The sequence below is a fragment of the Culex pipiens genome, chromosome 3, assembly GCF_016801865.2.
Source record: "Culex pipiens pallens isolate TS chromosome 3, TS_CPP_V2, whole genome shotgun sequence".
In the NCBI taxonomy this organism is placed as follows: domain Eukaryota; kingdom Metazoa; phylum Arthropoda; class Insecta; order Diptera; family Culicidae; genus Culex; species Culex pipiens.
Genome location: NC_068939.1, coordinates 47,039,289 through 47,100,236, shown reverse-complemented (window position 1 = coordinate 47,100,236; position 60,948 = coordinate 47,039,289). Strand labels below are relative to the sequence as shown.

Here is a 60,948-nt window from a genome sequence, read left to right as displayed (position 1 = left end):
CGCGAAACTCAAGGTCATTGAAATCAGATCGTTCATTACCCGGACTTGAGCCAAATCTCGCCAAATTCCTCGATATCTCCCACAATCAGAGGCAGAAAAAAAACGTCCAGAACCTCTCGAGTGGACAAATTTCTCAAAAAATAAGAAAACCCTCCGACTATCTACCCTGGTATGTGTGCACGCCGTAAGTGTGATACGCACACATACACTCTAGAACGCTGGCGCTCGCGCGACACCCTCCATCGGCAAGGGAATCCTCCACGCGGCTGCGATGATGATCGTTCCGTTTGGCGCGCCAATAATCGCGCTGTGTCGCGTTTTGGCCTCTGCCGCGCACGGATCATCTCACCCGGTGTGTTCGGTCGGTTCGGTTCGGTTTCGGTTCAGGATCAGTCGTCGGCCATTTCCGTCAAGTTTGAGAAGAGCAAGAAGAAAAAGGGCTAAATATCTATTCTGCTATCGCGCGATCATCACGGTTTGAACTTGTATCGATTGTTGGCTCAGGACTCCGGCAGTTGACACAGTCCGGATTGTTTGTTTGTGTCCGGGGATTGACGCGAAGTGACGCGCGACGACGACGAATTCCTCAGTTGAAGTCGCCAAGTCGAGACGCGATCGCGTCCGCAAATCGGCTGCGGCTGAATCACATTCGGAGAGTAATTAAAATAGACTCGTTACACACGGACAATTGATCAGCTGAAAAGTAAGAAAAGAAGAAGAAGAACACAATCGAAACCAGGAGCAGCCGCCCCGAAGAGCCGTGTGACGATCCGAATGCGACGACAACGAGCATGTGTGTGTGTGTGTGCGATGGAATCTGGCTAAGCCTGGCGCAGAGAGCAGCTAACTGAACCCCCAGCATCATCACTTTGGCAATCAATTGTAATTCGGCGAATCGCGCGAGGAGGAAGCACGAAGATCGTCCCGAACCGGCTGAAACTTGACAAAAGGCGGCACCGCCAGCGCACGGACGAGCAATTGCAGCGATCAATTGCAGTGAGAAGAGTGAGTGAGTGAAGAGGGGTCAAGAAGAGTGAAGAAGTGATTGATCGTGAGCGTGATATTCGTGGGATTATTAATTGTTATTTTTCGAGAGCCAAGCGCCGTACATCAAGCTACTAATTCATCATGGAAAAGTCGGTTAGTATTGGAGGAAGGATGGAAGCAAGTGTGCGGAAGCAGTTCATCTTGACAATTTGACAGTGCCATTTTGACAAAGTAAAAAAGTGCTTCGAAGCTGATGGGATTGAAGACAGAAATCATTCCGATCGTGAAATAAAATGCATGAAAACTGTTGCAAAAAATACTGATGATCAATTTTCTCCTCTTTTATTTATTTCTCTAGCATCAAAAAGTTCTTGAAACGGTGAGCAGAAACAAGGATGTGATTCGGTTGCAAAAACCGCCAGTGAATTCATCTTTCAAACGTTGTTAAATCATCAATGTTTATAAAAAATCATCCTTGATGTTGTTGGAATGCCTTAATTTACTTCATAAAAAGAACAAGTGTATTCCATAAAAAAGAAGATTGCTTCATTTTGCTCAAAATAAAACTAAATATTCATGCATTGTTGCATAACTGTGCCATAACCTTTTGAAAAATTCATTTATTTTTACAAATGTTTGTTCAAATAAATTTATTGTGTTCACTTAGTTATTTTCTAATTTTTAATCGAACTATTGAAATTTTGATCATTTGTCCACGGAAACTGAAAAAATCACCAAACCGATTGATATCATCTTTGTGAATAAAAACATTGCATTTTGATCTACCGAAACTGAATCAGCGGAGGAATTATCACAAAATTTAGCTCTTCACTAGCGATTTTCTCGTTAACGAATCTGAGACGCGGTGAAACACGATGATTTCGAACTGCACATCACTCAGCAAACGACATTTTAATAAGCCTCTCAGTTGATTCTCATAGCACCTCTAGATTTTGTTTATATGCATTGTTTTAAAAAATTGGAGTTTATTATTGAATCGCATTTTCTTCTGAGCGTTGTTGAAAACTTTTGACAATTTTATTGTAATCATTAGTTATTAGTCATTAGTTAAAATCAACTGCAGAAGTATTGATAAATGACATGTGAATGATGTCATCTTCCAGGTCATCCTGTTAAAAACAATCATTAAAAAAATTATTACACTTTGAAAATTGGCGGAATGGCAAACCATACAATTCTTTTTTAATTTTTTTTATCATTCCCGGTGGCCTTGAACATTTTTCCTTGTTCCATTTCAAAGTAGAATAATTTCCTTTTCAAAATTGAGTGCCAATATAAAGCGACGAAATGTTCCTCTGAGGGTTCCAACCCAGGGTTCCATTTTAATCGAGCGACAAGTCCTTGCAAGAATAGGATTGTGGCTATTATTAACATATTTTTAAGACAAAAAAGTAGATTTTTTGCCCAACCAATTTTGTAAAACTATTGTTTTTCAAAAATAATTACAGTGCAGACTTGATTATCTGAAGTTCTCGGAATTTATGTTGTTGTTATTTTTTTAGGTCGTTGTGCTCACACAACCCTATACATTTTCAGAAGTGATTTTGAAATTTTAACCAAGATGGTGGTGATGACTTTTGATAACAAGAATTTGAGAAACCAGGCAACGCACTTTAAAATTACGATTGACAGCTTTAAAACAAGTAAACAACCTCGGCTAGCTTTGAAAATTTTTAGGGGAACTTCAAAATTCCCAAGCCAGTTTAACAAGTCAAGGGCGATTGAAAGCAAGAATTATAAGCAAAGTCCAATTTCGTTGGAATTGCGCAATATTGAGACTAGAGGTGGGAAAAACTACTCTTTTTTAAGAGCCGCTATTTTCGTTCGCTCATTAAAATGAGCAGCTCTTTTGAACGGCTCTTTCGCTCTTTTTCAAAATATTAATGAAAAGGCAATTTCAAAGCATGGTGTATTTTGTATGCTTTTTTTCTTAAATTTTAATAAATTATTTTAAAAAAATGCTAAATGATCAAATATTTAAAAGTATTTAAATAAGTATTTTTTTTCTAATTTTATTTTGGAAGTTCATTCAGCTTCACTTTTGGAATAATTTCAAAATAAACTTGAAAAACTGAAAATATGGGTTGAAAACTTGTGTGTGGTGTTTTAATATGGGCACAAGTGTTATTAAGAGTCTTCAAATTTAAATTGGTGAGGAAGTTGCAATAGACCACCCCCTAATAAAATATGTCAAATCAGCTCTCAAAAATCAGGAAACAGCTTCTCTTTAACATGCCTTTTTTATCCTAAATTACTTTAACAGCGAGGGACTATTTATACAAATTTGGCATTAATCTATAAGCATTGAAATATTTGAAATTACCTTTTTATTCCTAAAAAACAAAATAAATAGTACTATTTGAGGGAACTTTAAATATATGAACTTAAAAAATACACAAGTTTAAAAATCTTTTCATCTTGAAACAGTACTTTTAAAAGACTTTAGCTTCAAAAAGAACCACGGCTCATTTTTTCGCTTTTTTTAGTGAACTGGCTCTTTGAGCGGCTCGCTCTTGTTTTGCCCACCTCTATTTGAGACAGTACATTTGGTAATAAAACTGGCTCGAATTTGGGTAAAATGGTTTTTTTTGGGTCGCAGTACTTGTTGTTGATATTATGAGAAAAAAACAGTATTTTTTATATCGTGATTTGAATACCACAAATGTTTAGATAATGGAGTTCAAACTGTATTTAAAACAATAGTAGCACAACATTTTGAAGTAGCAGAAAAATCGTTTTTTCTTCAAATTTTTTTTATGGTATTTTCAAACTTATTCTTGCAAGGCATCTCTATTTCATATGCTTTTTGAAGCAACCTAGTCAGTTAATTTTGACCTAAAATTCACTTGTTCCAATTATTGCATCCAATCTTAGTTTTTTTCTGCAGAATTGATTTGTTTCTATGTTGAAGACAACAGAGTTGAATTTATCTATCGGTATAAAATATTCAAACATAACAACAACTAAAAAAAAGTGTCTCAACAGTAGCATCTGATTATTTTTTAAAGTAAATTTTTCAATCCTATTAAAATACTAAATTTTATTAAATTTAAACGGGAACAACCTCGACAGCAGCTTCCGATAGTCTGCCTTGAGAATAAAATTAACCAACCTTTAACCTCACTTATGTCAACGGTCGTATCGCTTGCTTAGGGCAACTCTCAGACCTTTACCTTGCGCAACTACCAACTTCACGCGATGCTTACGCAGCCTTGTTGTTTAAATTCGATCAAATTTGGTCAAACGGTCATTTTCATCGAGTTCCTCAATAGGGTTGGGAAAAAGAGCCTGCGGTTTCGCTACCTTTTTCTAAGTAAGTTTAGCATCAACACTTCCCGTGCTCCTAATCCTTATTCCTGTCCCGGTGTAAGGTGGAGATGGGAGCGGCCGGCAATGGATGTCTTTTCATGGTGTTTTGGTAGAATTGGTTTTAATTCCCTTTAATTTCTCCGAATTTCTATGCAACCTGAGCTGGACAATCATCACACATACATGATGAAATCCAGTCTGCAACCCGCTAAGATCACCATCTCCATGCGAATGCGAATCTTAGTTTTTACTGCACGGAATTATTGTAATGTTACATTTGGGAATGATTGCACTTATTATGCAAAAACAAGTAATCTTTCCTGTGTTCATGTGTTAATTTGCCTTTTTCTATGACATAAACTTTAAAAAAAATTTAAGCGGCCTTACTATAAAAGCTAAACATAAGTATTCTTTTAAATGTAAAGTTGCAATAAACAACAGCACAAATTTATCAATGTGAAATATGTGAAATTACACATAAAAAATGTATTTTTACACATTTTTAGAGGTATTTTTTCTACCACAAAATTAGTTATCAATCCCTCATGTAATTTTACCATACTTTTTTTTAACTGCACAATTAAGGCCGTTGTAATTTATTTCAATTTTTTTGTCGATCCTCCTTCAAAATTGGTCCAAAAAAATGGATGGAGAAAATATAGTTTCAAAAAACTTCAAAATCTAAAATAGAGGTGCAAACAACTGAAATAAATTTAAAATGCATTTTCTACACTTATTATCCGTTTAAAAGCGTTGCAGCTCATTTGAAAATAAACTTTGATGAATTTCTGATTTGCAGCACCGAAAAAAGTTTTCCCAAAAAAATCTTGTTCAATCTTGTAATTTTTGATAACAAATTATTGCAAAACTGTGCTGATTTGGAATGCATTTTACAAGCATTTTTGCATTAACATGTTGAGAAAGTGGCTTTTAGTAAAAAAAATAACTTTAACAATCAATTGTACAGTGGTTTGAATATTCTTTTTTTCCAATCTACTGAAGAAAAAACATGGACCAGACCTGTGAAAAAGAAATAAAAAAAAACGAAAGGTGAATTCATTGAATGCTTTATTTCAAATTAAAACAAACACTTTTCAATTCTTAAAATAGTTGAATCAGTTGTAAACTATTGCAATATATTTCAGAGGATTTTTTTCTTCCAATACTAATCAAACTGAAAACACTGAAAACTTTCAACTGTTTGTGATCATTGGACCATCTTAAAAAGTCGTAAATCACAATTTTTTGTATGTATACAATACAACTCTCCGAATACTTTAAATTTGACGAGAAATAAAAACTTAAGTCGCATCTAAATTTAAAATTAATGGATTCCTGAAATCCCTCAGTAAATATCAAACAACTTTCTGTCAACACATTGTCATACAGCATTCAATTAACTTAAATTTATGTCATTTTTCAAAATCCACCCAAATTTCCCACGCCTTTCAAACGTCCATTTTTCTCAGCTCGCTCGTTGTCTCCCATTGTAAATGAGCACGAAAATCACATTTTAATTGTTGTTTTCACCAACAAAACCCAAATAAAACCCAATCACTTGAAACCGTTTATCATTTTGTCTGTTTCTTGTTCTTCTCTCTCTCTCTCTTCCCCAGGATCTGAGCAAAGACCAGCTGAAAGGTAAAGGCATATTTGTCAAACAAAATCGGACACTGAAAAAAACGACACAACCAGACACACGCTAAGAAGGACGACTTTTCGCGACGTAGAAAAATGTGACCCCCCTGTCTCCTGCCCTCTCTCTCGGTGGCCAGATTACCATCCCATCAAGTGAACCGCTCACAAATTAATTGGAAGAAGCGCAAAAAAAATTAAAACGCGCGCGCGACCAAAAATCAACCACAGGAAAAAATCGGTTGGAAAATTCCTTGGTGGTGGAAAATCTATAAAAATAAAACATACACGCAACAAGGGGGGAAAATCAGCGAGGAGGGAAAAAAAACAAGAAGAAATCGAATAAAATTTCCAACCAACAAGCGCCAAAGTGATGATAAAGTGTGTGATGTCCCGGGATTTTCACAAGTGAAATTGTGTGAGGGAGCGAGGGAGGGGTGTGAAAAACGAATAGCAATTTAAATGGAGCGCCCACTGTCAAAAGATTTTTGTGTGCCGAGAATTTTCCCCCCAGTGAGTGAATCGCGTAGTTCTACGTCAAGCAAGAAAAAAAAAACAACTTGGAACAGTGCGTGGTGCGTGACCTTAAGAAAACTGGATTTCGCTGAAGGGTTCTGGCCACCAGAGGAGATGAAGAGGGGGCGGGACAGTCCAAAATCGTGTGATTCATCTCGACCATCAATCTTTCAAACAAATACACCCAGCATCAGGAGAAAAATGCTGGTTTTGCCCCTGAATGTATGCAGCCTTGCTGGGACTGGAATGCGTGCTCAAAACGGTTGTTGTTGTTTTTGGAAAAGAAAAAGCGAGGGAGTCATGTAACTCTAAACGGCGCTTGTCCAAAGAGGCCTTGAGGGGTGGAACATGGCCTGCTTAGACTAGCGGAGAAGACGTCTGGCTGGTTTGCCGGCCCACTTCCTGGACTTGCGCCGCGAATGGTTTTGGATTACGGAGGAAGAGATAAATGGTGCTACATGAAACGGTTTTTTGAAATGTGTGTATTTTGTTTTAAACAGTGAAGGTTCAAGGTTATGTTAGCTGGAGGAATTTTTCGGGCAGATTTTTTATGTCATAATCTTGGTTGGCTCTTTTTACCGTTCCGAGAAGCAAACTTTTCACATATTTTAAAGAATTTGGCACTGATAGAATGTTGTCAGAAGCACAGCCAAACAGACGTAAATCTTTTTCATAGTCCATCAATCACCAATTTAGCGGTCGACACGCGTTTTTCAGTTGTATGAGACTACACAGTAAAAAAAATCATGGTAATATTTCATCTAAAAAGGAGTACATCTTTTATGTCAGAAAAAAGCTTTAATTTTATCTCTAATAATGTGTAAATTTACATCTGGCTGACGCTAGGAAAAAATATCTGTAATCCCAAAAAAATATCAAACCGGTGATAGTTATATCTAGCTTACAAAGTCCGCACCCCAACCCGCACGGCCATCTCGCCGCTGTGAAAACTGGACGATCAAAGCCAATCTAGCTCTACGTATCTCGTATATCGTATATGTACCCTATATGCAGTAAATTTGATTTTTTCTTAGCGTCTGCCAGATGTAAATTTACACATTATTAGAGGTAAAATTAAAGCTTTTTTCTGACATAAAAGATGTACTCCTTTTTAGATGAAATTTTACCATGATTTTTTTTACTGTGTATATGAATACTCATTAACATAGAATTCGTGAATTGCAATCTTGCACACCTAGCAATTTTTGACGTAACAATAATTTTCTTATTAATGTTAAATTTTCCAACTTTTTGAAAGCATCTATTATCTTAGTTTTGCTTTTGTTATTTAAAATTTTTCTAAACATAGCAAAACAAACGCTCCAAAATTGCATTTTTATTAGGGACCATAATTTCTCGAAAATTTCACGGATCTTGAAAATGTTTAAAAAAAATCCAGAAAATCTTATGTTTAACATAGTGCAAATATTTAAGACTACGGACAACGATTTTTTGCATTTTTTTCATGCTAAATTCTTTAACAAATTTCAAAAAAAATGGTACCTTTAGAACGGATTTCATGATCGATTTGGTGTCTTGGGCAAAGTTGTAGGTATTGCTTAGAACTTTTCAGAAAAAATAGTTACATTCTAAAAATTGCTCTTTTTCAAAAATCAATTGCTCAAAATAATATTTTTTGAATATTTGCATTTATAATCATGTTTAGGTAAAAAAAATACAAGTTTTGAGCTAAAGCACAAGTTGATCAAAATTCATTAGGCTCTGATGCAAGTTTATCAAAAAAAAAACATGTTTTTGAAAAACGTTGGAAAAAGTAGATATTAGGACTTCGCAATCAAAAAAAAATTGGTCATTGGAAGAAAAAACTAAATTTCTTGGATTTTTTCTTGCTTGAAAAATGATTTCATTATTGATTTAACAAAAATAACTGAACCCTGTAGGTACTTGACTATAGCAGTTTATTTTTATGTTGAACAGTGATTTTTGGGCAAAATAAAATGTCCCACAGTTTTTTGAATGCAATCTTGTTGTGCCAACTCAATGCCAAATTTCCCGATTGTGTGAAACTAATTATTTTTTTCAGGTTTATAACCTTTTTGAAAAATATCCTAATTCTGAAAAAAACATAATTGTTGAAAGATATTAAAAATGTGCATCATTTCAAAAATCAGTTTTAAAAGTCAATTCAATTTACAATCGAAAATTCCTGCACATAATTCGTGATAAAATGTACCGTTTTTAAGTTTTATCACTGTTAGAGGTAAATTTATGAGAAAAAGTTCTTATTTTTAATTGTGTTCATGTATGCCCATTTTTTAAGAAGATTATTGCAAATAGCTGAAAAAAATCTCTAGCTACTATTTTCATTTTTGCACTATGGAAATCGGACAAATAGTTACTGAGATAGACCATTACGAACAATCAAAATTTAGAAAAAAAATATTTTTTACGCATAACTTTTTAAAGTTGCTTAAATATTTTTGTGTGAAATATTTGGCTTTATTTTGAATTTTTAAACATATGGTTATTTTAATGATTTAAAAAAATCAAACATTTCTTAAGCACACGATTGAGTTTTAGGGGTGAAAACATCAAAATATTAACTTTGCCAAGAGTGTCACGATAACATATCCCAGTTTTTTAACGATAGAACGATAATTTAATCAGCAATTTCAGACTTCAACTTATATAAAGTAAGCTCTTAAAATAAACTCAAACAATATCTTATAATCTTATTATTTACTAAAATTTTCTTAACTTGCAATATGGTTTTCAAACGAAGCGAATTCTGAAAAGGTTTTGCTTCAATTAAACTTTAATAGTTTATTTCTTTAATTTCCTCAAAATAAAATACAATTTGGGTTTCAAACAACGTGAAATGTTAAATAGTTTTTCAAAACCTAAGAGTTTACTGCATTTTGTTTAAAAATAGTATTTAACACGTAAAAACACAAACACGGTGAATCAAACAAAATGTTATGTCATTTGGTATCCTTAATGCCAGGGCTGTGGAGTCGGAGTCGGAGCCGGAGCCGGAGTCGGTGGAGTCGGGTCTTTTTGGGGACCTGGAGTCGGAGTCGGAGTCGGAGTCGTCAAAACTCGAACAGCTGGAGTCGGAGTCGGAGCCGGAGTCGGCTAAATTTTAAGAGCTGGAGTCGGAGTCGGAGTCGGAGCCGAAGATTTCTGATAACCCGGAGTCGGAGTCGGAGTCGGAGTTATCTTAAATTCAACAAAAAATATGTTTTTTTTTTATTGTTCAGTATTTACTATATAACAGCATAATTAACAAAACTTCTTATGTTTTTAATTGTTTTTTACGTCGTATATTTTTTTTCTGATAAATCGATGCCATTATGTTTTTGAAACTTTTTATTGTGATTGGAAAGCTCTAATTGTGTTATTTCACTATAATCACTAAATGATAACCTCTTACCCAAATATGTAGTATCATAATTTAAAAAAATATAAAAAATATTGGTTATGTAGTCAGACATATCTAATTGATTCAAATATGACCAAATTTCATCCAGTTCTTTCTGAAAAAAGAACACACACAGTCATCTTTTACCCCGATAGAGAATGTCTTGGAGGTTTTAAATTAAATCATTTTTTAGGAAAAAAATTACGAGGTACATAAAAAGATTGAAAATAGTAGGGGAGAGTGGGGAGACTTGATCCCCTTTTTTTGTATCGCACATAACTCTGTCAATGTCTCACAAAACTATAAACTTTTTGCATGAATTGAAAGCTTAAACATTCATCTATGTTTGGCTAATAAGGGTATTTCCTCAGATGAACTCTTCGAATCATGCCAAGCGCTTTAAAAAATATTTTAAACCGGCATTTTAAAAATGTTAGGGGTAACTTGATCCCCCTTTCAACATTTTGAAGAAATCTTAAGCAAAATGTTTCTTATTCATCCAAACTTTTAATTTTCTATAAGTTACAGCAATTTCACATAAAACCTGTACGTTTGTGTTCAAAATATAACAAGTTTAGTATGTAAAATATTTAAAAACTTAAAATATTATTTTTTAGACCAAAATTAAACATGTTTACAAAAGCTGGAAATTTTGGTTTACAAAACTTTTGAAAAAAAGTTCAAACTGCAGTAAGTTATGTACAACTATACTAAAGGAAACTATGTATGAAAACCCAGCCCAATTAATTAATCTTGAGGCTGATTCCAGTGACTGTAAAAATGCAGGGATCATGTCTCCTTAAACGCACTTTTTTAAACAATTGATTGTAAAAATAGTATGACGATAAATTCAACATCAAATGGTAAGGGTTTTGGAGTTGATAAGTTTATCAAACAATTCATGTATAAAATTTTTTTTGGGAATAATTTTTGAGTGTTTTCTATACATATCAAAACAAAGAAAAAAAGATCTCTTGGAAGTTTTTTGCAGCTCGTTTTACAAAAATGTGTGTAACTCAATCTAAACATTGTTTAATTTTTTTCTTCGTTTTCTACAGAGAGTTTTAGTTAATTTCGCGCAACTTTCTAGAACAAAGCTAATTGTTTTACCCACATGCTGACGAGATACAGGCTTGGGATCAAGTGTCCCCGGGGATCAAGTCTCCCCACTCCCCCCTAATTACTGTTTTTGGAAATCGAAAAAGAGTCACTGACAGTTTAACTTTTGTAACAAATAAAATAATTAAAACTAACAAAAAATATCAAAAGAAGTTGCAACTAATTTGAAATAATCATTGAATGTTGATGTTGATTTTAGGTAAACTATTTTGATATCGTTGCAAATCATCGTTGAACAAATCTCAAGACTTCAGTACAAAAATGAACTAATAAAAAAATGTATAGAAGAAAATGTAGGATTTTAATTTATTTTTCAAATATTATTAAAAAAAACGAAATCAAAATATTATCAACCCGTAAGAATTTTCTCATACTGTATGTCCCACGCCAATATGACGGAAGGTGATTATCAATGCAAATCAATGTACCTTAAAAAAATGAAATACTTGTGACCTAGAAAATATTTTACTTGTGGATATTTGTTTTTTATTATATTTTAAGTTTTTTCATATATTTTGATGGAGGCGCAAGATCATTCATAAAGCTTCGTTTTAGGTGAAGATTCACGAAGTATCGTGCGACTCCTTTTTAATGTATATTAATTTTTAAAATTAAAATAAATTAAAAAATTCCAGGGTAAAATATTTTCCTTGTCACAGATATTTGAAAAGGAAACGTCCTTTCCACGAGGAAATTGTTCAGATACATTGATTTGCAATAATAATCTCCTTCTGCCATGGCGTGATGTCCATGTACGTCTTAAAAAACAAAAACAAAAAAAATGTTTCGTTAAAAATTGTCATTTAAAAAACAAGGTGCCTGTCACTGTGCTTCTTATAAATGTCAGCTTGAAAAAGAGCAAATTGAATTTTAATATTCAATAGATCATTAAGGCCAGGTTTCTTTTAATAATTCATTCAAAAATAACAATTTAATATTTAAATTTATTAGCTTTGAATACATTATTTGCAAATTTTAGGTTAAGCAAATAAATCCAAATTTACTTACAAAACTGTTCTTCTCAAAATGCCTCTAAAACTGAAGATATTTTTTGATATCTGTTTCCATAACGTATAAAACTTTTAACCTAGAAACTTTTTTTTCGTTTTGTGATTCGAACTTATTTTTCTTGAGAAAACATGACGCTTAGAGAGTATTTAATCTTATTTATCAATGTTTTAAAAATAATTAACTGATAATAGTTGACTAACTTTTGAAACATTTAAAAATATGTGGAGTCGGAGTCGGAGTCGGAGCCAACCATTTGTTGAAAGCTGGAGTCGGAGTCGGAGTCGGAGTCGGCTAGAGTTGGTAGGCCGGAGTCGGAGTCGGAGTCGGAGCCAACCATTTGTTGAAAGCCGGAGCCGGAGTCGGAGTCGGAGTCGGCTATTCTGAGAAAGCCGGAGTCGGAGTCGGAGTCGGAGTCGTTTGAAATATGACCCGACTCCGCAGCCCTGCTTAATGCAAATTATGAAAATTTGCTTACTTATTTATTTTAAATTCATCAAATATTACGTGTATTAAAATTGAGATTGAAAATTTTAAAAATTTCCATATTTTAAAAGTTGTGAATTTTTAATCGAAAATTATTTAACTAAAATCTACAAGAAAAAAATCGCGACGTTTGATACCGATATGGCAAATTATTTTATTGTGAGTATTTTCAAAAGATGTTGTTATTTGTAATTTTATTTAAGTATTTTGAATTTTAAATATAATCCGCTGTTATTTTTTATTTTTTATTTTTGTCATCCACCCTTCAATGTTGGTTTGAAATATCTGGGGGCATGGTTTTTTCCTTAATCTTAACATTTCAATGTTGTTATATTTTTTCATATTTTTAAATTGAAAAGTGATCTCTCTGAGTTATTGCAAATTCGATAAGTACATTAATTTAATCAAAAAATGACATGACTATTAATTTTTTAACAGTTCAGTAAGGTAAAATCTAGGGCAGCATTTGAGAAGGGCGCATTATATTGCAAATTTCAGAAAACGGGTAATTATTTAAACAAATCCTCAGTTCTTAGAAGTAGCTTTCAAGATTTTTTTTATTACAGGTTTTGTCAGAAAATTTAAATTAGACTGGAAATCAAGGCTCTTGATTTTCAGTTCAAAGATTAGAAATTACTCACACTCACTCACACACCGAACGAATCTTTACCGACCGTAGCGCGCCACCATTCGGGAGCGAACGCAACAGGCAGGTGGCCAGCGGCTTGCTCAATCGCTTCACTCAGCGAAATAAATACTTCGTGAATTTATTTTCCTACTCCGTCCGTCAACCTGAGTCATGATCGAATATGCTCAGAGAGGAGAGAGCCAAAAAAAAAAAAAATACGAGCGCGGTGCTCATTTGGCCTGTACTACCACAGTTAGCCGCCAATTAGAATTTGACATGATGGAAATTGCTGTCAAATGTGTCTTTGATGTTGTGTAAACAACAAAACTGCAAAATATTATTTATATCATTGTTATCAAGCAATTTCTTAAATGATCGAAGCAAAGCCGATCGCAAACTATTCTCAGTCAACTTTGAGCGACTTAACGAAATCGATCTCTCTGAACCATTCGCTGTACTACCCGATTGGAATGAGAGGGAGAGCAAAGAGAGAGTGTTCGGTAGCGATTGGTTTGGAAAAGACAAACGGTAGTAATACATCAGAGCAGTTTTACGTCGCTCTGGATTTGTGCTCGCGAGTGACTGAGTCTTTTTGGAGCAATCAGGACCCTTGCTGGAAATCAGCAAAAAAGCTCAAACAGTAAAAACCCGTGTGTTTTTTTTCAGAAATGCAATTAAAACAAAAACGACTTTTTAATTGTTTCTGTTAATTTTTACTGAAAAATAAAGTACCGCATTTGGTTTAGATATCGATTTTATATTGTTTTTAAACATCTTCAAAATTATCTTATATCCATTTTAATATGATATAATGATTTATTCAGTTTACTGAAAACTATTGTTTCATTAAAAACGTTACTTAATCCACCTTAAGGTGGTTGGTGCCTTCCTCGCATTCATGTTGTATTTTAGGTTGTATTTACAAATTAATTTAAGAGTTTTTTTTTTAATTTTTTTTTCATTTATTTTTTATAATTATTGATTTTACTTGAACAGCAATTTTCAATTATTTTTTTACCAACTCTCCAAAATAAAGGAGAAAAGTCTCATGAGTTATAAAAAAAAAAATTAAAAAGTTCGTGTAAATCTTTGTCGAGACAAAATGATGCAGCAACATAATTAATACAGATTTTTTCCAGAAGAGACGCAGACACTGCTTAAGCAATGTGGCAACCGGGCGATACGCTTGCAAGGGGGTGTGGCTGCCAATCCCCCGCGTGGTCCAAAATCCCTACGCATGCTGGCGACTCTCGCGCGTAAGCAAAAGATCCGGCCTTTGAGGTTATGCAAAAATCACCCTTTTTTGCAGCTACAAAAAAACTTTTTCTTGGCATAACTTTAAAAGTACTTCATTAAACAGAATAAAATTTAATAGGGTCTTAGGGGACCCCAAAACGAACAGAATAAGGCGGATCCGGCCAAAATCGGTTCAGCCAGTTCTGAGATAATCGTGTGGAAAAAAAAAATCATGTCTACACACATCCCCACAGACATTTGTTCAGAATGTGATTCTGAGTCGATAGGTATACGTGAAGGTATATCTAGGAGTCGTATTCAAGAAGTTCATTTTTCGAGTGATTTTATAGCCTTGCCTCAGTGAGGTGAGGAAGGCAAAACGTTCACTTCTTTGTAGAAAATTGTATTTCTAGCCAAGGATTTCCATTTTTTTTTATTATTTAGCATTTAAGAATCTCAATAAAACTTCAATCCATTTCCAAAAACAACAACAATCAAACTGAGCAATTTTCCTCCTAGTATCGTGGCATATACACCATCAACCTTTTTATTGCGGTGAAATCTAAAATTTCCACGTTCCTTCTTCCCTCGAAAATATCATCGCAAAAAAACAAAAAAAAAAACACCCCCGCAGTGCTGAAAGAGGCGTTCAATGCGTTCGACAAGGACAAGACCGGCCACATTCCGACGGACGTCGTCGGCACCATCCTGGAGCTGCTCGGCCACAAGCTGTCGGAGGAGGAGCTGGAGGAGGTGATCGACGAGTACGACGAGGACGAGTCCGGCCAGATCGAGTTCAACGAGTTCGTGGAGCTGGCCTCGAACTACGTCGAGCCGGAGGAAGACTACGACGCGTTACGGAAGGAGCTGCGCGAGGTCTTCATGATGTACGACAAGGACGGTGAGTGGGCACATTTTAGGTTTTGTTTTTAAATTAGTATTGAACTTTTGGAAATGAAATCTGAAATCGTTAAATTTGAAATAGAACCAATTAAATTACATTTTCATTGAAGCTGAAAAAAGTTTAAGATAAAAATTGGTAATGGTTTTTTTTGTGTGTTTGCTTTTTGAAACTTCCTCCCCGAGGCATCGCGAAAAAAAACCGCAATTTCCATTCTTGATGCATTCGCGGAAAATCGTCGGTGTCGCTTGGTCGGCAAGGAAAATGCCAACAGAAATGAAAAATGTCTCGCATTGCTACGCGTGCATACAAACACAGACACGCTCAGGGAGTGATAAAGTATTCAATGAATCATCACAGGTGCAGTTGATGATACAATATAGAGGAGGGTGGTAGAGGAAAGGGTGGAGGGAGGGATTCAGTGCCGATTTGCAATTCATGCAAATTTCGCACTCTTTCGATGCCAACGTACTATGACGGAGCAGCCAACGGGATTGGACGGCTGCAAGGTCCTGTGGACTAGGGTAATGGCATAATTTTTGGGATATTTGGTATTTTGCTTCTTATTAAGAGTGCAGCAGAAAATATTTTTTTTCTTTTTTTTTTATTCAATATTGCTAATTAATGTAAGATTAAATTCACAGTCCAATATGATTGCGTACCAAAATTTGGGTATTATTTCATGGAAAATGTCCATGAAATTATTTATTTTATTGATAAATTCATCACTTCATGAAAATTTGTATAAATTCTATGATTTCAGCAATTCCTTTTTCGATCAAGAATACTTGTTACAAACGTGAAAAAAATTCACAATCCCAATAAACCATGAAAACGTTCAAAACAACAAAAGTTTTTCTTTTTTATGGATTACTGTAAAATCACGATTTCTTTTACGTGATTCATCTTATAAAAAAATATTTAATAAATTTGAATCCACGAAAACATCAAATAAAATTTATTATATCTGGAAACATTTCCTAGATGATGTGTTTTCCCAGACATTTGAATGCAAGTGAAAACAATTTTTTTTCAAACTTTGAAGTTCAACAAATGTTTAATGAAAACAACAGCAACATTTGGTTAAAATTTCATCTAGTTTTTATTGATAACATTTGTCACTTGTCACAAATATAATGTTTGAAAGAGTCCCTCTCGTATTAGAGCAGTTCTCTAGGATTTCGGTCATTCGATTTTTTTGTATTTTTTAATCCGACTGAAACTTTTTTGGTGCCTTCGGTATGCCCAAAGAAGCCATTTTGCATCATTAGTTTGTCCATATAATTTTCCATACAAATTTGGCAGCTGTCCATACAAAAATAATGTATAAAAATTCAAAAATCTGTATCTTTTGAAGGAATTTTCTGATCGATTTGGTGTCTTCGGCAAAGTTGTAGGTATGGATACGTACTACACTGGAAAAAAATGATACACGGTAAAGAAAAATTTTGGTGATTTTTTATTTAACTTTTTATCACTAAAACTTGAATTGCAAAAAAAACACTATTTTTAATTTTTTTATTTTTTGATATGTTTTAGAGGACATAAAATGCCAACTTTTCAGAAATTTCCAGGTTGTGCAAAAAATCATTGAGCGAGTTATGAATTTTTGAATCAGTACTGATTTTTTTCAAAATATTGAAATATTGGTCGCAAAAAATTTTCGACTTTATTTTTCGATGTAAAATCAAATTTGCAATCAAAATGTACTAAAGTGAAATTTTGATAAAGTGCACCGTTTTCAAGTTAAATCCATATTTAGGTGACTTTTTTGAAAATAGTCGCAGTTTTTCATCTTTTAAAAATAGTGCACATGTTTGCACAATTTTAGAAATTTTTTTTTTGAAAAGCTGAGAAAATTCTCTATATTTTGCTTCTTCGGACTTTGTTGATACGACCTTTAGTTGCTGAGATATTGCAATGCAAAGGTTTAAACCTTTTTTTTTTTATTGCAAATTTGATTTTACATCGAAAAATAAAGTTGAAAAAATTTTGCGACCAATATTTAGATTTTTTGAAAAAATCAGTATTGATTCAAAAATTCATAACTCGCTCAATGATTTTTTGCACAACCTGGAAATTTCTGAAAAGTTGGCATTTTATGTTCTCTAAAACATATTAAAAAATAAAAAAAATAAAAAAATAGTGATTTTTGCAAATAAAGTTTTAGTGATAAAAAGTTAAATAAAAAATCACCAATTTTTTTTTACCGTTTTACCAAATCGATCAAAAAATTCCTTCAAAAGATACAGATTTTTGAATTTTCACATATCATTTTTGTATGGACAGCTGCCAAATTTGTATGGAAAATTACATGGACAAACTAATGATGCAAAATGGCTTCTTTGGGCATACCGAAGGCACCAAAAAAGTTTCAGTCGGATTAAAAAATACAAAAATTAAAATTGAGGAAAAAAGACCGATTTCGTAGAGAATTACTCATTAAGAAAAAATGTTTAGAATCGGTGGAATAAAGTTTTAAATAATGTTATTAAAATCAAATTAGGAATCGTGCGAAAAAAAAACGAATTTTCAAATTTGAAGCACGGCTGTTAAAATGTTGACGCAAAATTTATCACAAAATGATTTATTTATTATTCCAGTTATGCTTATACTAAAAATTTACTAGATATCAATGAACTTACGAAAATATTTTATTTCCTAACCATTCATTTCTTTTTCCCATCCTTATTTTAGGACCAATTGATTTTTCAATTAAAATTTAAATTTTCAACAATAGTTATTGTGTTGCCTCCTTATTTTAAAAGGATTTTTTTAAGGGGGGGGGGGGGGGGGACATTTATGTATGGGTAATTCTCTACCAACTCACACGAAATCAGGAAAAGTTGCCCCGACCCCTCATCGATTTGCGTGAAACTTTGTCCTAAGGGGTAACTTTTGTCCCTGATCACGAATCCGAGGTCCGTTTTTTGATATCTCGTGACGGAGGGGCGGTACGACCCCTTCCATTTTTGAACATGCGAAAAAAGAGGTGTTTTTCAATAATTTGCAGCCTGAAACGGTGATGAGATAGACATTTGGTGTCAAAGGGACTTTTATGTAAAATTAGACGCCCGATTTGATGGCGTACTCAGAATTCCGAAAAAACGTATTTTTCATCGAAAAAAAAACTAAAAAAGTTTTAAAAATTCTCCCATTTTCCGTTACTCGACTGTAAAAAATTTTGGAACATGTCATTTTATGGGAAATTTAATGTACTTTTTGAATCTACATTGACCCAGAAGGGTCATTTTTTCATTTAGAACAAATTTTTTCATTTTAAAATTTCGTGTTTTTTCTAACTTTGCAGGGTTATTTTTTAGAGTGTAACAATGTTGTACAAAGTTGTAGAGCAGACAATTACAAAAATTTTGATATATAGACATAAGGGGTTTGCTTATAAACATCACGAGTTATCGCGATTTTACGAAGTTTTGAAAAAGTTACTTTTTGCGTTTCTTTTTGTTTCGTCGTCCGTGTCTGTCGTGGGTGACGATGAACGGCCATGATCGATGACGACCAACTTTTTCAAAACTTTTTTTCGTAAAATCGCGATAACTCGTGATGTTTATAAGCAAACCCCTGATGTCTATATATCAATTTTTTTGTAATTGTCTGCTCTACAACTTTGTAGAACATTGTTACACTCTAAAAAATAACCCTGCAAAGTTAGGAAAAACACTAAATTTTAAAATGAAAATTTTGTTCTAAATGAATAAATGACCCTTCTGGGTCAATGTTGATTCGAAAAGTACATTAAATTTCCAATAAAATGACATGTTCCAAAATTTTATACAGTTAAGTAACGGAAAATGGGAGAATTTTTAAAACTTTTTTAGTGTTTTTTTTCGATGAAAAATACGTTTTTTTCGGAATTCTGAGTACGCCATCAAATCGGGCGTCTAATTTTACATAAAAGTCCCTTTTACACCAAATTTATATCTCATCACCGTTTCAAACTGCAAATTATTGAAAAACACCTCTTTTTTCGCATGCTCAAAAATGGAAGGGGTCGTACCTCCCCTCCGTCACGAGATATCAAAAAACGGACCTCGGATTCGTGATCAGGGACAAAAGTTACCCCTTAGGACAAAGTTTCACGCAAATCGAAGAGGGGTCGGGGCAACTGCTGTGTGAGTTGTTGGAGAATTACCCATACAACATCAAATTTGAAGTCGAAATTTACTAAATAAATTTTATGATAAAGTCACAGTTCGTGTACAGGCGAAAATTTTGGATTTTTTTTTGCAATTTAAAATATGTCATAAAGATTTCCTGCAAAAAATATTTTTGCTATGCTGAAATTCTCTTCAATAAGATATAGCATCATTGAGCATAAATTTTGAAAAAAAACTATTTTTTCTCAGTGTCATCAAATAATCCCATTTTTTAGCTCAAGATGTCTCAGAAGCTGTTGGTTTGGTTTTGAATATTAGAAAATCAATCCATTTTTCTATTTTCTGCTATTTTAATGTAATTTCAAATTTCGAAATTCAAAAATCCAAGCCAAACATTTTTGTCAAATTACATTTTTAATATTAAAAATCTTTTTTTTTGTATTCCGAATTCCGACACTATAAACTTATCATAAAAAAGGCAAGTCCAACATTTGAAAATGTCAAAAATAAGTGTTTTAAGTTCGTTCAAAAAGCTGCTCTTGATTCATATTCATTAAAAATTAGCAGAAAATTTCAAATCAAATTAAATTTTTTTTTAATTTCATAGCTCCTGTACCAGATTTTATACTCATTGCCGAAAAAATCATTCTTTAGTCTTCTTAATATTACCAAAAAATTTGATAATCAGAAAAAAATATATTTTCGGAATTCAACTTTAAGTCTGCAATAAAAAAAATTAACTCAAAAATCTTTTTTTTTTAATCCGTGTAGACATTGTTTTCTGAAAAGCCAAATCAATTAGCAAATTCTTTTGAAATAATCTATACAAAAGGTTATTAAATTATTTAAAAAATGTGTCTTCAGAACGGATTCTCTAGCGAATGTCTTGTATTAGGCATTGCTTAGAACATCCCTGAAAAACATTGTTATACTCTTAAAAAATACATGTTTTTTACTTCGACTTTCTATGCAAAATATTCTATTTATCTGAATAACCATTTTAGAAAAATTTTATTTTTGGATATGTTTTAGATGATTATTTCATTAGCATCTTTTGAGTTACGGCACAAGTTGATCAAAATTAAATTGGCAGTGTTGCCAAATCGAAATGTTTGCAAAAGTTTGTAAAATAGTAAAAAAAACATGTTTGACTTTTTTTAGATGCAAACTTGAACTTAAATTTACATACAACTTATTATTTTTTTTGATAAGGCCGATGCAAATATTTAAAAAAGTTTTTGTCCCTCGGCCCTGGCCGAGGTCAAGGGGGGGGGGGGGGGCAAAAAAATAAAAAAATATAAAAATTTAAATAACAAGCCATAGTCTTCACATTTAAATGAAAAAAGTGTTTTAAAATGCATTTTACACTAGTTCACTGCCCATGTTCGCATGAATGTTCCATATGCAAAAACAGCAAGCTGAGAAAAACGCATTTGAAGTTTGTCCCACACATAAGGCTACGTGTTAAGTTTTCGCGAGAAAACTGGATTTCCTCCTGATTTCTAGAACAAAGTACTGGATGTTATAGGCTCTTTTGAAAGAGCACACAATTTTGAATCAAACTGCATCAATAACTCGAAATCGATGAAAATGCATATGGGACGTTTATGCGATCAGGGGCAGTTCAGTTGTTTTGTAATCATTATTTTTCAAAAAATCTAAGATCTGACAAAAACAAAAATTGTATCGAAAAAAAAAAGATTTTGCATCGAAAATTTTCAAAAAATCTTAAGATTTTTTAACAAACCCAAACATGCTAAAAATGTTTTCAAACGCAGGAGAATGTATTTTAATTTGATTTCAGCTGGTTGCACTTGAATTTTCATTGAAATTTTGAAGTTTATTGCAAAAATATTTTGAAGGGGGGGGGGGGGGGGGGGGTGTCAAAAACTTTTAAAAATATTTGTACCAGCCTAAAAAGAATTTGTTCAAAACGTCACTTTTTTTTACCTGCCGAAGTCAACTCTCTGAAATTGTTTTTAAGGATCAGAAAGTTTCCTACAAATCCAAAAATTCCAAAATGAGATTTTTCAAAAATGATTGTTTTGTGACATTAAGATGTTGTGTGAAATTTTGAATTAAAAAAATGGATAATTTTGTTTTAGAGTGCAAGTTGTTTGGAATGTTCTAAGCAATATCTACTACTTTGCCGAACACATCAAATTGATGAGAAAATCCGTTCCAAAGGTACAGATTTTTGAATATTTTAGTAGTCTTTTGAATGATCAACTTCCAAAATTTTATAAAGACTTGTATTGACAAATAAAAAAACACAAAAATTGATTTTGTCAAATATTGGCTCATTTTTGGTAGATTTCTCTGAAATGTTCGAACCATGGCTCTTGATATTTTTTTTTCTCAGATTTATATGTTAATGTCAATCAAGACGTTGCTGAAACAAAATATTATTGAATGTAAATCTTCATGCTGATAATCTGAAAAAAATTATTCTGTTTAAGTTCAACGTAGGTCCCTTCACCCTACGCTGTCAAAAAATAATCTAGTTAAGCCTTGGCAAACCTAACGAGAATCCGCCTCGCTAAACCTGTTCCGTCATATTTACTCTGCTCTACGACTAGAACTGTATCAGCCAACACTCATGCCAACTGCCAGATGAAGTTCAGCTCAAGATTTGTTTTCCTTCTCTACAGGACTGTCGGGTTCTGTGTGCGCTCTGATTTGCATAGTTTGCTTGCTTGCAGTGAACCAAAGTGTCATCTCTTCAATGCTGATTTTGCCCTGCCAGAGGCGCACAAACCAGTGCGGATTTTGATTTAATGCCTCACTGCGTGTAGTGCGGCTTCAGCTGCACAGTGGGAATTTGTATGGACAAAATGTTGACAAAAATCAAGGTTTTCTTGATTTATGCTCAAGTCATTCAATGTTTTTTATTTATCATAACATGCTTTTGATATTTAGACAAAATTGTAAAAGTTCACTGTATTTTTCCTCGCCTTCCACCAAGTATCTATTTGCAAATTTACAATTTGGTCGTCCGCAACCAACTAGTTCCGATTGGCCGAAAGGAATGTGTGTGAGTGTTGGAAAAGATTACTCAGCCGTGCTCCGATGTCTCCGCCGTTTGGCAAGCAGCTGTAACTAGAAGGCGCTAGATTAGCCAACTTAGCAGCTGTGGCGTCTCAGCGCACACAATTTGGCCGATTAAATTTGTTTCACCTCGGCGCTGCTGTTGCTGTTGAAGGGCGTTTGAAGTTTGAGTTTTCAATTTCTTTCGACAGTTGAGGGGTGGGGTGGAGCCGGCTAATTATATTTTGGGTGACTGCAGTTGCATGCAGTTGACTGCACCGCGGTCGGGGTCATCGGAATTGCATAACTGGGTTTGATTTAGATTTATTTTAAAATGGTTTTTGAGTAAAATTTTGATGATTGATAATATAATGAACTCTGCACAATACTTTTTTTTTAAATGACAGTATTAAAAAAAAGTGATACATAAAAACAAAACTTTTGTGTTTGACATCATAATATTCTGCAATTGCAATTTTCGTAAACAATATATTTCTCAACATTTGAGATCGCTACATTTCTTTTGACAGGTGTGAAATTAAGAAGTTAAAATATTCAAAAAGTCTTTGCCGAGCTACCGTGGCCGTGAGGTAACGAATTTTTATTTTTGGGACCACTCTAGCACGGTATTGGTTACCCTAAAGGCCACACAAAAAAAAACATGGGTCGAATTATTTTGGCCAAGGAAACTTCCAGAAAATTTTGAGCGGATATTTTCATACTGTTTTCAAATGGAGTTTAGGCTAAAAAATATTATTTCCCAATAGGGTTATAAAGCTCTTAGAAAATTTTCAAGTAGAACAGTTTCAGATACACCCAAAAACTGTTTTATCTGTTTTAAAAGGATAACTGTTAATTTGTTTTAAAAGGATAATTTAGATAGTTTTCCGGGTTTTCCAAAGTTCACAGTTGATTGTCAATTATTGTTCTTTTCAAATTTCTTACAAAACATATTTATCCGATAAAAGATCCAAAGGTTTTCTATAGCTTGTACCTGTAAACATTTTAATTAAAAATCTAGAGTTTTTTTTTTCAAAAGGTCCTATAAGATTTTGTGTTTCACATGTCTATTAGCGTGGTTCACGTTTCTATGAAAAAGACAAAAGTTGTTATTTTGTCTTGCATCAACCGGAATTTCGTTCTTTTATGTCCCCAGAAGCACTCCTGAAAATTTGAGCCCATTTGGTAAGGTCTAGGAGCTCCAGTTTTAATTTGAAATTTATATGGGATTTTGATTTATTTTCCATGGGAAACTATCTTTTTTTACATTGTATTAGGATTTTTTTTATAAATCGATGAAATGACTTGATTCTTATAGTAGGAGATAGGTTTTGAACTGGGGAACAACTTTGTACAACATACCAACATGCTAGGAAGTGACCCTTTAAAGATACAGATACTTTTAGATGGTGGCTTTTGAAGGGGCTTAGCCACCATCTAAAAGTATCTGTATCTTTAAAGGGTCACTTCCTAGCATGTTGGTATGTTCTTCAAAGTTGTTCCCCAGTTCAAAACCTATCTCCTACTATAAGAATCAAGTCATTTCATCGATTTATAAAAAAAAAAATCCTAATACAATGTAAAAAAAGATAGTTTCCCATGGAAAATAAATCAAAATCCCATATGAATTTCAAATTAAAACTGGAGCTCCTAGACCTTACCAAATGGGCTCAAATTTTCAGGAATGCTTCTGGGGACATAAAAGAACGAAATTCCGGTTGATGCAAGACAAAATAACAACTTTTGTCTTTTTCATAGAAACGTGAACCACGCTAATGTCTATAGGACCTTTACAAAAAAAATCGAAATGTTCGCGTTTTATTTTGTGCAATTTTTTTCAACGTGCAAGTCATAAGCAAAGTAAAATTTATAAAATGTAAAAAATGAGACAGTTTGATAGTTATAATTTCAAATTTATATAAATTATTCCTTGACAATTTTTGTTATACCATGGTGTCATATCGGCAAAGTGTACGGAATTTTGCTCAGCAAGAGTTGATAGCCTTAGTTATGAGCAATGCAATCAAAATGTGGTCAACAGCAAACTTATGAAAAATTGGGTAAGCTTATCGGTAAAAAATATTTTTGAGACTAAAAAATCAAGTCGTACTTATAAAAATGGCCAAAACCATGAAACATATCCAAAACCCCTGATTTTTTTTCAAGATTTTTATTTTTAAAATCGCTGTATCTTCACAAGGATTGGACTGAAGACAATCAGTGCTCAATATTAAGATTTACAGGTAAAATTTTCTAAAAAATCATTTTCTTCTTATTTAGACCACTTTTCAAAATAACAGTTTTAAAAAATGAATTTTGTGGCTCTCTTGCCATACCATTCAGCATTTTTGCAACATCTTACGCTATATTCACAAAAAAATGAGCAAAAAAAAACATGCCCTCGCTTTTAAATTTGTCTTTTAAACCTTAAAAAATACCATATAAACAAAGTGTTTTAATTTCAGTGTATTTTTATCAGAATAACATGTCTACAAAGTTTCATTAATATCGAATAAAAAGTATCTGGAAATTAACTGTTTCAGGCATGAATTGCTCTGAAGTGAATCACTACTTAAAGTTTGATTGTTTATAAAAAATTGCAGGTATCAAAATATAATTCATGATATTTTTTCGAATTCCTCTGACTTAATGTGGTTCTAAAAACACCCAAAAAGCAAAAATTGAAAATTTTGTTCATATGTCATTTAAAAAAAAACTCCAGAATTGAAGTTTTAAAAGTCTCACCCAAAAAGCCTCAAATTTTCTTTTGCCAATATCTCAGCAGCTTGTTGTCCAATTTTCAATGCTAACAAATGAAACATTTGTGTAATTTATTGATCTTTTCGAAAAAAAATACCTTGGAATTTTTTTAATAAAAACATGCATTTCAAAAGGGCATAATATTGAATGTTTGGCCCTACAACTTTGTGGATCATTTATGCACTCTGACATTAACAGTGTCAAGTTATAAAAACACGAAATTTTAAAATATTTTTGTTGTTCATAATGAAATAATCAACTTTCTTGATTATTGCAGATTCGAAATAAAATAACATTTAAAAAGGCAAAGGTTTTGAAAATATAAAATTGTGCGTCTACTTTTACATAGGATGTCCTTTGACAACAGAGCAGTTCTCTCAGATTTCGGTCATTCGATTTTTTTGTATTTTTTAATCCGACTGAAACTTTTTTGGTGCCTTCGGTATGCCCAAAGAAGCCATTTTGCATCATTAGTTTGTCCATATAATTTTCCCTACAAATTTGGCAGCTGTTCATACAAAAATGATGTATGCAAATTCAAAAATCTGTATCTTTTGAAGGAATTTTTTGATCGATTTGGTGTCTTGGGCAAAGTTGTAGGTATGGATATGGACTACACTGAAAAAAAATGATGATCGGTAAAATTTTTTTTATTTAACTTTTTGTCATAAAAACTTGATTTGCAAAAAAACACTATTTTTATTTTTTTTCATTTTTTGATATGTTTTAGAGGACATCAAATGCCAACTTTTCAGAAATTTCCAGGTTGTGCAAAAAATCTTTAACCGAGTTATGAATTTTTTAATCAATACTGATTTTTTCAAAAAATTGAATTATTGGCCGCAAAAATTTTTCAACTCCATTTTTCAATTTAAAATCAAATTTGCAATCAAAAAGTACTTTAGTGAAAATTTGATAAAGTGCACCGTTTTCAAGTTAAAGCAATTTGTAGGTAATTTTTTTGAAAATAGTCGAAGTTTTTCATTTTTTTTAAATTAGTGCACATGTTTGCCCACTTTTGAAAAAAATATTTTTGAAGAGCTGAGAAAATTCTCTATATTTTGCTTTTTTGAACTTTGTTGATACGACCCTCAGTTGCTGAGATATTGCCATGCAAAGGTTTAAAAACATGAAAATTGATGTTTTCTAAGTCTCACCCAAACAACCCACCGTTTTCTAATGTTGATATCTCAGCAACTAATGGTCCGATTTACAATGTTAAAATGTGAAACATTCGTGAAATTTTCCGATCTTTTCGAAAAAAATACTTTCAAAATTTTTAAACCTAGACTAACATTTTAAAAGGGCCTAATATTGAATTATTGACCCTTTTGAAATGTTAGTCTTGATTTAAAATAAAATAAAATATTGTTTCCGAAAAGATCGGAAAATGTCACTTATGTTTCATATTTTAACATTGTAAATCGGACCATTAGTTGCTGAGATATCGACGTTAGAAAATGGTGGGTTGTTTGGGTGAGACTTGGAAATCATCAATTTTCATGTTTTTAAACCTTTGCATGGCAATATCTCAGCAACTAAGGGTCGTATGAACAAAGTTCAAAAATGCAAAATATAGAGAATTTTCTCAGCTTTTCAAAAATATTTTTTTCAAAAGTGGGCAAACATGTGCACTAATTTAAATAAATGAAAAACTGCGACTATTTTCAAAAAAGTTACTTAAGAATGGCCTTAACTTGAAAACGGTGCATTTTATCAAAATTTCCCTAAAGTACTTTTTGATTGCAAATTTGATTTCACATCAAAATATAAAGTTGAAAAATTTTTGCGATCAATATTTAATTTTTTGAAAAAATCAGTATTGATTAAAAATTCATAACTCGGTCAAAGATTTTTTGCACAACCTGGAAATTTCTGAAAAGTTGGCATTTTTTGTCCTTTATAACATGTCAAAAAATGAAAAAAATTAAAAATAGTGTTTTTTTGCAAATTAAGTTTTAGTGACAAAAAGTTAATTAAAAAAATCACCAATTTTTTTTACCGTGCATCATTTTTTTTCAGTGTAGTCCTACAACTTTGCCGAAGACACCAAATCGATCAGAAAATTCTTTCAAAAGATATAGATTATTTAATTTTCATATATCGTTTTTGTATGGACAGCTGCCAAATTTGTATGGAAAATTATATGGACAAACTAATGATGCAAAATGGCTTCTTTGGGCATACCGAAGGCACCAAAAAAAATTTCAGTCGGATTGAAAAATACAAAAATTAAAATTCTAAAAAAAAAACCGATTTCGTTGAGAATTGCTCACCAGGTTTTGAAGTCATCACCATTTCAATCTGCAAATATTCGTGTGTCGTACCGTAAACCGGGGTGGTCGTACCGTAAACCGGGGTGACATTGATAGGATTCAATACAAACCGAAAAAAACTCCGTGCATTGTTGTCACTCTTCAATCTTATCGTGCTGTCTTGGCACACCTTGGAAATAGCTGTATGTGCGACAACTGGCCAAAGGTAATTCAGGTCAGAACGCGTTTGACACACGTACATGCCCGATTACCGTAAACATTTGTAATTATAACTCGGGACTCCAACAACTAAATCACCAAACTTCGGGAAAGGTGTAGGATGTTCAACCGTACAAAACGTGTTTTTTTTTATTTTTAAAATTTTGTGCTTTTTTGTACATTCAAGGCCGAACATTAAAACGGGTTTTTCTCGGAAATTCGAAAAGCGACAAAGGTTTACTCACATTGGTACCAATGGTGTACCAAAAATATCACCAAATACCTTGAGTAATTTTTGTATAACTGTTAAAAATTTAGTTGAAAAATGCATAAAATAAAAAAAATACATATTTTCAAAAGTGTAATGTGACCAGCACTAAAATCACTCTTCTATTTTTCTCAGCCAAGGGTTACATCCCACTCGATACATTCAAGCAGATCCTCCGGGAGCTGGACGGCGCGGTGCCCGAGGAAGAGCTGGACGACATCGTGGACGAGATTGACGCTGACGGTTCCGGAACAGTAGACTTTGAAGGTATGTCTTTTACCGTATGTGTGTTTTTTGTTTGATTTTAAATTATCTTTTTCTTGTTCTTCTCCTTCTTCAGAATTCATGGAGGTTATGACAGGTGAATGATAATTTCCCCAACTTCAACAAGCAATATCTACCTCCCTTTCGCTCTATCTCTCGCAAAAAAAAAAAACGCAAGCTTCGCCGCGAGCTTTTTGCAGCAAAATTCTTTATTTTTTCCCACCTTCTGCTAACAACAACAACAACAACTTGAGCAACAGCAACAACTGCAAAAAAAGAAGAGCAAATTTCGAAAGAGAGATTACGGAAATTTCGTTTTTCGCTAGCACATGTGGTAAATAGCAAACAACTACGAGTCAGGAAAGGCACACGTAAAAAAACACGACAAAAAAACTAGAACAGATGAATAAAAAAGACACACTGACGTCACTAATTCGATCGATTTTGTGGATTGACCATGATCTCGGCTGAGCGTTCCTTAATGTACTGTTACTCTGTCTCTTGTTGACGTTTTTGTCCAGTTGCTGTTGTTCCACGTGCCACATGTGGTTGTTGTTTTGTTTGTTTCCATTTGTTTACACTCTGAGATACGTACATATTGCCATCCATTTGCATTTACTTTACATTCAGTTTCACGTTACATTGTCATTGCTATTTTTGGAAATACATTACATTGCACTTTGTCACATGTTTTTTTTGGTTTTTTTTTTCAACGAACCTTTCCACACTTTGCCACAGCTGGTTAGAAAGATTGTTTTGTATGGATTTTTGTTTGCTTTGTAGTAGGTGCGCGCTGTTTTTTGTTTGATTTTTGTATTTTTGCAGAAATGCGTCTTACAATTTGCTTGTTTTATTTTTCATCCAGGCTACGAGTGAAATTTTGTCCTGTCCCCACAAACCTTCCTGCTGCCAAAAAACCTCTCTCATCGTCCCACCTGTCCCGCGTCCTGCAAAAAAACGAAAGCCTCAGGGTTTGTTTCCAATTCCGTTTGTCCGTCCGAACGTTTGTTGTAGTGACTTGTCTTGTCTAGAATTGTGCTGTTCGAAGAAATTCATAGTTTTTTTTTTCTCTTAGTTTTGGTTAAATTTGTTCGTTTTACAACTTTCCTGATTTTAGGAAGATAACCGATTTAAAATTTTAGTATTTTTTATACAAGGATGAAACTTTAATTATCCATTCCTCACATCCAAAAGAAGCTATTTTTTCATCAATGTTCTAAATCTATTAGCTGGAATTTTTGGATCAGTTAACCTGGAACCGATTCCCGGATACCCCAAGAACGGCCAACTTGACTATTTTGATGAATTTACATCGTGTTGCATATCAAACTTTTTGAAATGGAAAAATATGCCAATTTTCGGTCATGCCATTGATCTTTGACCCATCCTGGTCCCTCGGAATCGGTTACCGGTGGCCGCTTGGGGACACTTCCACAACAAGGAAGAAACCCTATCATCCGACATGTCAAACTTCATGAAATTGAAAGATATGACAATTTCTGGTTATGCCACCGTTCTTTGACTCATCGTGGTCACTCCGGAACCGGCTGACAATGGCCGCTTGGGGACACTTTCATAAAATGGAAGAGACCCTATCATCCGACATGTCAAACTTCATGAAATTGAAAGATTTGACAATCTCTGGCCATGCCGCTGTGTTTTGACCCATCCTGGTCCCTTGGAATCGGTTACCGGTGGCCACTTGGGGACACTTCCACAACATGAAAGAATCATTCCACAACATGGAAGTATCATCCGACATGTCAAACTTCATAAAATCGAAAGATATTACAATGTATGGTCATACCGCTGTTCTTAGAATCATCCTGGCCACTTCGGAATCGTTATCCGGTGGCCGCTTGTAGTAACTTCTAGAAACGTCGTTTTGGAAATTTCGAAAATTTACTGCTTGGTTCTAGAGTATCAAGACTTTTTTTTCGAACAGTACTGTATACGTTTATTTTTGTACAAGTCCTCCCCGTTTTTCTGTTTCAAAATTCCCAAAGACGAAAAAAGAAAGTACTTTCTACGTTTTTTTCCTACACCGTGTTTAGTGCGCCGCTTCTGCTTTTCACCTTCTGCTTCGATTTTGACCAGCTTTTCTCTCTCCACCCTTCTTCTTTCTTCTATACATCCCGGTTTGTAGGATACTAGCCCTCCCGAGGCGCCTCCCGTTTACCTCTCGTCTGACGCTTTTCCAATTATTGTTTCTTTACCGGTGTTTTTTCTAGGTTAAGCTGAAAATTTGCTCTTCTAAACCAAAAAAAAAAAAAAAAAAAAACGCACCGCCGTTAACCGCGAAACTAAGTTATGTTTTAAACAATTACATTTAAAAAAAATCAAACAGCCACGTTCTAGGGAGGTATAAAAAGTTTCAACTTGTTCACTTGTTAAGGTAGCGCGCCCAACGGCCCATGTCACACAGAAGGTAACCCCGGCTGCGTTCAAAGTTGCGGCAGCGAAATCATCCTCCATTTTTAAGTTTTCTTTTTCCTTTCATCACTAGTTTTAACTGTTACGAAATAAAGAATTAAATATAAACAATAATAAAAAACAAAAGTCATAACTCGCATCACTTTTACTTACCACCATCTCACAGCTCCTTGATCGCGACCAAATTCACTTTTCGCCCAAACTGTCATGCTCACTATTTTTATTTTTATGATTTTTTTTTGCTCAAAAATTCCTGATTTGGATTTTTTTTCTTAATAAAATACTGCATGATTTTGTTTTTTTTGCTTTTTCTCATGATTTATGAAATAATTATTCAGATTTTTTAAATTGATCATCAATTCAATTTAATTCAGTCTGTACGACTGAACCTTGTTCTAATTTTACTATCACATTGCTATCCCCAAACAACACAGGGGAGCCAAATCCAGCGACTAAAAAAGAATAACAAATTACTCGAATTTTGCCGTTGAAAGGTATACTAACTGAAAAAATGTATTTTTTCTTATTTTGAGCAGTAACTAAGATTAAATAATTTGACCAATTAGTATATTTCATACAGAATCCCGAGCAGTTGTAGCGTGCTAAATCATAGAACAAAATGAAATTGTTAAGAGGTTTCATATTAAACTAAGCAATACAGTCCAGACTCGAACTATCCAAAATTTTGATTATTCGAAGCTTTGTATGGAACTTCGGGTTATCGAATCACGATGGAAAAAATTGTGATTTTAACATTTCTTAATATTGAATTCATGTTCTGCGACCCCTTTTTAGTCAAATTTAAATAGTTGATTGCCCATTCAATAACAAAATGCGTTTTTCAATATTTCATCACCGCCATTTTGGCCGCCATCTTGGATTTGAACATTCTTAATTACTTTCCTAAGCTGAATAATATAAAAAGGCAGCAAAAATTTGTTTTTTTTTTGTGATTCGATTATCCGAAGTGAACGTTTTTCGACAAAATTTTTACCAATAATGGAAACAGTGTTGTCGATTTTAATCACATTTACAGTGGAATCGACAAAAATTCTGACGATTTTGAAAACAATTCAAATTCAACAACAGAATATTACCGGATTTGCTTACAGAATTTCTATCCGTGTTTTTTTTTAAATATTTTTGGAGTTTTAAAGCAATTTTTAAAATTTTCGAACAAAGTTTTAGTTCAATCAAAAATAATTTATTTATTTTTGATTTGACTTAAACTTTGTTGCTTATAGAGAAAGACAAATGCTGGCATGCTGTTTACACAGAGCAAAATAAACATTTTTGAAATTTTTAATTCTTGGATAAGTTTCTGGTAACCAAAAGAACAATCTTTTGAGCTATTACACAAGATAGTCAAAATATATGTGGCAGTGTTGTTATTTTTAATATCATAATTTTTCGGAAACTTTTATAAATGTGAATTAAATTTTTGCATTTATCTTAAAAGAATGCAAACCTTTTTTTTTAAAAAATAGTAATATTGTTACCAACGAGACCAGAAAATTACTGTTTCTTTTTCTTTATTTTTGTTGTGTCATTTTTGAAAATAGAAGATCTGTGTGATAGTTGTCAAGATAATTTTACCTGAATATTAAACAAAAATTTTCCTAATTGTTTTTATTTTGGAGGCTGTCTTAAAATCAAACTGATCTTTTGATGTTTTTTAGTTCTTGGTCATGATTTGTTCAGGTATAAATGTCACGATTTCAACAACAAAAAATGTTTACGCCTTATTTTCGTCGAATTAAAAAACCAAGATTCTTTTTTAAAAAATGTGACACTTCCAGATAAAATTGACCATCGTGTGTTATTCAAAATATGGCATTTTTGGTCGTCTAAACATGACAATTTAAAAAAAATGAGATTTTTTCCCCAGAGACGTGGACTAAATCACGTGACACTTTTTTTTAAAATCTTAAACCCTGGACTGGAAACACAGATTAATTATTTCACGAAAAATAATTTATCATGTATCATTCTTTTGAAAATATTATTATTTCCATTGTTTCAAAGGTATTTGAGGAAATTTAGCAATTATTTAATGGTTCGTAGATTTTGGTACAGAGATGAGAATTATTTATACTTTGTGACAATTTTTTATGGTATAATTGTCAGAGCGTATTTAAACAAATTGTCACTTGAAAAAATAAGTTTGAAACTGATAGATTAAATGTCAAATTTGTTAAACATTCCCCATTTTAGAATCTATAATAATGTAATAAATGTTTTTTTTTGTCAGGGATCCTACACAGGCATAAAACCATTTGATTTGTTTTATTTCTATTTTGGATGTTTGAAATTACGTTCTTGTCATTTTACCAATTCTCAAATGGCATTTTAACATTTTTCAAAGCAGTTTTAAAGCACATCACAGTATGAGAAATAAATTAAGCAATTTTAAATAACATCGATCAAAATTATTACAGGTAATCTAAGCCAAGTGATTTAAGCTCTATAAAGTTTTTTTTTTAAATAATTGTTTAGAATGATTTGCTTCGAAAAATTCGGTTTACATTTGAAAAAAAAAAATGTGAAAAGCAAACAGCATCTACAATACAAAAATGGTAATAGTATTACATCTGGAATTGTCCCGCCCGTGTGGATCAATCGGACCGCGCACTGGACTCACATTCCAGAGGTCGTCGGTTCGAATCCCGCGGCGGGCGCTCTAAAATTCTTCGTGTAAATATGGGTATTCGGTGCCGTCGCTCCGTACCATACTTTCATACACTTAGGAGCCCAGGGCGGCGAAGTCCTTGTAGATAAAAAGGAAGACACTAGTGGTTGGTACTAGCAATGGTGGCCGACAGCTATAAAGTCAACTTCGTTTCATTACATCTGGAAATGTTGACAGATTTTGTGTCAGAAAAATATGTAAATTTACATTTTTATATGCGTAATTTTAATTGCAAACGAAATGTAGGTAAAATAACGTCGAAAATGGCATGGTAGTATTTAACAATAAAATTTCTCAATCTTTCAGTATCAAGCGTATTACACTATGCAATTTGATATTTTCATTACCTATTATAACTCAAGGTTACTGATGATACTCCTCGTAATGTTGAATACATTTATATCTTCGAACCGTATTTTTATTTTAGTTTTTGATTGGAAACAAAATTTGTCTTGAAGACTGTACTTTAACACTTTAACTATAACAACTATAACTATAACAAAAATCTTGTTGATGTGCTCCGTTAAATAAAAGACTAAAAATCTACTTTGAAATAAAAACCAATCAAATAAAAAAATCCTTACCTGGCAAAACATTAAATTTACAGAATTTTAAATTTGTGATTTGTTGAGACTCGTTTAAAAGAAAGTTGATCAGATATTTCAAAATAATTTGTTGTTGATTTAACCTCAAGTATATTATCGCTACTGTTCGGGATCTGATTCAAATCATTCAATTTCTTGCTGAAAGTAAGGTTCAAATTACGCTGCAATCGTTCAAAAATGATAAATTTCACCATCGTCAATTGCATCAATCGTATCAATTTCTCTGTTTGTGATCGTTTTACAGCAATTTAATGAGTGCTTTTACTTTATCCCTCACTAAAACAAACCCGATCCTTAACCCAGGCGAACCGAATCCAGCGACAATCAAATCGTAGGAGGTTACCACTGCAAAACGCTTTTTATTTGGATCAAATAAAACAACACAACCGCTTTTGAATTAAAAAAACACTAACCATTGTTTCTTTTTCTTCCCCCATTGACAATCTCCCTCTAATCTCTTTTTGTGGTTGGTTTTGAATGAGTTTGATGATTTTCGCACCTGGCGACGGCCACCGCACTCAGGAATGTCGCAGTTTGTCTACCTTAAAAATAGTCTATGCTGGGCACGTTCCGTTCCTCTCGACGACCGAGAGTGAAAGACAGATCGAGGCACTGTCGTGTTTTATTTGCAGCATTGACGTATAAGTTTTCACTAAGATTGCGTGAATGGAAGTGGGATGAAGTTGTGGCTATGTGGGCAGGATACAAATTGATTCGATTGAAAGCTTAGCTGGATTCGTATTTCGTAATATTGATTTAGGGGTGAAATTGTGAAAAAAGGGTTAAAATAATTTAAGCAATTATAACAATGGCGATTTGATGGACATGCTGCAGCTTGGAACAACTGATTGCACCGATATCAACCATAACTACAGATAACTAATCAACCAGCAGCGTTTTTTGCTTCAAGCATTCGAATGACTTTGCCAAAAGCCAGTTTTCAACAAGCCAAATTCGCAAAAATCCTCTGCAAGGTAACGTCAAACGTTTTATCTCATTCTAAATTGCAGACAGATCAACTAATGTCACATTTTTATTTCCCTTTTTTCAGAACGAGACGCAAATAAAGAGAGCTAAATTATTGAAAATTAACATCTTTTTCGAAAGAATGTACTATATCACGTTACACTAGTATGAAAAAGGTAAGATTGTTTGACGGTAATAATATCCGCGGAAATTACAAATAAATTTACTTTTAAGGTGACTGACGCGGATTCAAGCGACCAGAAAAACAACTGAAGAGCTGGAAATTCTGACACGTGAAAAAGCAGAATGAGTCGTTGTTCGAATTATAGGTTAATTAGGGTGTTAATTTTTCGAAATTTTACTCTGTAAATTGCACATGAATGTCTCTTTTTGATCACTTTGTACTCCTTTATCTATCTCTTTTTACATCTTTGAATGTCAGTTTGACACATAATACCACACAAATGAGTCATTAGTCAATGATGGCTACAGTAATGCCAGATTTTCAGATTGTTTTTGCTCAGACTAAAAATTTCAAACCGTAACTTTTTGATTTGTTTAAAAAACTGTTTTGTTTGGAAATCTGCAAAATCTGGCATCGGATCTGAATGACAAAAAATCAAAACCAAAGATTCCCTCAGAACCAATCAAGAATACGTTCTCAGAATCAACCAACCATGTCTTACAGAAAAAAAAACAAGTGAAATTCAAAAGAGAAAGTGAAGCAAAAAACCATGAAGATGAAAACAAAAAAAAACACAATTTAAATCGTCACCGAAAAACGCGCTCCGTTGTTATCCAAGTGGTTTAGTAAATGCTTAGTCTTTAATTCCCCCCCCCCCCCCCTTCCAATGTCGATTTTTCCTCATTTATGTGTAAATTAAATTATGTTTCAAGACGATCTCGGCCCGAAAGGATGAATGAGTTATAATTGGTTTAACTGAAAGAAACCAAAATGAAAAAAAAGAGAAAATCAAACTCTTTTAATTGGTCCCATTCATCGAGTGTGGCGATCAGGTTTTGCGAGCAGAATGGGCGGTAAATGGCGTAAAATGGCAAGAGTGAGTTGACTTCTTCTTTTTTTCAGGGGCTGCCAAATTTAAATTTTGTTAACGGTCGTAAATTGATTTCCGTCGATTGAATGGTTAAACAATGTGCTGTCGATGGGGTTGACGTTTGACTATGGTTTTATTCATTTATTTCCACCGATTCAAACAACCCTGATAATCCTGACAGTGACTTTATTATTTTTGAATTGCTGAAGAGCAGTTATGCTATTGATATTCAACATTATTTCAGCAATTTTTATGCAGAATTGTTACAATTCTTCTGTACGACACCGTCTATTTTTTTTGGTTAATTTACTAAAACACGATTTCAATTATTTTGTTGCTCGACCCTGTAATGAAATAAAACCTTTCGAAAGTATGTTTTACAATACAGTCCAGACTCGATTATCCGAAGGCCGCAGAAAAATTTCACTACGGATAATCAAATCTTCGGATAATCGAATCATGAAAAAAAAATCTTTTTCTTTTTTTTACTGTCGAGGTTAAGGTTAACTCCTTAACTACTCTGAAGTGATTAAGAATTTTTAAATCCAAGATGGCGGCCAATATGGCGGTTACGAAATACCTAATAATTGGGTCCTAAAATGAAGCTTAGATTGCTGATATTATTGTTTACAGCGATATAGCAAAGAGTTTAAAATGGACTTTTAAATCAATTTTGAAAAATTAACCTCGCGGTCCTTCTTGACAGAAAAGCTCTTACTTGACAGCTCGTTCCAAAGGAACCATAGTTGATCCATCGAAAAAATGTTGTCTTGTCAACAAATTTGTTTGCATTAAAATGAAAAAAAAAGTGATCAGAAATGGTTTTTAATCGTGTTTTTAACCGTTGTACATAATAATTGACATAGGGCTTTAGTACCCAATTGCATTTGGTCGTTTTAAGGCAACCAACCATTCAAATTTGACTAAAACGGGGTCGCAGAACTCGAATTTGATGTTTTAAAATAGAAAATTAAAGAATACGAAATATTTTTTTTTGTTCGTGAATCGATTATCCGAAGTCCCATACAAACCTTCGGATAATCGAACCTCGGATAATAGAGGCTTCGGATAATCGAGTCTGGACTGTACTGCCCCTGATCGCATAAATGTCCCATGTGCATTTTCATCGATTTCAAGTTATTGATGCAGTTCAACATTGTGTGCTCTTTCAAAAGAGCCTATAACATCCAGTACTTTGTTCTAGAAATCAGGAGGAAATCCAGTTTTTTCGCGAAAACTTAACACGTAGCCTTATGCATGGGACGAACTTCAAAAGTGTTTTTCTCAGCTTGCTGTTTTTGCATATGGGACATTTATGCGAACATGGGCAGTGTAGTTCGTAGTCAACAATTACCTCTTAGGACACTTTTTACTAAAATGTTGACAAATTTGTATTGGTACTTGTATTGAAAAACTAATGAAAAAAAGTTTCATGAAAATAAAAAATTAATTGCTCTGAACAAAAAAAATATATATATAAATTCCAGAAAATTATTCAAACGTGAAATTTCTAAAATAAGTTTATTTTTTAAAATTTCGATACAGGTGTGCTGTTTTGTACTAAGCTTGCTGGAATTTCTATCTAGATAGAAGATGAGAGCACACGGGCATCGATTTGTTATGTTTGAGGAAACCCAAAAATGTAATTTTGAGCTTTTGAAAAGCAGTGTTGCCAGATATGAATTTGTTTAACCCTTTGGACGACCACTTACTAGGGACCTATAGAGGGAAATGAAATGTTCTGGGAGAAATTTCAAACACCCAAAGTCATTCTAGCACTAGAAAAACTGACAACTGGCTCTCTAGCACTTCAGGAAAACTGTCAATTTTATTCGATTGCTGAGAATTTTTTACAATATATTTAATTAAAACCTAAGGGTAAATTGAATATTTCTTGAGATAGTTTTCAAGTTGGAGTGTATTGTATTGCTCAGCAAATATTCTACTTATCCATCCATTTTTTATAATATATTGCGTCAGAGCTTAGAGTTAGAGTTAGAGAAAATTAAAGATTGATTTTTTTAAATTTCGTGACGAAAATAAGTAAATATCCCAAATTGAATTTATGCCCAAAAAAAAAAAACAATTTTGTGATCAATGTGCTTCTTAAAGTGCTTCAATGCATAAAAGATAGAAAGATTTTTTTCAGTGGTAAAAGTTTTTATGATACTGAAACTATCTTTGTTTGTTTTTTGGACTATAAATTCAATTTGAAACATTTACTTATTTTTGTTACGAATTTAAAAAGAAAATTTCTTTAAATTTCAGAGCCTACTGAGCTCTAAAGCAATATTTGAACTTAAAATCAGACAACCTCGTTGCTGAGAAATAGAGTTGCAAGAAACAAAATTGAGAAAAAAAGATTAATTTTGAATTCCCAATAAGCCTTCATATTCAAACTGACGACATCTCAGCGTCTATTCTTCCGATTTCCGATACCCAAAAACTATGCTCGTAAATATCGAAAACAAATTGATAAAATGAAATTAACAGTTAAATGGCTTTAACTTGAAATCGGCTATTATATCAGTAAAAATGAAAATAACTTTTGTTATGCTGATTTGATAAAACTTTCGAAGTGTTTTTTTTTATTTTATGAAATCATTTTCAACATTAAAAAAATATTAAAACATCAAAACTCCAGAGTAGTTCTCTACAAGTTCGCAATTTTTTTCGCGTTTTTATTTTATTTTTTTGATTTGGATGAATCTTTGTTCATGCATTTTTTATGTAAATAGAAGTCATTTCGCATCATTAGTTTATCCATGAAATGCTTAAAATTGCTAAACTTTTGCGAAATTATTCAAAACTGTTAATTCAGTCTAATTTTTTGAAAAAGTCTTAAAAAAGATATTTTTCCTTGTTTTATATTTTAGACCAAATTAAAAAAAAATAGAAATATTTTTAATAGAAAAGATAAAAAAAAATCACAATGGGTTCAATTTTTAATATTTAAATTCGGATCAATAGTTTTTTGAGATTTGATCAGTTGAAAATTACAGGCTAATTAGGTGACACTTAGGGAAATTCATTTTCATCGATTCGAATCATTTGTGGGGGTATATATTGAGACCTCTTAACACAATTACGTATTTTGTGAACTCAACTAATCATAATCTACAACTGTGCCGAAGACACCAAATCGATCAGAAAATTTCCTCTCAAGGTACAGATCTTCATACATTTACATACCTAATCTGTATGACCGAAAAAACTCCTAGCATTTTATGGAGACTTGTATGGGAATACTATAGATTTGAAATGGACGATATAATTTAAAAGATATTTTTCTCATGAATTCATGAATGCATTTTGTTATACTTTTTCTTTCAATTACTTTTGACAAGTTTTAGACAATTTACAGATTTCGAGGAGAATAGTTTTAAAGTGAAAATGCTAATGAAAAATAATAAATAATTTAATAAAACAAGTAGCAGACGAACAAAATAGAAAAAGAATCTTGTGTCAAGTCCAGGTTGCAAATCTTTACGTCATCTCTGCTGGGTGGTCGGTGTCGGAAATGATTAATTTCACGGTCGATTGGTGAAGGACAGAGGGAGAGAGTCTGTACCATCACACATGTGTTATATTGAATTTACCACGAATGCGATTTGTATGGAACCAATACCAGTTTGCGTAATAATAAATTTCCAAAGAGTTTTTTCGTGAGCTTTGAAGGTTAGACCGATTTTCAATTTGACATCTGGAATTGGACCAAAACCAGTAAAATTTCATATATTTTCTAATTTTCAATTGACGGCATGAATTATTTACAGTTTAAACTAATTCTAATGTTAATTTGCAAGCAAACAAGTCCCAATTAGCATCTTCTGTAGCAATTCTTGCCAACCACTCGTACAAACCCATCTCAATTGGTAATCCCCTCACGTTAAGCAAAATGCGTGTGACTTGCCGAAGGAAAAAAAAAAACAACAACGATCTAACGAACTTCTAATAGACTTCTAACCCCCCTCCTCTGCTGTCGATTGTCTTCTGTGCAAACTTCCAACCAAAGTCAGCTCGAACAACCAGTGCACAGAATGTGTGGGCAAAACTTAACCAATATGAACTCCAAACTCGCATAATTATCCCGCAAGAGTGTTTTAAAATGCAAAGCTCATAGCCGAGATAATCATGGCACACACACACACACACACAAATACCTGTGGCTTTGGACTAAGCATACCGGCACGCAAACAGGTGTGGTATGTGGTACTAAACACGCTGATGCTCGTTATCGTCTTTTTTATGGCTAAACGTATACGAAACCCAAAGAAGCTCTGCTCCAGTTCTTAGCGGTCGTTCTCGTAGTCGTCACACTACGGGTTCTAGTCGCACTGTCAAGTGACTGTTTTAATGGGGAAAGTTTTTGCTAGAATTCATTTCGTTGTTCTTTTTCTTAAATTTCGAACAAAATTGAATATCTGGCAACCCTGCCTAATGTTATCAGTACTTATGTAAATCTTGCAGATATCTTCAAGGTTGACTTTCGTATATTTGTTTCAAAATAGCAGAAGTAACTTCCGTTTTTTCATTGTAATAAAAACGATCCAATTAGATCTGGCAATCCTGTTGTAAGATATTGCTTCTTTAGTGATATCTTTAATTTTCAATAGGAAATTTAGGAGTGTTTCAGCGAATGTTACCTTCACAACAGTTTTCCAGTATATATAAAATTACGATACTTTGAAGATCAGGCAATCCTGACATGAAATATCAAGACTAAGGTGAAATTGGCATCTTATAACACCCAGTAAAACTGATGCCACTTGAATTCAAACAAATAAAAGCCAAATTGGCAAACTACCTTTCAATTACACATTCAACTTCCCAAGCTCTTGCAGCTCACTCCAACTGTGGAGCTGTAATTGTACCGCCAAAGAGCAACAGACTGAGCAATCACAAATAACATAATTAACATTACACACTTCTGACAGAAGCATCGGCATCGCATAAACCACACACAAAACGACGGCTCTGACTTTGTTTGAACGTTTCATCACAGCAATAGTCAGACGACGAGAGATGATACGATGAGAATCTGGCACTAGAGTGAGGCAGAAAGGCTGCAGCCTGGCAGATGATACGAAGAACTTTCCGTATACGGGCGGAAAATTTGCTTGCTCTGGAAAAGTGAAGCAACGAGAAAAGGGGTGAACTGTTACGGAATGCCACTGCCGGGTTATTAAATTATAAAGTTTATAATCGTATCTCGTGAGGCGAGCTTATATGAAGTGACTTTGTTGGTATTTGTGTGGAAGTGTTGCAATTTAATTGTTGATTTTTATAGTTTTTTTTTCTGGTTCATTGTTATTTTTATAGTTATTTATAAGTTCTCCCAAAATGTAGAGTCGAGAGAATCGTTCCCTCAAAATACACAAACACAAATTACAAAACGCTTTGGCGATTTTTTTAGATAACTTTGTACTTAGATTGATTGAAATTAACATTTTCAACTGTTAAAAACTCAAACAGTATCCCCAAGTAATTAAAAAACGAAACAGACAAAACTTTCACGTTGTGTCATTAATGGCGCGAAAACATCTGTAGCGTTTGCACACTTTGCCCAACAAATCATCTCTAAATTAGTCACTAAAATTCCCCCACGCATTATCTTATCGGCATTAGCTCGGCATCTTTAAAACCACTTTTTTACGGTTCCAGTGCCGTTCGTTTCGTCACTCGAGAAAAGCCACAAAATTTTACACACTTGAGTAGCTTCCGGCCTCCCGCCGAGAGAGTGAGTGCGAAAAAAAAAACGCTAGATAAACTTCGGGCTATGAAACCTTAACTACTTTTAATAAGACACATAAATGGTGCCGCCGTTAAATCCGCAACTGGAATCTCTGACTCGTCGAGATTTGCGATGAAAAACTTGTACGAAATCTCAGCCGCAGCGCACTTTAATTCCAATAAAATTTTGACCACTTTTGGGGGGACTTGACGATATGTAATCACACGTACACACATGGAGGTCCAAATCGGCTGTCATAAATTTGTCAGAGAAAGTTTGCTGCACCGCCACGCGAGATCGTCGTTGTTTTTGGTCGTAATTCGATTCAGCTAGACGAGTGTAACTATCGGATAATGTCTTTGTGGTATCGTTGGTTTGTTACTTAAGAAAATTTAAAGATCTGGTTTTGGGACGGTAGGTTGACCAAATGTAGTATAAATTACTTTTTTTCGACTCGACTCATTATTTTCTGCACAATAATTAGGCTAATAAAAAGGATATTGATTTATTCAAAAATCTGAATCTCAGGAACGCATTCTCTGATACTCGGAATTCTTAAAGGAAAAAATCTGCTCTTGAAAGAAAATTACCCATTCTTTAATCCGAATTTTCACACAAATATTGAATTGCGCAAAATGGCCATTTGGCAGTATTGCCAATCTATCCAAAAAATCATAATCTTTGAAAATCGTGGAAAAAAGTAAATAATTTACTTTACTTTCGCACCTAGAGAATCAAATTTGCAATCAAAAGTAGAGGAAATATATGCATTTTCATCACCTTAAGCCTTTCGACCTATTCTCGTCACTTTAGCAGTTTTCCGCTATTCAAACAATATTTTCAGATACGTCAACAATAGACAGTTGCTTGCTCACTTTCGATTGAGTTATTTATTACTTTGAAATAGTCAAGAACACTTTTTGAAAACTGCAATTTAATGATCAAAGTTTTGATAAGCCGATAATAGACATGAGCCGAGAATAGGTATATTTCTCCTACTTTACATAAAATTTGCTATCGTGCCCCATATTCATGTTACAGCCACATAAAATTCTTGTTTTGTTAAAAAATGACTTTTTCACCTTTAGAAATCAAGCTTGACACCCTCTTAAATATGTTTTTCTATTTTCATTTTTTTTAGTCGATCCAAACATTCGATATGGTCAAAAATGTGTTTTTCTATTGAGGAATGGAAAATTTTATAATGATTCCATTTTGTTACATTGAAAATCGAACGCACTTTTTAGACCATATCGAATGATTAGTTCGAAAAAGTTTTAGTCATTAGAAAACTTAATTTTTCCTGCTTGTGTTTTTTTTTCAGAGTCTCTTTTATAGCAATCATTCGCCCAATCTTCAATGTATTTTAAGTAAATTTATAGAAAATTTTCTGATCTTTTCGAATAATATAAGCTTAGAGGTGTTCAGCTTGGTCATGACATGCAATAAAAGTCAAGTTTTTAACAGATAAAAAAATGAGGTGCCTATAACATGAAAAGGGCGAATGGTAACATTTTTTTTGTAAAGTACTTTTGATTGCAAATTTGATTTTACATCTGAAGTTAAATTTAAAACGTTTTTTTACTTTTATTCCAAAATTTTCTAAAAAAAAAATTCGAAAAGTTGGCAACTGCCAAATAAATGTTGAACAATTTGTGAACTTATGACGCAACACGTCTTATTTGGTCATAGAAGAGCTACACACAAAGTTTCATTTAAATTAAAAAAAAACAGCGATTCCACTTCAAACCAGCAGGTTTCATATCAACAGTGCTTTAAATAATCAGACCCATGAGCAATTCTCTACCAAAACCGGAAATGGATTTAATTTGTATTTTTTGATTTGGCTCAAACTTTGTGGGGGCCTTCCCTATGACCAAATAAGCTATTTTGCGTCATTGGTTACCCATACAAGTCTCCATACAATTTTGGCTGCTGTCCATACAAAAATGGTACGTAAATATTCAAACAGCTGTAACTTTTGAGTGAATTTTCTGATCAATTTGGTGTCTTCGGCAAAGTTGTAGGTGTTGATGGGGACTTTTGAGAAAAAAAAGGTACACGGAAAAAAAAATTTGCAGATTTTTTAATCAACTTTTTTTTCACTAAAACTCAATTTCCCAAAATACGTATTTTTTGATTTTCGAGATTTTTTGATATGTTTTAGGGGACAAAAATCCGCAACTTTTGAGCCAATGGGCGTAATATTCAATGTTGGGCCCTTTTAAAATGTTAGTCTTGATTTAAAAAAAATTAAAATATTTTTTTCAAAAAGATCGGAAAATTTCACAAATGTTTCATGTATTAACATTGAAAATCGGACCATTAGTTGCTGAGATATCGTCATTAGAAAATGGTGGGTTGTTTTGGTGAGATTTAGAAAACTTCAATTTTCGTGTTCCTTTTTCTTAAAGTGGCTCTATCTCAGCAACTCGACGTCCAATCTTCAATGTCTTTTTATAGCAAATTTTCTGAATTTTTCAAAAAAAAATATTTTTAGAAATGGTCACTCATGGTCACTATTTTTAAAAATCGAAAAACTGCAAATATTTCGCTAAAATCAAGCTTTCGGTGGCTTTATCTTGAAAATGGAGCCCTTTATCAAAAAATCTGTAAAGTACTTTTCAATTGCAAATTCAATTTTGCATAAAAAAATAATATCAAATTTGTTTTTGCATGAAACTTCGATTTTTTCCAAAAATCACTATTTTTTCAAAAATTCATAAGTCGGCGGCAGATTTTTTGACCATGTTTCTCTATGGCTCAAAAGTTGCGGATTTTTGTCCCCTAAAACATATCAAAAAAACTCGAAAATAAAAAAATACGTATTTTGGGAAATTGAGTTTTAGTAAAAAAAAGTTGATTAAAAAATCTGCAATTTTTTTTCCGTGTACCTATTTTTTTCTCAAAAGTCCTCATCAATACCTACAACTTTGCCGAAGACACCAAATTGATCAGAAAATTCACTCAAAAGTTACAGCTGTTGAATATTTACGTACCATTTTTGTATGGACAGCAGCCAAAATAGTATGGAGACTTGTATGGGTGAACCAATGACGCAAAATAGCTTATTTGGTCATAGGGAAGGCCCCCACAAAGTTTAAGTCAAATAAAAAAATACAAAAAATAAAAATGGTCGAAATCGGCCGACTTCGTAGAGAGTTGCTCCCATATTTTTTGTTAAGCGATTAGGGTAGTCCTATCCGGTAAATAGGATGGTCTAAAAAAAGGGGAATTTAACAATTTTTCAAAAATAATGCCAAATTTAAGCCAAATTGGTGCACTTAGGTCTGGATCCTGTTGGTTTGACGTGGAAACGCTGCTAATACAACATTGAAATTGGTGAAAAATGGCTCATCTTTGCAACAATCTAAATTAAAAACGTTACTTAATCCACTTCTAGGTGGTTGATGCCTTCCTTTTACCTCAGAGGTCCTAATAAAAATAAGCTATGAATAAAAAAAAATCAAACTTTCTACAGACTTTTTGTCAAGAATGCACAGACACCTATTGAAAAAAATGGCATCCCTCTACACGGCTTTTTCGTGGCGATCAGATCCAACCATTTGAGGTTATGTTGAAAATCACCCTTTGTTGTAGTCGTCTAAAAAGCTTTTTTATCATAACTTTTGAACGACTAAATGAAACTGTACAATTTTCAATACTAAGCTGTAGGACCTTTCATTTCAGGATTGGGTCCGTAAGTTCAACAATTTTGGAAAAAGAAGACAAGTTTTTTGGTTGCTGTGTACCCTTAAAAAAATAATTATAATTAATGATTAAGTCTAGTTATCTTGTTGTAAAAATTAAAAATAATCTGCATTGTATTTTTTTTATATCAAAACAAGCCTTACCCGACAAACTTCGTTCTGCCTTTTTTCTTTTGTTGACGTTTTTAACTTTTTTGCTAATTCAGCCTCCTGTGATCAAAATTTGGTTTTACAAAACTTTTCCCATCCTATCTGCAGATTTTCCGGAATCGGTTCCAGAGTGGCCAAAGTTGTTATTTTTTGGCGTAAAAACCTTCCTTGGGCTTACACGAACCCAACGCAATAAAGAGCATCTCGATCCGACGTTCCGTGTTGAATTGATTCGCGTTCGAACAAAACCGTCGAAATTTTTTATATATATAGAAGATTTAAAACAGATTTTATATGCATTTCATTATTTGAAGAGAATCTCATTTTTTTTTGGTTAAATGGTGAATTTCACGCTTTTTTAAATACTGTTTTTAATCTAAATATTGCATTATCTCTCGAATGCATGAAAAAAGATGAAAGCAATCAAATCATTGTTTGATGGTTTAAATATTTTACAAGAATTAAAAATTATATTTTGTTTAACAATTCTGATTAGCATAGCATAGCATAGCATTGGTTTTTTTTTAGTCCGATACTTGAGTGATGAAGACCGCTAAATCAGCTGCGTCTTCGACAAAGTAACACGTGAGGTTTGAGGGTGTTAGTAAGATGGGTGTGAAGCCAGGATTCACCGTGGTAAGTGATGCGGCCGGTCAAATCTATTTATAGTCCTTAATTCTTCGTATGTTCTTGGATTCATTTTTGTAAGCTTTCCACAATTCGGTTCACCAAGCTTTTTGTGGTGAATTCTGGTCGTGTTGAAAGTTCAATATTCGCCTAACAATCATGCAACCAGTGTCCTTGAATTCAACTTGCATTCAATATTGCATTTTTCCTGTTCTTAGGTTCACACAGATTGCAATCAAGTTTCTTGGATTCTTATAGCATTCTTACTCCGTCTAGACAACTAAGCCTCGATGGTCTGGTGGTTAGCATTTTTGTCTGCTGACCCAAAGGACGGGGGATCGAACCCCGCCGCGAGCTAATGAATTTTTCGTTCATATTCAAGTGTTCAGAATTATTCCTTCTTTCCATAATTTCTCGATAGGGGCAGATGGGAATCGAACCCAGAACCTTCCGCTTACAAAGCGAACAGCGTAACCATTCAGCCACGCCTACCCCCCTTTAACAATTCTGATTAGTTACCCTAACTCTCAAATGTTCCAAAAGCCGTATCCCGCCTTTCTAATTGAGCACTTTTAGGTTTTGGCATTTTTCTTGCTATCGTAGCCAACTAATTGCATCGCTATTTTTTTGAGCCATCTGTTTCTCCGTAACTGATATGATGCATTCATTTTGGGCGATTTGAACATAGTTTTCTCCGTATGAACTGCAAAAGTGATGTCTTTTGGTGAAAGTTGTACCAAACAGAAGTAAGATGATGACTTTTTTTTCTAAATTGGCTAAATTGCTTTAATTTTTTAGAATGAATCGATTTGAAATTTTCCGTAAAAATTAAAATTTCGCAACCAACATCTCCGAACCCAAACTCCGCCTGTGGCCAAGAACAAAGCGGGTGATTGATCGACACACGACGCGAGAAATTAACCAATCGTGTTCGGATCGGCAGCGAATTAGGTCAGCAGCAACCTCGAATGGGGAGACAAAACATATGTACCCAGCACCAATATTGCCGAAAGAGCGATCATGTTTGATTTGTTATTGTTATGATTCTTTGCAGAGACGAGCGGTTGCCCAAGACCACGCAAAAATACACCAAAGCCAGATGCCAACCCAGATTACGAGTTCGTGTTCCAAACTGTCAAATGTCTAGAGAGAGGTTTCGAACTCCCGGGTCAGCAAACCCCCCGAGCTGGGGGTGACCATGTGCAAATACTACACGCCGCCGACTTTGAGGTTATGTTATAGGGCTTGGAAGAGCTGCAACAATATCGTGTTACCTTACCCCTTCGTGCGCGGGTAGTCCGGGAGTTCAAACGGTGTGTAACGGTACTGCGCTGGGCAGCGCAGATCGGGGCTTGGAGCTGCCAACAACGATTAAGTCGTGGTCAGTTCTCTCGACACCGTGGATAACCGCGCGTACGCAAGATCATGCATGACTACACGCGTCAGCGAACGTCGAGAGTTGGTGTTTCGGGAGAAAATGCGGTCTGGAAATCGTGGGTCAACGTTTGAACTGTACTGAATGCAGTTAGATAATAGTTTTAGCGCTGCTATTAGAAGTTTAATTTCAGTTCATTCTACAAATCCACGACCTGCTCAAGACCGGTCTTGTTCCGCGTTGACGTAGACGTCGTTCAACGTCGTGAGCTTTATGAATTGGCGCACCGCCCAAGGTTCTGCTCTCGAAATTCCACAACTTCAAAGGCCGCGGCGTGGCCGTCGTCGGTACCACTGCTTTGCGAACCACTTCCCTGGTGGAAGTATCTGCGGTTCGTTTCTTTAAGGTGACCGAAACGGAACGTGCTGATTTGCTTTATTTAGTGCCGTTTTTGTTGTCGATTTTTTGCCAACTGAACTGTTGGGAATACGAAGTAGGTAACGCCACAATGATTATGATAATAGTACTCATAAGTTTGACAATTAGGGTGATTTGTTCATTTTTTTAAACAATTTAAAATCATTCCAAGCAGTCCAAAACTTGCCAACTTACCCCATAGGAGGTAGTGAACTTCGACGCCACCATCGACGCCGACGAAAAATTGCCATAATTGAGGGGAATTAATAAATTGGAAAAGTACAACCTTCGCCGGTTCTAGCTCTGGAACTAACTGGGTTGGGCCGGGGCACAAAGTTCACGACATCGCCACGACGAACGTTGGAGAGAATTGATTTTGCCTTTTTAGCTTGTTGAGCTTTCAGCTTCTTGCACAGTCAAGTGGGGGTGTTCTATGCATGTAAGAGATTTGTCCGATAGGGGGTGCTGGAATCAAAACGAGGCTTGTGGAGTCTATAATTTCCCCTGTTGAAGGTGGGATTAATTTGAGATGTCGATCGTAGGTCAACAAGGTGAGCTGGGAATGTGTGTGCAAACATCGTTATTGGTTTGAGTTGTGAGATCTTGATGGGACATAAAAAAATTCTTCTGAGATTGAATCACGCCGATTATTTGAACCTACTTGATTTTATTCAACCTAAATCAATATCACAAAGTGTGAAACTACTATCAAGATCAAGTAATCGATTGAATTTCCAACTTGTTAATGTCTGACTGTTATGTGGTCAAGTCAAAATCAAAAACCAGTGGCGCAACGAATTCTAATGGCTTCTGTCAGACGCGCAACCCGGTCTCTATCTGCCCTCACGTTATGGTGGACCTCCAAAGTTTAAGGTTTTGGGCGTTTGTATGGCGGCGCTTTTAGTCACGTTACAATGATCATGCCTTAAACAGTTTGTGGAATTGGCGGTAAAAATGTTTTTATGTTTCACTTATCGTTTTCCAATTTGTGTTATGATCAAATTATAAAAGTTTGACAAAGTTCTTTGTCCAAACAAATCTTCGGTATCGTCGAGAGTTGCTCAACTGCTCTTATGATCATGATGCAAGGCAGTCATGCCTCGGTTAAGCACCGCGTATGGGGGATGCAAAACCGAGGTGTGCATAACTGAAGCACAGAGCTTACACGGAAAAAATCAGTTCTCGAAATCGTGAATTGTTTTCATGAATTTGAGAACCACGAAGTAATATATTCACGTTTATAGTGCAAATGCACCATACTCATGAATAAATTCCTTCGTGGTTCTTAAATTCATGAACACAATTCACGATTTCGGGAATTTATGTTTTTCGTGCATGGGATTTTGGCTGTATGAGAGATATTGGCTGTTATCGTATAATCCTTTGAAAAATCATCCAAACTTTAAAAAATTATAGCGTTTTAGAATCGGGATGGTGTCAGTTATCCATTGGAAATATAATACATGATTTTTTTTATAAATAGATAAATAAATAGAATAGAAATAAATAAATAAAAATACCTAAAAACTGATAAACAATTATTAAAAAATTGTCCATGCAAAATATAGTAATATTATGAAAATTTACTATTTATCATCTAGGTAATATTTTGCCTTCCTCACTGAGGTAAGGCTATAATCCTGCTCTAAAAATGAACTTTGTATAAAAACGTCGTAGACCCACCTTCATGTATACATATCGACTCAGAATCGAAAACTGAACAAATGTCTGTGTGTATGTGTGTGTGTATGTGTGTGTGTATGTATGTATGTGACCAACAAACTAGCTCATGTTTCTCGGCACTGGCTGAACCGATTTGACCCGAACTTGTTGCATTCGACTTGGTTTAGTGTCCCATGGATCGAGTTTTATACAGATTGAAGTTTTGATAAGTAGTTCAAAAGTTATGTATAAAAATGTGTTTTCACATATATCCGGATCTCACTTAAATGTATGTAAACTATGTCCGGATCCACCATCCGACCCATAGTTGGTTAGGTTATCAAAAGACCTTTCCAACGAGATCAAAACATTGAAGATCTGGCAAGCCTGTCTCGAGATATGGCCACTTGAGTGATATTGATGTACTTTTTGGAAGCCGGATCTCACTTAAATGTATGTAAACTATGTCCGGATCCACTATCTGACCCATCGTTGGTAAGGTAATTGAAAGACCTTTCCATCGAGTCCACAACATTGAAGATCTGACAACCCTGCCATGGTAATGAGTGAGGAAGGCTCCAACCACATAGGTGGATTAAGTTAGTTTTTTTCTTGAAAACGATAAATTTTTTAGTAAAATATTATTATTTAATCTAAAAATTAAAGAAACGTTCCAAAACATTCTAATCTGATGAATTTAAGTGATAACAGTTTAATTGTTAGAAAATTAACATGTTTTTGATGCATTTTTCATCTTGCCCCACCGGATTGTTCATCTTGCCCCACTAGTTGAGTAGAACGTACAGAAAATCAAAAAATAAATCAATTTTTTACATAAAAAAACAGGATTTTTTAAAAACTTGTTCTATCAAAGTCTTAGTCAAGGCCTGGAATAAGATGATTATAATAAAATCCGACAGATTTTTAACTCTTTTAATGGGTTATAACGAGCATTTCTTTAGCTTGTTACACTTGCCCCACTTTCCCTTATTTCTCCTGTATTTTGAAAATGCCGTTTCTTTTTCTAAAAAAAAAAACTCTAAATTATTGTTACTTCAATTAAGTATCTAAACGGAATCAGGATTGGGATTTTTTCAAACATTTCTAAAGTTGTAACACAAATTTTTGAAGATGCTCAAAATTTCCAAAAAACTACAAATTTTCGAAAAAATATAAAAAATAGGTTTATTTACAATATGGGTATCAAATGATCGAGATTTTTTCTAGTTATAACATTTTTTTGAATACTAAAAATTTTCACAAAACTATGTATTTTTGAAAAATACTTAAATTTCAGATTTTTTTACAATATGGGTATCGAATTATCGGATTTTTTTAGACATTCCGATACTAGTAATATTTTTAGTGAAATGTTCAAATTTTTCACAAAACTACGTATATTTGAAAAAAAACTTTTTTTTGTTGTTTTTACAAAATGTGTTTCAAATGATCGGAAATTATGCATAACTTTTAAAAGTTATAATTCTTTTTTAGATCGGGACCGTGGTGTAGGGGTAAGCGTGATTGCCTCTCACCCAGTCGGCCTGGGTTCGATCCCAGACGGTCCCGTTGGCATTTTTCGAGACGAGATTTGTCTGATCACGCCTTTCGTCGGAAGGGAAGTAAATGTTGGCCCCGGACTAACCTAAACAAAAGGTTTGGTCGTTAGCTCAGTCCAGGTGTAGTAGGAGTCGTCTCCCTGGGTCCTGTCTCGGTGGAGTCGCTGGTAGGCAGTTGCAGTAACAATCCAAAGGTCGTCAGTTCGAATCCCGGGTTGGATGGAAGCTAAGGTGTAAAAAGAGGTTTGCAATTTCCTCATCAATCAAGCCTTCGAACACCTAGTTTCGAGTAGGAATCTCGCAATCGAGAACGCCAAGGCAATGCTGTAGAGCGAATAATTTGATTTTTTTTGAATTCTTTTTTAGATAGTCCTCAAAATTTTCACAAATTTTCGTCTTTTCGAAAAAAAAGTACTCAAAATTTGTTTTTTACAAGATGGGTATCAAATGATCGAGATTTTCAAACATTTTGATAGCAATAATGTTTTGTTTTTAAAATACTGAAAATTTTCACAAAACTACGTATTTTTGAAAAAAAATATTTTTAATTTTTGTTTTTACAATGAGAGTAACAAATGATCACAATTTTCACATACATTTTGATAGTAAAAATATATTTTTAAAAAATCTCAATTTTCACAAAACTACTTATTTTCTAGAAAAGATTAGGATTTGTGAACATTTTCAGTATTTAAAAAAATATCATTGCTTTTGGAAGTTATGAAATATTTCCAATCATTTGATACCCATGTGCGTGTGTGTGCAACCAACCAAGCGGGACCACGCGGTCGCTTCTTACAAATTGAGTTATTGCAATCATTTGATACCCACATTGTCAAAATAAAAACTAATATTACTAATATTTTTTTTTCTCGAAGTTTTGGAAAATTCTCAGTTTAAAAAAAGAATTGCTATCACTTTCAAATTTATGGAAAAATCCCCTTTATTTCATAGCCACATTGTAAAAACGGAAATATGGAGTAGTTTTTAGAAAATTCGCTGTTTTGTGAAAATTTTGAGCACTTGAAAAAAATTATAGCTTTCGTAACGTATGATCAAATCCCGATTCCAAAACACTATATTTTTTAAAAGTTTGGATGATTTTTCATCGGATTATAGCCAATGTCTCTCATATAGCCCAAATCCCATAAGCTCTGTACTTCAGTTAAGTACTGGTTCGTGCTTAACCGAGGCAGCTGAACGAATCAACACCGGGGCAGTTTAAAACCGAGGTTTGCAAAACCAAAAGATTGAAATTAACTTAAAATGTTAACATGAACAAAGAGTAAAATTTCGACCCACAACAATGACAAACACTTTATTATCGTTATCAGTTCCATTGACCGATAGTCGATTCCTCACGGATGACTAATCCGTCGCGACTTGACTTAATCTTTCCAAACCTTAAGTGAACAATACAGCGACACGGCAAAGCCAACAACCCCTACAACTCCCAGCGCTATGGCAACGTAGATACCGATGTTAGGTAGTACAAGAAGAAGCTAAAAAGAAATTCAGCCACGTTATCAAAACTGGTATCAGCGCAGCTGAAGCGCACGTGCTAATTACCTTCAAATCACTCGCGAGCTCCTCCGTGAGCTGTGCAGTTTGCCTGAACCAGAGCACCGGGAGCATCACATTTGGGATTCCTTTGAATATGCTGCGATGATGAATTAATATCAAATTTTTGAACGGATTGAGTTGAAGTAACAACTTACGTCAGACCGTACTGCTTTATGTCCAGATTGACCTGTAGCTGAGCTTTGACCGCCAGGGGAATTCCAGTGGTTGGCTCAAGTGCCATCATGAACTCATGATCCGATTTGCTGGGAGTCATTCCTTCGACGGCTTCCCGATATGAAGGGTGTGCCAAGTAATAGTGAGGATAGGACACCGTCGCAGGTGCTCCCAACTTGCAGCTCGATACGTCCATCGTCCCAGGAGCAAGCACCGGGCATTCCTCCTCAGCAGCCGTACACTGACAGCTCGTTTCTGCATAATTGTGTCCATTATCGAAAGGCCTGTCATTCCCTTTCCACTTGAACCCATCGACTCCGTGCAGACTAAACGCCCCATCAAACTCCAACGTCATGGCGCTGCAAATGTCCGAAGAAAAGACCGTCACATTGGGTCGCTCCGGCTCCTGGTACGGTGGCCACAACTCCCCGGATGATCCCACCACACGGCCACACTCGTCCCGATAGTACGGCGTTCGATCCAACCCGTTCCACAGCCGCATCATGCCCAGATTATCCAACGCATCAACGCCGGTCCCGATCGTAAAATTACCATCGTACAGCTCACTCTCGTTGCGACCGTAGAACCAACCGAACCTGTCGAACGGTGGCAAATCAATCTGATCCGCGATGCCCGGATTGTTGGCGACCACGTCCAGCAGGTTCGTGAGCAGCTTATCGTCGTATCCTTCGAACAGGATTTCACTCGCGGTCACTTTGTACAGCGGAGAGATTTCCATTTCTTCCATGTTCGAGTTGATGATCAAATCGATGAAGCCCAGCAGGAAGGGGTTGTCTTTCAGGGTGAAACCGATTGTCTGAATAAAATGAAATCAAATTAATTAAGCCACTTTTTCAATATTGAAAGAAAGCATTCTTCTCACCAGCAAAATCGGATTGATGGTCACAACAATGTCATTCTCCAAATCTCCCTTCGACAACTCTCGCTCATAGTGCCATATCCTCTTCTGATAGTAGGTAACCGAAAACTCGTCATCATTCCAACTCACGTTGCTCCGTTCGTGAATCTCCCTAAAAGTGTACGGACCAAGCTGCTCCAACCTAGGTTTGTACCCCGCCACCGTGTAATCCTCCTCGGCGTTGGTCCAGTTCCACAGGTACAGCTCCAGGTGAGTATCCACAGGTGGTTCGAGCCAACTGTCGTAAATCTCCGTCCCAGGTTGCAGCACAAATTGTTTCTTTATCTCGCTGCTCACTATCAGTGGCCACGCGATGCCCAGTGCAATTGCGACCAAGCAAATCAACGCCGATACGCCGAGGGACCACCAGCGTTTGGCTTTGTTTGAGCACCGGCAGCACATTTTGATCTGCGATTGATTGACCTGAGCTAGAACGTTTCAAACAGTATTCGTTCTTACCTTCACGCTGCAACGGTAGTTGCTCCTAGTTGCTCTCCTAAGGTCCCATGGAAGACTAACATGAATGAAAGATAGTACGGCTACGCTCAGGTGGCTTTAATCACCTTTCACAATAGCAACCCTAAACGCTAATCGCCAAATTATCGCTCGGTGATAAGAGATTCCAGAACCGTTTGAACATTGGTCGTTCGGATTGAAAGCTTATAGACGTTCAATCGGTGGCAAAAGTTAAGCCCAAGTTGACAAGATTGTTGCGGGTTATCGCGATTGAAAACAGTGCTGTTTGTTTATCTTTGTGAATGATTAGGCTTAGTGATTTTTCACACTCGAAAATTGCGGTGACAAATTTTACGGTGACCTCAATTTCAAAACACAAAATTTCACGCAAATTTCGCGGAACATGAAAAATGTTAAAATAACTCTGAAGTTCTCATGTTTAAATCACAGAAACTACACAGATAGAAATCCTGTAAGGAAGTCCGGTAACTCAGTGTCGTTGTTGTTTCCAAAATCGTCAACATTTTTTTCGATTTCGTTGCAAATGTTTTCAAAATCGACAACATTGTCGTTCAAATTGAAAAAAATGTAGACGATTTTGGAAACATTTTAATGTTGTCAAATTCAACGACACAGAGTTACCGGATTTGCTTACAAGATTTCTTTCCGTGTAGTTTATATGACCGATTCTTAGTAATGCTACACCAAAATGTCACTTGTTTCAATTTTCAATGTGATTTTTTGAATGAAAGATTTCATTTTTATTATGATTCAATAACTGAAATATCCTTTAAATGCGTTTTCTTACCTTAAAAGCCAAAAATATTGACCAAATATGGGCTACAAACCAGTGAACGGGAGAGGAGTTTTTTCATAAATCTGCTCCTTTCGTTGTCCCGCCACGCAAAGAAATGGCTGTCAAAAACTCAAATTTCAACCAATTCGTTCAGTTTAAGGAGCAAAAGATTCGTTTTTCAATTTTTGATAATGTGTAGAAGAGCTAAAGTTTTAAAAAATCAAACTGGCAAAACTGTAGCGACTGTTTTTGTGTGCCTTTTGAAAGTCCAGTTTTACGATGTTCTCCCGTCACGCTACATTTTGATTATTGGGGAAGCACAGGTACTATATGGCTTATTATACATAACATTTTAATTAATTAATTATCTTTCCAAATTTGTAATAACATTGGGGGTTTTCTTCTTTTGTTTTGCCACTACAGCCAAAACGATGAAAAAAACTTTTTTTTAAAAGGAGCCGAAGAATCGGTCAAATATTATTCTTCAATAAACTAAAAAAAATCTTCACGGAATTTGAACGCAAAAATATTTCTTAGTTTAAAAAACAAAATTAACTGGTTTATGAATGGGCTCTATATTTTTTTTTGTAACAAAATTTAGGGCATGAGTATTCTTATTTATTTAACTGCTGATTCAATATTCGACTAATAAAGCAGAGAAAAATCTGAAATGTTTTTCAAATTTGATTTCAAAGATAAAAAATACTCTTCGCTTGATTCTTTTGATTTCTTTTGAAATTATACTTTTCAAATAAAATTGCAGTAAATTTTTATTATAGCGTATGAAAATTACTAAATTTAGATAGTTTCTAAAAAAACTGATACATTTGAACAATTCTTCGAATGGTTTATATCAAGGTTTTCAATTGAAAACTAAGAAAATTTACTTAAATAGTCTCTAGGGTTATAATGCTGTTATTTAAAAAAATATTTGAGAAAATTGATAAATTTCACGCCGTCTGCGATATCGTCCAAATTCACTATGCCTAATATTAGTAATTTAACAAGGGTATTCAATCGCTTAATTTAATAGTAGTTGATAAGATTTTTTTTTCCTATTTGAGTTTGATAAATTATGTGGAGAAAAAACGTTACAGTTTCACACAAACATAAAATTTCACGGGATTTCGCGGAAAAAGCCAAATTTCTGTGTTTTCTGTCCGCGAAATCGTGAAATTTCACTATCCCTAGAAATGATCAAACAAAAAAGTTGTAAAAGTAAAAGGCCTGGGTGTAGTGTAAATTTTAATATTTTTTTTAATGAAATTAAATGTAATTTTACACGCAGAAATTTGTAGCACATCAGTATGGGAGACCTACTTGACCGAAATGTCAGGCTAATATTGGCGATAATCCTTCCAACTCTTTTATGTTCTGATAGGTGAGGCGTAACCCTAACTTTTTTCATAAGGTTCTTTTGTTGAAGAGACTAACTTAGGACCAAGATCCCCGGTACTAACCTGCCAAGTGTGTAATTCATTGTTTTAAAAATATTAAACAAAAAAAATGAAAATGAGATTCACAGACCACCAATCTAAGTACCATTTAACGAAAAATTATGTCTGTGCTAACTAAAGATGCTACCTTGCGATGATGAACTTTGAAGTTACTGTACTTTCCAATTTCGCATGCCCAACTTGAGGGAAAGCATAAACTTTGGGGTCACCAGAAACGCGTGCTCTTTGAATTGCTACAAGGAAAAAAAAAGTTGAATTTTGGAATGTTGAAATTTTTTTAGGTTGAATATTACCTCTTTTTTTGAGTAATATTACATAAAAAATGTATTAAAATGTGAACCTGATGAATATTCATCAAAAACTGATGAAAATTCATCATTTTCTGGGTTTACCCCAGAAATCATTTTTTTGACACAAAATCTGTCACCATTTCCTGATGAATATTACCATCATTTTTTTCTGTGTAGTTCAAATTTGGATTTTTTAGTAAGTGCTTAATTATACACTTATTTTAGATGGTTTTCAATGTTCGATTCGATTTGAAAACATTGAAATTATTTTAATTTTTTTATCCCAATGTTCAAAAAAATTTGATATACTTTTGTTTATTTATTTTAAAATATTTTTTGGAAACTTCAAAGATTTTTTTTAATTATAAAGTTTTATACAAATATCAGCTCCATCGATTTCTATAACCCAAACATGCCATTTTGCATAGTTGGGTTCTCCGTACAAGTTTGATGCAAATTTGGGAGTCGTCCATACACAAAAGTTAGAAAATAATCGTTAGTCCCTGTTTTTGCAAAAGATAATAAGAACTTTTCAGAGGAACTGGATACACGGAAAAAATCCCGAATGTTTTATTTCAAGTAATATTACAAAAAAAGTTGTCAAAAGTGGTTAAAACTCAATTCAACTCAACTCAAACTCAAAAATGCATGCACTTTATCAACATTTCACAAAGTTACTATCGATTGCAAGCTCAATTTAACATCTGATTTTTTTTTAATTTTTTGTCGGGATTAGTTCAAAAGTATCAAAAAATCTTTTCTATCATAGCTTGCTTGCAAATTAAACGTCCGTCATGCAAAATAGATCAAAATTTGTCAGTTTTGGTCTACTACAACATATCAAAAAATCATAAAAAAAAGAAATGGGTAATTTTGTCATAATAGTGTCATTGAGAATACAATGTTGCAATATGGCTTGTTTGGTCTTATATAATCGATGGAAAAAGTTTTACCTTTGTTTATTTTATCATAACCTTAATTTTGAGCTCATAAATAGGCTATTTTGCTCAAATTATTGTTTAAAAAATAAAATTTGTTCTATTTATAGTGTATCAAAAAATTAAATTTATCAAAATTCTGTGAAATTTCGTAATTCCTCATTGTAAACAGTTCATTCTACAGATCATTTTATGTTACCTGCAGAAACTTAGTCCAGATCTGAAAATCAAAAAACTTTCAGAAATTTTGGCTAACAAAGGATTCTACTTAAAAAATGTAATGAGGATTCCTCTATCGTAGGCTGTTAGGGTTTCTTTTTAATCAAAAAAGCAGTCTTTTTATTTTTTTCTCAGCTTTTTATTTGGTAAAAATCCTATTAAAATGACAATAACTTTTTTTAGACCATTTTAAGCTTCTCTAGCATACTTGTGCTTGTGTAGCTAACCAAATGATTGTCCACAGTTTTAGTGAGAACGCAATATTTCACGTTTAGAGTAGCAGCTTCTGTTACCGCTTTCTGTCCCTCTTTGGAGATGCTAAAAGCATGTGAAAATAGTGCACCATATTGTCGAAAATTATCCGCCTTGGACAACAGTGTTGAGTACGTTTCGCCAGTTGTTGCCCAGCAAGCGAATGCTAGCAGTGTTTTCTGTAGCCCTCTGCGAAAATCTTTCTCGAACCATTCGGCAAACTTTTTAAATGTGGTTTCTTGATTAGAATCGATTGCGGGAAATAAATTCATCAGTGATTTTTGATCATCTTCTTCTGTGGTTGATTCAAACAAAGATAGAATCATGTTTGGAGGGATGTCGATTTTCACAGCACTGGACGTTTTAAGTTTTTCGATTATTATTGCTAAATATTGTTTCTGAGCCTTTTGGTAAACTGCGCGTAAGTTTTCTATTTCTTCCTCTAAAGTTTCAGCTCTAGTGCACAGGATAAAGGTGAAGATGAAAAAGATCATCAATATCTTATTCGGTACAGTAGTCTTCAACGACATTTTCTAAATTTTACTTTTGAACGGAACTGATCCAATCTAGAGTGAGTTTCGTTGGAGAGTGCTTCATATCGTTATTTTCCGATTCTTTTTAAAAGTAACTATTATTGAAGTACATTCAGCTGTATTCATATTAGAATATCACATGTTTACTTTTGCTATACCTGTCCGTATATGTTAACCTGTAATCTGTCTTGAGTTTCATTGCAATTGTTGCGATGAAAATGATGAAAGTGAATTATTCTTAAAGTTGCAGTTAAATGACATATTGATAGCAAATTGAAATGAAATTCCAAATCAATAGCTCAAATTTTAAAACCACTCAACCATCCCACGATGTCAAGATGTCATCACCACAAGTACACCCCTAATCAAGCCCTTGCTCCAAAGCCACATGCAAGCCTTTCTCCGTTCAGGTGGTTTGTATGGGGGCCCGAGACAAATGAGGGCAACACACAGCTTACCCATATTTGCACTACTGAGTCTCAAAACTTGCGCTGCGCTACTTAAAACGACGGATTATACAACAATATAATTGTAACATGCTCGTAATTACAGGACAACCACACCGAAGCTGCCCATTTCGAGCTGTGAAGACTGTAAAGGAATAACATTTTAAAAAGTTTTTTTTATTTCAAAAATATTAGTGTCAGAATTTATATCCCTCTGATTTGAATTGAAATAATAAGTCCTTTTTTGATACCTTCGACCATTTTCAAATATTACTAGCCTATACTCTGCATGATTTGTAGGGCGTCAAATTGGCAACAGTCGGACGGTCGTCGCTGCGACAAAGTAGTTGAACTCTTTTTTTTCCATAAGAGGGTTCCGTCAAACGGTTCGGTTGAAGAGTTTGACATGTGCCGGCATCGTGGTTTGAACTGCTTAAACGTTGCAGCAGCACCCGTTGGGTTCAATAGGTGGCAGACCCGAACAGGTGGAAAGTGTTGGATCCAATCAAGTTTTGTTATAGGCAGAATGTCAGAGGGCTTATTAGGTGTTATGTATAAAAAAAAAGATTGATAAAAAATGGAACTGTTAGAGATTTGATTTATTTAGAAAACCCATGCCGAATTAATAGTATTGAAATTTTACTTTAGAAATAATTTAATTGAAGATCAAACCGTATTTAAGACAAAGTCATATTCAGTTAACAATCGGGATACCGATTTTCGCTATCTCAGATTTTTTCCATCTATCTAGTCCAGTTTATTTAGTAATTTCATGCTAAAATGTTGTTTTTGGAATGTCAAAATACACATATTTGGATCTTTAAGTAACAACATTTTTTTTGTCGCATTTATACAAAAATATGAATATTTGTACAGGAGAAACTACTTCCAAAAAATATATTATTTCGTAAATACTTAATGTTTGGTCAAACGAAATACCGATTAGATTTTTGAATACAAAACTTAATCTGCATTCGAAAAATACTTTTTTGAATTCTTAAAACATGCAAAAATATATTTTGAAAAATCAAGATAGTTATGCCGTAAAAATAACCGGAATGGCATTTGAAATTCATTAATGTGGCCACTCATATCTCATTTTTGCATTTCTGAATTTTCCTGGGGCAAATGTCAAAAAGTGTTTAATTCAGCCAATATCCACCATGGAACAAAATCTACATAGATTAAAAATATCTATCTTTCGAAACATTTGGTTAAAACAGAAAATTAACAAAATGTTTCAAATAAAATTACAGTGGACCCTCTGGCTGTCGATCTTCTCGATATCAATATTGCTCCAGCTGTCAATAAATTTTTCAGTCCCTTCAAATAGATTGCTTTGTTTTTTCGTTCTATAATTTGATAACTCCCGCTCTCGACGGTCCCTTCAATATCGACAACGAGAGAGTCCACTGTATATCCAAAATGGGTTCCCTCATGATCTTGATTCAGAGAAAAAAATGGTTAAACTCAAGCAATCCTTCTAAAAAAAATACAAAATTTTAAATTTCAAGGTACCCTCGGCTGTGGCTTAAAGGGAAAGTAAAAAACTTTAAAGGAAATTTATCAAAAGGCGTTTTCAGTAATACTTTTTATGCTTATAGAGAATATGTAGATGTGTGCCAAATCCATGCCATTACTACCATCCGAAATTGATTATGATTTTTTCACCTTTTAATTCTCATTTTTTTTTAAAACAAGGAAAGGAACAAAAAATGAAAAGTTAGGCGCTCAAGACAAACTGGAGCAATTCTCTACCAAAACCGGAAATGGATTTTATTTGT

At 34.0% G+C, this 60,948-nt stretch overlaps 3 protein-coding genes across 9 annotated transcripts; 1 reads left to right on the top strand and 2 right to left on the bottom strand.

The window, feature by feature from the left end:
* Positions 1-722: 722 nt before the first annotated feature.
* LOC120412614 (troponin C, isoallergen Bla g 6.0101-like) lies at positions 723-35,230 on the top strand. 6 transcript variants are annotated; one of them, XR_005604831.2, is made up of 8 exons: positions 775-1,140; positions 1,346-1,366; positions 5,934-5,958; positions 14,962-15,228; positions 28,011-28,142; positions 28,216-28,236; positions 34,918-35,008; positions 35,067-35,230. XR_005604831.2 is itself a non-coding variant. In XM_039573163.2 (7 exons), the coding sequence occupies exons 1-7, from the start codon at positions 1,129-1,131 to the stop codon at positions 34,199-34,201; spliced, it is 510 nt and encodes a 169-aa protein (XP_039429097.1). In that variant the 5' UTR covers positions 778-1,128; the 3' UTR covers positions 34,202-34,272. The 6 variants fall into 6 exon arrangements, 3 of the variants coding, with proteins under 3 accessions (XP_052566857.1, XP_039429097.1, XP_052566858.1); XR_005604832.2 differs by lacking the exons at positions 34,918-35,008; positions 35,067-35,230 and adding exons at positions 29,005-29,110; positions 30,286-30,705 and having other exon boundaries at positions 787-1,140; XM_039573163.2 differs by lacking the exons at positions 34,918-35,008; positions 35,067-35,230 and adding an exon at positions 34,170-34,272 and having other exon boundaries at positions 778-1,140.
* Positions 35,231-52,412: 17,182 nt separating this feature from the next.
* On the bottom strand, positions 52,413-54,390 carry LOC120412642 (protein croquemort-like). Of its 2 annotated transcripts, none has more exons than XM_039573196.2 (5): positions 54,237-54,390; positions 53,742-54,205; positions 52,840-53,675; positions 52,691-52,781; positions 52,413-52,623 (listed from the first exon to the last, which is right to left on the bottom strand). In XM_039573196.2, exons 2-5 carry the CDS (start codon positions 54,177-54,179, stop codon positions 52,510-52,512), a joined length of 1,479 nt encoding a protein of 492 aa, XP_039429130.1. In that variant the 5' UTR covers positions 54,180-54,205; positions 54,237-54,390; the 3' UTR covers positions 52,413-52,509. The 2 variants fall into 2 exon arrangements, with proteins under 2 accessions (XP_039429130.1, XP_039429131.1); XM_039573197.2 differs by having other exon boundaries at positions 53,742-54,185; positions 54,237-54,295.
* Positions 54,391-58,057: 3,667 nt separating this feature from the next.
* Positions 58,058-58,762, bottom strand: LOC120412643 (uncharacterized). The gene has a single exon (XM_039573199.2). The coding sequence runs from the start codon at positions 58,713-58,715 to the stop codon at positions 58,113-58,115; it is 603 nt and encodes a 200-aa protein (XP_039429133.1). The 5' UTR covers positions 58,716-58,762; the 3' UTR covers positions 58,058-58,112.
* Between the last annotated feature and the right edge of the window lie 2,186 nt (positions 58,763-60,948).

Bases quoted from the DNA above. Each gene is read 5' to 3' on its own strand.
- LOC120412614 (XM_039573163.2), top strand. The intron at 15,229-28,010 runs GTGAGTGGGCAC...TATTTTTCTCAG, and splicing joins CATGATGTACGACAAGGACG to CCAAGGGTTACATCCCACTC. The intron at 28,237-34,169 runs GTGAATGATAAT...TCCTTAACCCAG, and splicing joins ATTCATGGAGGTTATGACAG to GCGAACCGAATCCAGCGACA.
- LOC120412643 (XM_039573199.2), bottom strand. From the start codon at position 58,715: ATGTCGTTGAAGACTACTGTACCGAATAAGATATTGATGATCTTTTTC.
- LOC120412642 (XM_039573196.2), bottom strand. From the start codon at position 54,179: ATGTGCTGCCGGTGCTCAAACAAAGCCAAACGCTGGTGGTCCCTCGGC. The intron at 53,676-53,741 runs GTGAGAAGAATG...CATTTTATTCAG, and splicing joins CCATCAATCCGATTTTGCTG to ACAATCGGTTTCACCCTGAA. The intron at 52,624-52,690 runs GTAATTAGCACG...ATTTCTTTTTAG, and splicing joins AGCTCGCGAGTGATTTGAAG to CTTCTTCTTGTACTACCTAA.